Source organism: Musca vetustissima, unplaced genomic scaffold (genome assembly GCF_032173495.1).
Source record: "Musca vetustissima isolate MV318-11 ecotype Yass unplaced genomic scaffold, APGP_CSIRO_Mvet_v1 utg21295, whole genome shotgun sequence".
NCBI classification, from domain to species: domain Eukaryota; kingdom Metazoa; phylum Arthropoda; class Insecta; order Diptera; family Muscidae; genus Musca; species Musca vetustissima.
Genome location: NW_026888355.1, coordinates 5,393 through 77,481, shown reverse-complemented (window position 1 = coordinate 77,481; position 72,089 = coordinate 5,393). Strand labels below are relative to the sequence as shown.

The 72,089-nt window shown below is 35.8% G+C and overlaps 1 protein-coding gene across 1 annotated transcript; it reads right to left on the bottom strand.

Annotated features, from left to right (window-relative positions):
- Positions 1-34,421: 34,421 nt before the first annotated feature.
- On the bottom strand, positions 34,422-65,391 carry LOC133336189 (serine/threonine-protein phosphatase PP2A 65 kDa regulatory subunit). Its single transcript, XM_061544477.1, has 9 exons — positions 65,308-65,391; positions 43,226-43,379; positions 42,751-43,169; positions 42,624-42,698; positions 42,432-42,569; positions 42,032-42,373; positions 41,689-41,974; positions 41,360-41,632; positions 34,422-34,648 (listed from the first exon to the last, which is right to left on the bottom strand). The coding sequence occupies exons 1-9, from the start codon at positions 65,389-65,391 to the stop codon at positions 34,422-34,424; spliced, it is 1,998 nt and encodes a 665-aa protein (XP_061400461.1).
- Between the last annotated feature and the right edge of the window lie 6,698 nt (positions 65,392-72,089).

Below are 72,089 nucleotides of genomic sequence, written 5' to 3'. Positions count from 1 at the left end.
TGTCATCAGAGTTTTTTATTTCAAACTTTTTGTTTCTATTTTTACAACAAAATTGTAACATATTTGCGTGAATCATATATGGATCTAAATAGAAAAAATAATTCTCTTTCTCCTGACTATAGTATGAACCCATATCTATTTACTTTTAATTCATGTTTTCCATTTTTTCTGAAAGTATTGTTGTTTTGAGTATATTTTCATTTTTTCTCAATTCAAATGTCACATAAAAAAATTGGAGAATTTTTTGTTTGGGTTTCCCCACATTGGTTTCTCGTTTTGTACGCTAATTAGAACCAAAGGGAAAGAAATACATATTGCATTATGTAAATTACAAAATTTACTTCCTTCTGCATATATAAAAACTCGAAAATTTTTTACTTTTCATTCATCATTTTTAATTTTACTGAAAAAGTTTGATAATTTTACAAATATTTTCATGCTGTCAAAATTAATTTATTTTCGATAAATTCTCTCAATTGTTAGGGATGGGACAAATTTCTTGGTTATTCGGAGAGTGATTCAAATTGAACAACTTACAAGAGTCGGTGTTCGCTCAGACAATTTTGTATGGGGAACTAAGTAATTACTTCATAATTAAGGGTCGAACAACGAATGAGAGAGCGAACGACGCCCGTCTGTACATGGCATAAGCCGACTCATCTATCGCCGAATTCACATTGGACACATCCCGTTCAAGTTGCAACTTTCTTGAATTTGGAGGTATTCTGTTGCTACAACAACAACAACGATGGACAAAAGAAACAAGAACAAAGTAACGCAACTCCAACGAGAACGCGTGACCGCGGACATTGCCGTGCCAATAAGGAAAAGTGATGATAAGGAAAGTGATTAATAGATTGATTGAAGACATAAAATGGAATGATATTATTAGAACAGGCATCAGTCAGGGAACAGCGACAAAAACGACAACAGGTGACACAGTACCTCATTGGAAAAATAGGTGAGTTAGAGTGGTGGTAGTAAGTTTTTAGGTTAGGTTTGGGGATGTGCAGTCACATGTGTGACTGCAACGCTCTGAGACCGGTTAGGTCCGTTGTGATCATCTACAAGAGATACAGCGAAGAGAAGAGACCAAAGACAGATCTGTAGAGGAGAGAAGATTAGTAAATTAAAGGAGTGAAGAATGAATGAAGGTCGATGGCCCTATGAGTCAGACAGAAAATGTGTTACGTGCCAATGTTGTATGCTCCTAACCACTTTATGTTTCTAATTATGCTGTAGATTAAAGCAGAGAGAAGAGAAGAAGCTGAGACTCGGTAGAAAATGAGCACCCATTAGTCTGTGTCGTCTGTAAGCCAGGGCTGGGCAATGACACAGGAGATGCTCAATTGTCTCCGTCTCCTCCTCGTCAACACAGAGTCTACAGTAATAAATTGCATCAAGATCCCATTTACTAGTAAAAGCCCTGATGTTGCAGTGACCAGTGATGATTCCCGTCATCACTCTAATTTCAGCTTTGCTCAGGTTCAATAGTGAGTGCGTTCTTTTGGTAGACAGAGTCGGCCAAATTGATCTTGACACGTTGTACCTAGGTTCGTTGTGCCAAAGTTCGCAGGCTATTTCGTCAAAGAATGCCTCAAAATTCCTATAGAAAAGACATATGGGTGGTTTGATTGAGTCATCAGTTTCTAGATCGGTGGATTGAGATCCTCGTCTGGCTAGTTCGTCCGCTCTTTCATTACCCAAGATGTCACAATGTCCTGGTACCCAACACAACCGATAGCTATGGTTAACACAGTGTTATACAGCCAGTGTATAGTCGATGGTTTTAGCCCCCAGCTTTTCCCAATGGAGTTCTTGCATGCATAGAGTGCAATCATTCCTCTCTTCGCCCGCTCCTCAACGTTCCATTTCCATCGTAGTTGACAGTCCAGGATTGTGCCGAGGTACTTTGCTTCGGGAGATAGGTGAAGTTGAACTCCATCCAATGTTGGTGGAACAAAGACGCCGAGCTTACGCTTCCTAGTAAACATTACCAGTTCCGTCTTCGTTGGATTTACACCAAGACCATTTGCCCTGGCCCAGTGTAACAGCGTCAGTAAGGCTCTTTGCATAAGCTCAGAGATTGTAGACGGAAGTTTTCCGGAGATCAATATCACCACGTCGTCCGCGTAAGCTACAAACGTAAGTAGCCATAGTAACGGCGAAAGCACCCCTCCTTGAGGTGTGCCTTTAGTTACCTTTTTCTTGATTTTTGTATCCCCCACACTTGAATTTATAATTCTGCCGTTAAGCATTTTATCTATCCACTATGTCAGGGTATCAGGAATGCCAACTTCGCTAAGTGAGTGGTTTTTGGATTCAAGTTTAACGTTGTTAAAGGCTCCCTGTATATCTAAGAAGGCGGCCAGCGTAAAATTTGAATTTTCCATGTTCCTCTCAATATAGCCTACCACTTCGTGCAGTGCAGATTCCACAGACTTGCCCTTTATATATGCGTGTTGTGAGTTGCTAAGAGAGGTGGTGTCTATATGACTCCTTATCTCCAGGTCGATCAGTCTTTCGAGAGTCTTGAGGAGAAAGGATGATAGGCTAATGGGTCTATAGTCTTTTGGTGCAGAGTGGCTTGGTTTCCCTGATTTGGGAATATAAGTAACCTTAACTCGTTCCATAGATCCGGAACATACGAGAGAGTCAGACACGTAGTATAAATCTTCTCAAGGATCAGATAACTACTTGGCGAGGCATATTGAAGCATCGCCGGTAAAATACCATCCGGTCCGGGCGATGTATACGACTTGAATGTGTTGACCGCCCATCGTATCTTATTTCTGTTAACCACCTTGCTAATGAGATCCAGATCCGGAGTGGCAAAAGGCCGAGTGTCATCACGATCACCGTCTTTGCAACCCGGAAAATGAGTCTCGGCTAGGAGATTTAGAGTCTCAGAACCTGAGTCCGTCCACGCTCCATCCTGCTTCTTAATACTACCTGTTAAGTCCACACTATAGGGACTTGGGTGGTTGGCAGGTACAGTACAATTGTGGTTCTCCCAATAGAGTTAGTGCGTCCAATACGCACTCGTGAGTAATAAAATAAAAGAAATAAATAAAACACAATAGTTTTAGAAAAGGTTGTCGACCAATGCCGATATTTATTTGTGGTAAACAAACCCATTTACATTTTTTCAAAATATGTTTTCATCATTCTTTTTTTACTTTTTTTCAAATAACAATCTTACTTTCTAACGAAAGGGCCATTAGGGACCCCGCGGTTATATGAGGCCAGAAAGGACCTGTGGTACGAAAGGGCCATTAGGGACCCCGCGAAACGAAAGAGTCATTAGGGACCCCGCGAAACGAAAGGGTCATTAGGGACCCCGCGATTTGTGAGCCAATTGGTGTGACATTTGTTGAGGGCCGCCTTACAACAGTTTCGTATACGTAAACAATTTATGTTATAGGACCAGTAATAAAAAAATATCCAGCCGAATTTTGTATTTTGAGCGAGCAGCGATCCAGACGAAAGTCGAAAACTATGATTTTTTACTATTTGTGGATACAAGTCTGCTCCTATCAAAATATCTACTGGACAAGATTCGGTATCTGCCAAAACTATATTTGACAAATCCGATTTAAGGTCCGATGTAATCGAATTTTCCCGATATGGAATCTACTACCAAGGCCGACGTTTCCAAACTGTGAGACCTATTAGAATGACTGATAAGTTTCAACGAGCACATTTTTCGACATGTAGTAGCGACAGTACAATTTACTCCGTGAATTGTCGAAATTGTGGATTTGACCGGTGGCTTCAATTTCATCTGAAGTCGCTCGGAAATGAAAGACGACTCAGAAGCCGGATCTATTTGCGCCCTAGCAACAAAACAGGCTCCATGGCTAACAATATTGACCATGGCTGTTCCCAATAGAACTGCTTTGTTCTGCGCAGCGTGAAATGTCTATCGAATAGCAGTGCCGACAGATGCGGGTGGATTAATCACAGTGGAAGATCGAGGTCGAAAAGCTGGAGCGGAAGACGATAAATTCGAGTTTGTGCTAGTCACCATCTGACTAGAAGCGCTCACAATAGAGCTATCCCTGTGCAATAGAGTATGATGTCTCTGATTGCACTTTCGACAGAAACGACTATTACAATTTTTCCCTTCGTGTCCCCTACGAAGACAATTAACACACAAACGGTGCTTTTTGACCAATTTAAATCAACAATTTAAAAACCGATAGCAATAGTGTATGTTGCTCTAAACAAAGAACGCAACAAGAATCAGAGGACGAACGAGGAGTAGAAATTGCACTTGGAGGTGAAAAGGAACTTTTTCTATTCTTCGAATGTGAGACAATATTAACATTTCTCATTTCATGCAAACACAGAAGAGTTCGAATTCTCTCTGCAAGAATGCATCTAACTCTTTCCAAGATGAAAGAGACGATTTTGATTTTACATTTTTGCAAACAAAGAAATACCACGATCGGATCCCAATTTTCCGTTGGTATGTTATAAATTGTCATTGCGGAAAGACAACTATTAATTCCGCGTTGAATCGACTTTAGTCCTGAAATACTTTCCTGATTCAGCACAGGAAGGCCAAACAACATTTTCAAATGGCTATGGACAATAAGACGTGGATTATCGTATGTGGAATTCAATGCATTCCACACAGGTTCAAAACTCCGATGAGTTAGAGGAAATTTCGAGACGATTACTCGAGCCTCACCACTAGTTTTACTCACCAGATGACATAGACGCTCAATGTCTGTCAATCGGGAATTATTAATATATACCGCACTGAAAGTGGGCCAATCAAGAATATTTCCACTGAAAATATCGATATTGCATGGAGGAATCGCGAGATTATGAAGATTATCAACATTAGGAGAATCAACAACAAAGCTTTGACCTATTCTAGTATTCCCAATATTCAATATTGTGGAGCTAGATGTCTGCATTCCCACATCACAAGGAGTGCGGGACGATAAGCTCAAATTATTAACGGAGGCATCGACTGACGGCTTTCCCGGAAGAATATTATCGGGATGCTCCGCTACTGAAACAACTGAATTGCTAGGAGAATTCAGGGTCGATCTATCAGAACTTCTAATCTTTGATAATAATCTTTTTATAGTGGATTTGCAAACCATATATTCTTTGAGATGACACCTCATACTTGCTATACAATGAATCGAGATCTTCAGGACTATAAATATGTGAGAGACAATTATTAAAAGTTTCCTCAATCGATTTCCACAATTTTTTGATTTCTTCACTCCTAACTTCAAGATCATAAATATCTAATTCGTCTTCCTTCAATGCACCGAAGTGTGCAGCGAATCTCACCATAGAGTTGGAAGCACGAATGAATAAATTCAAGGGAGTGGAAGCCATTTTATAACTTTAACCAAAAATATGAAACAAATGTAAGTTCAAGACAAATTAGTGAAGAGTAGAACACAAAAGAAGTGTTGGAATCAAATGAAATGAACGGAAAATATGAAAACAGCCAAACAATAATTCAAAATTATTATAAAAGGAACGGAATTTTCCAATAAAATTAATATTTTAAAAACCAAATAGCCGAGTAGATTGCCAACTTAAAATCTAAACTCACTAGCTATCACTAAATGATGTCAAAAGTCAAATATGGAATATTTAAAATACTGTATAATGGTGAAAATATACAAAAATCTATGATATATTTTATGAAAATTTAGCAAAACGAAAACAAACTACCTATCGTAGCAGACAATAAAACAAACACAGCTACCGATTGTAGCGTCTTTACAATAAAAATTGCTATAAAATGTGAATAAATTATTAAAATAACCAAAAAATCAATATGCACTATATACCAAATATACAATACAAAAGTCCAAACGACATGAAAATATTTACAACAAATGTTAAAAATCCAAAAATTAAATAATTTGCAACTACATGCACAATGAAATGTATTTAAATTCAATAAATTATTAATAGGCAACAATATGCTAAATATGCACCCTACACTATACAAAAGTCCAAGTGACCGATTATAGGGTGCAATGGATTTTAAAATGTCCAAAAATTGTTTAATAATGTTCCCAGACACAAATATTATGTTTACCATAAAATATAATATTCATCCCTATTCCGTATGTCGTCGTCGTTGTCAACGACGTTTCTCTTTCGACATCGACGTCACTTCGACACTGATTTGGTATTCTGTAACACTCATGCGACGATGTCGACTATTTATCGATAATATCAATAAAAACAAAAAACACATCTCTAAAAATGTGGTCAGCTGTTTATTTTGTTGCATATTTTTGGGCAAAAATGTGTTTGTATCCTTTACCGCACTGTGGCACAGGGCATTATGTCTTGGTAAATGTGTTTGCAACGACCAAAAAGAAACTAGATAGACCCATAGTTAATTTTTAGTATATATGTACATAGAATTATTTTTCAGTTGATTTATGCATATCCCTCCATTCATGTATTATTTTACATGCCACCATTATGATCCGAACGGGATGAAATTTTGAAAAAAAATCCATCCAATTGGGATGAAATTTTATTTCCACATAGACGAGTCCTATTGACATTGGTCCAAATCGGTCCAGATTTATATATAGATACCATATATTTTTCTTTATTTACACTTTATTTTGCAGTCAGTGCGTCCAATAAGCAGTCGAGTTTAGACTTATGCGCCCTGTTATACAGTCGTCTTTCCTGAGCTCACCAAGTTCCTTGTTCCACCAGGGTGTGTGAGCGGACAGGATTCCTTATGGCAACCAAGGAGAACATCCGTTAGATTTTTAACGGCCCCGTTGAGTTCCACAGCTGTTCCTAAGTTTGTGTTAAGAGTCAGCTGGGAGTTCGTTAGCTCCGAGAATTTCTCCCAGTTTGTTCTCCTTGGATTTCGATAAGGCTTTTGTTTATCTCCGTCAAAAGAGTACTCGAAGAAATACGTAAATTATAGGATAAAATGAAATCAAAAACGGACTCACCTCGTTTGTTTCTGCCCCTGCTACCCCATTGAAAATGCTACCCCAAGATAACGTTGCAGGTGCTCGTCTTTCGTACACAGGTGCCTGGTGGATCCATCTCCTCAAAGGGCATATAGACTGAGGAGAGCAGGGTGGTCTTCCCCGTCTTGTGCTCCAGCCTTACAGTGCACATGTCACCATTGCTGTAATTAGATAGAAAGATTAGATTTAAGCACTTCTTACCTACTATACATGTTCTCACCTGCTTCTTTTTCCCATCGTAGTTAATTTATTTAAGGGCGCTACCCCGGTCCATTTTGGTCCACGGGGGATCCGAAGATCTCCAAGGTATCCATGAAGTGCAGAGAAAAGTTGATCTAGGAGGCCTAGGTCAGTTTTTCTCTGCACATCATGGAGACACCCTTCCCATCCGCCACCCGGGAAGACGCTCCTAGTAGGAGATTGGCACTCCCCTTTGGAACCCTATCTTGTACGATCTTATTTCAAATCAGTTGTTTGTGTCAAGCGGAAAAATGCCCCACAATTTAGTGTGTATCTAATTATTGTGTTTTTTGCCAAAATTGACTTTGACTATTAGGAGAAAATTATCATAAACGAATTATTATTGTCTTCTTGGAAATAATTAGCCGCTTTTCTCACAGAACAAACAAGTTCCCTCCTTCAAAAATTTGTTGTCGTTGCCAAAGACAACATATTTTTATTATTAGTTGTGTCTGTTTACTCGATATTTGGTAACAATCATGGCACAATGAATAGGTAGTCCATTTAGCGCAGCTGATGTCTTGATTAACTGTCAAAGTGGGTAATTTCTACATGAATTCGATGTGCAGTGTTGCCAACCATTTGAAATATTATATGGACAAGTTTGACAGATAATCGAGACAAAAACAAATGTTTTTGTTTTGATACATCACCTTATTATTGCATCATGGTAACAATTGTTACCAAATGTTGTCTGTCAGGGATGCGAAATTAAATTATTTAAATTGTACTGGTTTTCAATAAAAAGTGTACTTTTTTCAGTTTGAGTGTACTTTTTATATATTTTTTAATAAAATTTTTATTCTTATTAACAATTTATAAAAACATACATATAAAATTAAGATTTGAAGTAGTCGAAGCATGTATTCTGTTCCTTTGTTTGGTTTTAATAATATTTTGATATGAAAATACCCTTTCCAGTTTGGAGATGAATGTAGAATATATAATAACCCTCTAAAAATTTGTGATATATAAGGAAACATATCTTCGTTTAGTTTTTGACTTCAGCCACCTTTGACCAACAAATGTGTATATTGTCGTTTTTGAAAAACTTAATAATTTCTACATGCGTTTTGGCATCCTCAGACTGCATTTCTAATTTGATAATGTTTATAATTTTTGTACATATTGCAAGAACAAAAATAATTGAAAATTCTGAAATAATAGAATAGAATTTGGGAATCAGCTTCAAAATCATTGAGTGTAAATTAATATTGAAGAGATTCCCACTGCGCCAAAATTGTTTCAATAACTTCTTGTCGTGAGAGCCATCGAGTTGTTGAGTATTTAACAGGGTGCACAAAAATTAGCTCGCGAATGAATAAAAATACATTCTATTTATTTTCATTATTTTCTTTTTATTTTGTGATAATTTTGCGAATGAATTTATGACGATAATTTATTTACCAAACGAGCATTCTGCAAAGAATGTTCGCACACACATAACAAACGAGAAATTTTATTTCCACATAGACGAGTCCTATTGACATTGGTCCAAATCGGTCCAGATTTATATATAGATACCATATATTTTTCTTTATTTACACTTTATTTTGCAGTCAGTGCGTCCAATAAGCAGTCGAGTTTAGACTTATGCGCCCTGTTATACAGTCGTCTTTCCAGAGCTCACCAAGTTCCTTGTTCCACCAGGGTGTGTGAGCGGACAGGATTCCTTATGGCAACCAAGGAGAACATCCGTTAGATTTTTAACGGCCCCGTTGAGTTCCACAGCTGTTCCTAAGTTTGTGTTAAGAGTCAGCTGGGAGTTCGTTAGCTCCGAGAATTTCTCCCAGTTTGTTCTCCTTGGATTTCGATAAGGCTTTTGTTTATCTCCGTCAAAAGAGTACTCGAAGAAATACGTAAATTATAGGATAAAATGAAATCAAAAACGGACTCACCTCGTTTGTTTCTGCCCCTGCTACCCCATTGAAAATGCTACCCCAAGATAACGTTGCAGGTGCTCGTCTTTCGTACATATAGACTGAGGAGAGCAGGGTGGTCTTCCCCGTCTTGTGCTCCAGCCTTACAGTGCACATGTCACCATTGCTGTAATTAGATAGAAAGATTAGATTTAAGCACTTCTTACCTACTATACATGTTCTCACCTGCTTCTTTTTCCCATCGTAGTTAATTTATTTAAGGGCGCTACCCCGGTCCATTTTGGTCCACGGGGGATCCGAAGATCTCCAAGGTATCCATGAAGTGCAGAGAAAAGTTGATCTAGGAGGCCTAGGTCAGTTTTTCTCTGCACATCATGGAGACACCCTTCCCATCCGCCACCCGGGAAGACGCTCCTAGTAGGAGATTGGCAACTCCCCTTGGGAACCCTATCTTGTACGATCTTATTTCAAATCAGTTGTTTGTGTCAAGCGGAAAAATGCCCCACAATTTAGTGTGTATCTAATTATTGTGTTTTTTGCCAAAATTGACTTTGACTATTAGGAGAAAATTATCATAAACGAATTATTATTGTCTTCTTGGAAATAATTAGCCGCTTTTCTCACAGAACAAACAAGTTCCCTCCTTCAAAAATTTGTTGTCGTTGCCAAAGACAACATATTTTTATTATTAGTTGTGTCTGTTTACTCGATATTTGGTAACAATCATGGCACAATGAATAGGTAGTCCATTTAGCGCAGCTGATGTCTTGATTAACTGTCAAAGTGGGTAATTTCTACATGAATTCGATGTGCAGTGTTGCCAACCATTTGAAATATTATATGGACAAGTTTGACAGATAATCGAGACAAAAACAAATGTTTTTGTTTTGATACATCACCTTATTATTGCATCATGGTAACAATTGTTACCAAATGTTGTCTGTCAGGGATGCGAAATTAAATTATTTAAATTGTACTGGTTTTCAATAAAAAGTGTACTTTTTTCAGTTTGAGTGTACTTTTTATATATTTTTTAATAAAATTTTTATTCTTATTAACAATTTATAAAAACATACATATAAAATTAAGATTTGAAGTAGTCGAAGCATGTATTCTGTTCCTTTGTTTGGTTTTAATAATATTTTGATATGAAAATACCCTTTCCAGTTTGGAGATGAATGTAGAATATATAATAACCCTCTAAAAATTTGTGATATATAAGGAAACATATCTTCGTTTAGTTTTTGACTTCAGCCACCTTTGACCAACAAATGTGTATATTGTCGTTTTTGAAAAACTTAATAATTTCTACATGCGTTTTGGCATCCTCAGACTTTTCTAATTTGATAATGTTTATAATTTTTGTACATATTGCAAGAACAAAAATAATTGAAAATTCTGAAATAATAGAATAGAATTTGGGAATCAGCTTCAAAATCATTGAGTGTAAATTAATATTGAAGAGATTCCCACTGCGCCAAAATTGTTTCAATAACTTCTTGTCGTGAGAGCCATCGAGTTGTTGAGTATTTAACAGGGTGCACAAAAATTAGCTCGCGAATGAATAAAAATACATTCTATTTATTTTCATTATTTTCTTTTTATTTTGTGATAATTTTGCGAATGAATTTATGACGATAATTTATTTACCAAACGAGCATTCTGCAAAGAATGTTCGCACACACATAACAAACGAGAAATTTTATTTCCACATAGACGAGTCCTATTGACATTGGTCCAAATCGGTCCAGATTTATATATAGATACCATATATTTTTCTTTATTTACACTTTATTTTGCAGTCAGTGCGTCCAATAAGCAGTCGAGTTTAGACTTATGCGCCCTGTTATACAGTCGTCTTTCCTGAGCTCACCAAGTTCCTTGTTCCACCAGGGTGTGTGAGCGGACAGGATTCCTTATGGCAACCAAGGAGAACATCCGTTAGATTTTTAACGGCCCCGTTGAGTTCCACAGCTGTTCCTAAGTTTGTGTTAAGAGTCAGCTGGGAGTTCGTTAGCTCCGAGAATTTCTCCCAGTTTGTTCTCCTTGGATTTCGATAAGGCTTTTGTTTATCTCCGTCAAAAGAGTACTCGAAGAAATACGTAAATTATAGGATAAAATGAAATCAAAAACGGACTCACCTCGTTTGTTTCTGCCCCTGCTACCCCATTGAAAATGCTACCCCAAGATAACGTTGCAGGTGCTCGTCTTTCGTACACAGGTGCCTGGTGGATCCATCTCCTCAAAGGGAGATGGAGAGCAGGGTGGTCTTCCCCGTCTTGTGCTCCAGCCTTACAGTGCACATGTCACCATTGCTGTAATTAGATAGAAAGATTAGATTTAAGCACTTCTTACCTACTATACATGTTCTCACCTGCTTCTTTTTCCCATCGTAGTTAATTTATTTAAGGGCGCTACCCCGGTCCATTTTGGTCCACGGGGGATCCGAAGATCTCCAAGGTATCCATGAAGTGCAGAGAAAAGTTGATCTAGGAGGCCTAGGTCAGTTTTTCTCTGCACATCATGGAGACACCCTTCCCATCCGCCACCCGGGAAGACGCTCCTAGTAGGAGATTGGCAACTCCCCTTGGGAACCCTATCTTGTACGATCTTATTTCAAATCAGTTGTTTGTGTCAAGCGGAAAAATGCCCCACAATTTAGTGTGTATCTAATTATTGTGTTTTTTGCCAAAATTGACTTTGACTATTAGGAGAAAATTATCATAAACGAATTATTATTGTCTTCTTGGAAATAATTAGCCGCTTTTCTCACAGAACAAACAAGTTCCCTCCTTCAAAAATTTGTTGTCGTTGCCAAAGACAACATATTTTTATTATTAGTTGTGTCTGTTTACTCGATATTTGGTAACAATCATGGCACAATGAATAGGTAGTCCATTTAGCGCAGCTGATGTCTTGATTAACTGTCAAAGTGGGTAATTTCTACATGAATTCGATGTGCAGTGTTGCCAACCATTTGAAATATTATATGGACAAGTTTGACAGATAATCGAGACAAAAACAAATGTTTTTGTTTTGATACATCACCTTATTATTGCATCATGGTAACAATTGTTACCAAATGTTGTCTGTCAGGGATGCGAAATTAAATTATTTAAATTGTACTGGTTTTCAATAAAAAGTGTACTTTTTCAGTTTGAGTGTACTTTTTATATATTTTTTAATAAAATTTTTATTCTTATTAACAATTTATAAAAACATACATATAAAATTAAGATTTGAAGTAGTCGAAGCATGTATTCTGTTCCTTTGTTTGGTTTTAATAATATTTTGATATGAAAATACCCTTTCCAGTTTGGAGATGAATGTAGAATATATAATAACCCTCTAAAAATTTGTGATATATAAGGAAACATATCTTCGTTTAGTTTTTGACTTCAGCCACCTTTGACCAACAAATGTGTATATTGTCGTTTTTGAAAAACTTAATAATTTCTACATGCGTTTTGGTATCCTCAGACTGCATTTCTAATTTGATAATGTTTATAATTTTTGTACATATTGCAAGAACAAAAATAATTGAAAATTCTGAAATAATAGAATAGAATTTGGGAATCAGCTTCAAAATCATTGAGTGTAAATTAATATTGAAGAGATTCCCACTGCGCCAAAATTGTTTCAATAACTTCTTGTCGTGAGAGCCATCGAGTTGTTGAGTATTTAACAGGGTGCACAAAAATTAGCTCGCGAATGAATAAAAAGACATTCTATTTATTTTCATTATTTTCTTTTTATTTTGTGATAATTTTGCGAATGAATTTATGACGATAATTTATTTACCAAACGAGCATTCTGCAAAGAATGTTCGCACACACATAACAAACGAGATAGATCACACAACAACGATGGTGGTTGAAATTCTTTCTGACATTCTCTCACGAATGAAAACAAACATTCCCGAATTCTCGCGAATGCTCAAAACGGCAACAACAATAACAACAAACGTTCGTGAACTCAATAGTTGTTGGACATGTGTTTTGTTATTCTACACACTTTCGGCTACACACATTAATTCGTTGTGTCTATCTCCGTCAAAAGAGTACTCGATGAAATACGTAAATTATAGGATAAAATGAAATCGAAAACGGACTCACCTCGTTTGTTTGTGTCCTTGCTACGTCGCATCCCAAGATAACGTTGCAGGTGCTCTTTCGTACACAGGTGCCTGGTGGATCCATCTCCTCAAAGGGCATATAGACTGAGGAGAGCAGGGTGGACTTCCCCGTCTTGTGCTCCAGCCTTACAGTGCACATGTCACCATTGCTGTAATTAGATAGAAAGATTATATTTAAACTCTTCTTACCTACTATACATGTTGTCACCTTGTACCCCATGGATGCGACGAAAATATCAAAGTTGCATTCCTTAGTACTGAAACCATATTTTTATAAATATATGGCTCCTGAATTAAGGCAATGTTCACTTCCGAGTTAGTGAGGAGTAGTGACAGGAGTAGTTCGGCGGCTGCGGCCTTGCAATGATGTAGATTGGTCTGCATTATGCGCAGCCTACGCCGCTTCCCCACTCCTACTGAGTTTCGGTGGATGTGTTCAGTCGAAACCGAACCCATCCTGAACCGAAGTTCAGTTTCTCCTCACGCTCCCTGAGATACTTCTACCCTGGTGGGTCAACCGCCACTCTCGCCACCATACCACCATCCTCGTTAAAGGGAGTTAGACTGACCACAGTCCAACTCGATGTAGTGAGGCTGGGGTTTTGTAGCGCCAGCATCTTCAGCAGGAGCTCCTTATCCACAGAAGGTGGGGGAACCCAGGCCGACAGGACCCGTCTTGTTGGGATTTCTGCTAAGGAGACCGCTGCAAGGTTAGCTCCTTCCAGAGCGCACCAAAGCCACTAACGGTTTCCACAAGGAAATCCTTGGATTTCTTGTTTAAACAGTTAATGACTTTGGCACCCTTCTGCATGAAGGCGCTTCCAAACTGTCGGTCTCCTTGGTCCGTCCCACAGACGATAGCCGTCCGAAGGGTTCCTTCAAATAGCAACCAATGACTCTCACTGATTCTGCCCTGAGGATCAACTTTGTCTATGATTGCCACAAGAAGGTCTTCTTCGGTGGTTACCTTAGCTGGTCTATCATACGGCTTACGCTGTCGTTGACTACGAACCTTGGAGGTCGCCTTTCCAGAGGAGGTTGAAGCCTTCTCCGTACTTGGTCGTTTCTCCGCAGTTTGTTCTCCAACGCAAGCCGCATAAGAGGTAGAATGATCTACCAGACGAGAAGTCATCGCCTTCTTGGGTGAGGGTTGCGGACCTTCCGAAGAGCGGATACGCTTCACAGATTTATTCTGTGGGGCGACATCTGCTCTCCCAGGAGACGATGGTTCCTTTGCTAACTTCCCCTTCTTCCTGCTTCGACCACTTTTGGATCCACCCAGAGCTTTTGCCTTCCCCTTTTCGTTAGGCGCAGAATCGGGCTTTGAGACAGAGCCCTCTGCAGGTTGATCATCCTTATGGGTGACATTGTTTTGGGATACTCACAGTTACCTTTTCCTGTGCATTCTTACACGGGTTCCGATTAGAACTGGGCTTCAGGTCAGAAGTCGGCTTAGCACCATTGTCAGAGACAGTGGTCTTCGCCGATTCTACTACATTTGTGCGAGCAGTGAGGTTCAGGAGGGAGATCTTGTTCATCTCGAGTTCGCGATGGAGAGCGTGAGGATAAATTCTCTCGAATTTCCTCACATATCTCATCTTACCCTTGATGAGGTGAACCTCTCTCTCAGAAATGAAATTCGTGTCTCGCCCACGAATTTGCGAAGATACGAAACAGCACGTTTGTAATGCTTCGCATCGGTCACTTCTCGGGCCTTCCCAACCTTCGAGCCACTGTCCGTTTCCGGGGGATCAACAGATTCCCCATCGTCGGACATCACCTCTGTTGCAGATTGCCTCTGAGGTTTGTCGGCTGGTGCGCACACACGACCTGTTGAGGACTGCTATGGCAATCCACCTGTGAAGACTTGGCTGGGATCACCGTGGTGTCCAGCTCATCATCAGTTAGGGTAAGATTTAATAGCAGTTCCTCCGGAAGAGTGTCGGCGCTAACTGGTCGAAGAGTTCCTTGCTTTGTTCCTCTAGACTATCGTGGATAGCGCGTAGAGTCCCGTGTAGGTCGTCCCCTCCCAGAACTACAGTCCTGTCAGCCAAAAACTGATTTTCATCAGTCTTGACATTTTCGTTTGCCAAAGGAATATCCGGTTCGTCAACGTTTTGGTTTGGAATTGATGCACTTGTAGCAGGTACGGCTGTAGGTGCCAAGGCATCCACACCTAGAACAGCCGGATCACAATCGCTTGATCTCGACGACACGTGGCTTGTGACCTCACCAACGATTGCCGCCGGTACTGGGTTATTAACTCCATGCACCGTAACTTTTTTCTTTTTGCTTCTTTTTCCCATCGTAGTTAATTTATTTAAGGGCGCTACCTTGATCCCTTTTGGTCCTCGGGGGATCCGAAGATCCCCAAGGTATCCATGAAGTGCAGAGAAAAGTTGATCTAGGAGGCCTAGGTCAGTTTTTCTCTGCACATCATGGAGACACCCTTCCCATCCGCCACCCGGGAAGACGCTCCTAGTAGGAGATTGGCAACTCCCCTTGGGAACCCTATCTTGTACGATCTTATTTCAAATCAGTTGTTTGTGTCAAGCGGAAAAATGCCCCACACTTTAGTGTGTATCTAATTATTGTGTTTTTTGCCAAAATTGACTTTGACTATTAGGAGAAAATTATCATAAACGAATTATTATTGTCTTCTTGGAAATAATTAGCCGCTTTTCTCACAGAACAAACAAGTTCCCTCCTTCAAAAATTTGTTGTCGTTGCCAAAGACAACATATTTTTATTATTAGTTGTGTCTGTTTACTCGATATTTGGTAACAATCATGGCACAATGAATAGGTAGTCCATTTAGCGCAGCTGATGTCTTGATTAACTGTCAAAGTGGGTAATTTCTACATGAATTCGATGTGCAGTGTTGCCAACCATTTGAAATATTATATGGACAAGTTTGACAGATAATCGAGACAAAAACAAATGTTTTTGTTTTGATACATCACCTTATTATTGCATCATGGTAACAATTGTTACCAAATGTTGTCTGTCAGGGGTGCGAAATTAAATTATTTAAATTGTACTGGTTTTCAATAAAAAGTGTACTTTTTTCAGTTTGAGTGTACTTTTTATATATTTTTTAATAAAATTTTTATTCTTATTAACAATTTATAAAAACATACATATAAAATTAAGATTTGAAGTAGTCGAAGCATGTATTCTGTTCCTTTGATTGGTTTTAATAATATTTTGATATGAAAATACCCTTTCCAGTTTGGAGATGAATGTAGAATATATAATAACCCTCTAAAAATTTGTGATATATAAGGAAACATATCTTCGTTTAGTTTTTGACTTCAGCCACCTTTGACCAACAAATGTGTATATTGTCGATTTTGAAAAACTTAATAATTTCTACATGCGTTTTGGCATCCTCAGACTGCATTTCTAATTTGATAATGTTTATAATTTTTGTACATATTGCAAGAACAAAAATAATTGAAAATTCTGAAATAATAGAATAGAATTTGGGAATCAGCTTCAAAATCATTGAGTGTAAATTAATATTGAAGAGATTCCCACTGCGCCAAAATTGTTTCAATAACTTCTTGTCGTGAAAGCCTTCGAGTTGTTGAGTATTTAACAGGGTGCACAAAAATTAGCTCGCGAATGAATTAAAATACATTCTTTATACCCTTCACCACACTGTGGTACAGGGTATTATGTCTTTGTACATATGTTTGTAACAGGCAAAAGGAAACGAGATAGACATATGGTTCCTTTTGACAATATGCATAGAATCACTTTCTAAGTCGATTTATGCATGTCCGTCCGTCCGTCTGTATGTCTGTGCATGTTAAATTGTAAACAAAGTACAGGTCGCATTTATGATCCGAATTGGATGAAATTTGGCATACTTATTCGGCCCAAGGACGAATCCTATTAAAATTGGGAAAAATCGGTTCAGATTTAGATATAGCTCCCATATATATATTTAACCGATTTAATGTAAACGGTCCCTATATATCTTTCGATTTGCACGAAATTTGGAATAGCCTAATCATTTAGGTCTAGAATTATGACTGCCAAGTTTCGTGAAAATCGATCCAGATTTAGATATAGCTCCCATATATAGTTTCGTCCGATTTCATGTAAATAGTGCACCAAAGTCCCAATAAATCTTTCGATTTGCACGAAATTGGGCATAACGTACTGAATTAAGCCTAGAGTAATGTCTGCTAAGTTTCGAGAAAATCGGTCCAGATTTAGATATAGCTCCCATATATAGTTTCGTCCGATTTCATCTAAATGGTGCACCAAAGTCGCTATATATCTTTCGATTTGCACGAAATTTGGCATAACGTACTGAATTAAGCCTAGAGTGATGTCTGCCAAGTTTCGAGAAAATTGGTCCAGATTTAGATATAGCTCCCATACATATTGTTTCGTCCGATTTCATGTAAATGGTGCCCAAAGTCCCTATATATCTCGAGAAAATCGGTCCAGATTTAGATATAGCTCCCATATATAGTTTCGTCCGATTTCATGTAAATGGTGCACCAAAGTCGCTATATATCTTTCGATTTGCACGAAATTTGGCATAACGTACTGAATTGAGCCTAGAATGATGTCTGCCTTGTTTCGTGAAAATCGGTCCAGATTTAGATATAGCTCCCATATATAGTTTTGTTCGATTTCATGTAAATGGTGCACCAAAGTCCACATATATCTTGCGATTTGCACGTAATTGGGCATAACGTACTGAATTAAGCCTAGAGTGATGTCTGCCAAGTTTCGAGAAAATCGGTCCAGATTTAGATATAGCTCCCATATATAGTTTCGTCCGATTTCATCTAAATGGTGCACCAAAGTCGCTATATATCTTTCGATTTGCACGAAATTTGGCATAACGTACTGAATTAAGCCTAGAGTGATGTCTGCCAAGTTTCGAGAAAATTGGTCCAGATTTAGATATAGCTCCCATACATATTGTTTCGTCCGATTTCATGTAAATGGTGCCCAAAATCCCTATATATCTCGAGAAAATCGGTCCAGATTTAGATATAGCTCCCATATATAGTTTCGTCCGATTTCATGTAAATGGTGCACCAAAGTCGCTATATATCTTTCGATTTGCACGAAATTTGGCATAACGTACTGAATTAAGCCTAGAGTGATGTCTGCCAAGTTTCGAGAAAATCGGTCCAGATTCAGATATAGCTCCCATATATAGTTTCGTCCGATTTCATGTAAATGGTGCCCAAAGTCCCAATATATCTTTCGATTTGCACGAAATTTGGCATAACGTACTGAATTGAGCCTAGAATGATGTCTGCCTTGTTTCGTGAAAATCGGTCCAGATTTAGATATAGCTCCCATATATAGTTTCGTCCGATTTCATGTAAATAGTGCACCAAAGTCCCAATAAATCTTTCGATTTGCACGAAATTGGGCATAACGTACTGAATTAAGCCTAGAGTAATGTCTGCTAAGTTTCGAGAAAATCGGTCCAGATTTAGATATAGCTCCCATATATAGTTTCGTCCGATTTCATCTAAATGGTGCACCAAAGTCGCTATATATCTTTCGATTTGCACGAAATTTGGCATAACGTACTGAATTAAGCCTAGAGTGATGTCGTACATATATCTTGCGATTTGCACGTAATTGGGCATAACGCACTGAATTAAGCCTAGAGTGATGTCTGCCAAGTTTCGTGAAAATCGGTCAAGATTTAGATATAGCTCCCATATATATTTTCGTTCGATTTCATGTAAATGGTGCACCAAAGTCCGTATATATCCTTCGATTTGCACGAAATTTGGCATAACGAACTGAAATGGGCCTAGAGAGATGTCTGCCTTGTTTCGTGAAAATCGGTCCAGATTTAGATATAGCTCCCATATATAGTTTTGTTCGATTTCATGTAAATGGTGCACCAAAGTCCACATATATCTTGCGATTTGCACGTAATTGGGCATAACGTACTGAATTAAGCCTAGAGTGATGTCTGCCAAGTTTCGTGAAAATCGGTCAAGATTTAGATATAGCTCCCATATATATTTTCGTTCGATTTCATGTAAATGGTGCACCAAAGTCCGTATATATCTTTCGATTTGCGCCAAATTTGGCATAACGTACTGAATTGAGCCTAGCGTGATGTCTGCCTTGTTTCGTGAAAATCGGTCCAAATTTAGATATAGCTCCCTTTTATTATAGATTGATTTTAAGTAATTGACGCACCAAGGAACCAATAGGCTGATAGGAACAAAACGTTCTGAAATTACTATAACCTAACCTGTGACATGTTTGTTTGAAATCGCTTAAAATTTGGACAGAGCTACCATATATATTTTCGCCCGATTTCAAGTAAATTGGGCATCAAACTCCTCATGTAGTCAGATTGATAGAGATGGTATTTACCGGGTAAATACCCAAGGGGTGGGTAAATACCGGGTAAATACCCATTTGCGTATTGGGTATAAACTCACTAACTGCCGAACCACTTGACATAAGCGGCCAAAATTTTCCACACATGTTTCTAATGACAAAGCAAATATAGAAATCCAACATGGGGTCCCTGGGTCCAAGTTTTGATATAGCCCCCATATAACCGTACCTCCCGATCGGCAGTTAGTGAGTTTATACCCAATTTTTGGGTAAATACTCAAAATAGGGGTACATTTGTATGGGGGCTATCAGTAAACGTGGAGCTACATACATAAAATTTTGCATGGACATTTGGTATCCAACAAGAACACTCTGTGCCAAATTACAGCCAATTTGGTTGTAAAATGTGTCTAATAGGCAAAAAATACCTTAAATCGGGAGGTACGGTTATATGAGGGCTATATCAAAACTTGGACCCAGGGACCCCATGTTGGATTTCTATATTTGCTTTGTCATTAGAAACATGTGTGCAAAATTTTGGCCGCTTATGTCAAGTGGTTCGGCAGTTAGTGAGTTTATACCCAATTTTTGGGTAAATACTCAAAATAGGGGTACCTTTGTATGGGGGCTACCAGTAAACGTGGACCTACATACATAAAATTTTGCATGGACATTTGGCACCCAAAAAGAACACTCTGTGCCAAATTACAGCCAATTTGGTTGTAAAATGTGTCTAATAGGCAAAAAATACCTTAAATCGGGAGATACGTTTATATGGGGGCTATATCAAAACTTGGATCCAGGGACCCCATGTTGGATTTCTATATTTGCTTTGTCATTAGAAACATGTGTGCAAAATTTTGGCTGCCTATGTCAAGTGGTTCGGCAGTTAATGAGTTTATACCGAATTTTTGGGTAAATACTCAAAATAGGGGTACCTTTGTATAGGGGCTACCAGTAAACGTGGACCTACATACATAAAATTTTGCATGGACATTTTGTACAGCCAATTTGGCCTTAAAATGTGTCTAATAGGCTAAAAATGCCTTAAATCGGGAGATTCGGTTATATGGGGGCTATATCAAAACTTGGACCCAGGGACCCCATGTTGGAATTTTATTTGCTTTGACATTAGAAACATGTGTGCAAAATTTTGGCCACCTATGTCAAGTGGTTCGGCAGTTAATGAGTTTATACCCAATTTTTGGGTAAAAACTCGGGTATTTACCCAAGTTTTTACCCACGTCTTTAAAGTATCGTAAAACTATTCATTCTTAATCGATTTGATAACAGAAACCCGGAAATAGGGTGCAAGATGTTGTATTACCGATTCAATATAGTAAATACCCAAATAAATACCCACAAATGGGTATTTACCCAATTTACCGGGTATTTACCCTTTGGGTATTTACCCACTGCCCATCTCTACAGATTGACATCAAATTTTGCACAACTTACAAAATTGAGCATAGAATTACGTAGTTGCGTTTTCTAGAAGTACAGACATAGCCCAACGGATGACCTATGTATATTTGTTTGAAGTCGATTTACACACTTTATGGATAGATCTAGGTAGATTCACATTTAGATAAATATCAAATATTTTATTTCATCCAATTTCATGTTAATAGTCCGGTTTAATATACCCATAGTGGTGAAGGGTATCAAATAGTCGGCCCCGTCCGACTTTACTACTTTCCTTACTGGTTTTATTTTGTGATCATTTTGCGAATGAATTTATGGCGATAAATTCTTTACCAAACGAGCATTCTGCAAAGAATGTTCGCACACACATAACACACGAGAGAGAGCACATTACAACGATGGTGGTTGAAATTCTTTCTGACATTCTCTCACGAATGAAGACAAACATTCCCGAATTCTCGCGAATGCTCAAAACGGCAACAACAATAACAATAAACGTTCGTGAACTCAATAGTTGTTGGACATGTGTTCAGGGCTGCCAGATTTTTTTTGGAAAAATCGTCAAAATGACGATTTTTTTTATCAAAAATCGTCAAAAATTTAAAAACGCACATTTAGATATATTTAAATATATTTTTTTTATTAAAAGGAAAATAAAAGAGGTATTCAATTTATTAAAAACGTTTTTTAAAGCTAATCAAGAAATTCATTTATTTTATAAATAAATATTTGAATAGTCATTTCGACTTTAATAAAGTCATTCATTTTGAAAAGAAATATTTGTGTTAATAATTTTCAACATGTCGGGTTTAATTAACGTATCATAACAATTTGTTTTGTTAACTTTTAAATAATCTTTGGTATAAATTTCTCCATTGAATCCTTATTGGGGGAATTTCGACTTTTCGTTTTATTAAGATTTACTTGGCTGAAAACACGCTCAACATTTGCTGAGGAATGGGGTAATACCATTACCTTCCGTACAAATTTAGTTATTATAGGAAAAACATATGAACCATCACCACGTTTCAAATCAAATATTGCATTCCAAAAACGAAATAAATCGGTTTCATCATTTTCACAAATGTTACCAAATTAAACAACCTTAGTTCGCGAAGTTCTGAATACAATTTTTGTTTTTCATCTTCGTTCACAAAATGTGGAAATTCTTTAAGGATATCGAAAAATGAATTATTCTTTTCATTTCTAATATAAGTTACCGAAATAAACATTCGTCGCTGAGAAATGCTTGGTTAGCATTTTCTCACAATAAATGACTGTAAGTGCATCGTCGACACATTTTGAAAAAGCACCACCATGAAATGAAAGACAAAACTAAGACTCGGCAGTCTTCCATCGAAACTCAAACTTAAAACAAGCAGCACCAACAAGTAAAGGAACTTGAGCAGCAACAACAACATTCAACAATCAACGTTATTATAATAATTATAATTTTAATAACTAATACTTAAGAAACAACAACAATTAATATTATTCTAATAATTGTATTGAAACACTTAATAATTAATAATTAAATAAAAATAATCAAGAAATTAAAACAAATAACTGGCGCCCAACGATCAATAGAATCCATGTAAGTAGAGTAATCATTCCTCAAGAGAAAAAAAAACGTAAAAAAGTGACCGAATTATGAACGCGGAACAAATTAAACAAATTGTGGATGCTGCTGTAAGTGCAGCACTCCAAGGGCAGCGTGCCATTATAGACTCAGAAAATAAAGCGTTAAAAGATCAAATTAGTGAACTGACGAGGAAAATATGTGTTATGCAAACTCCGTCGTCATCCGTAGAGACGTACGAAGAAATTAAAATCACCAGCTCGATCGGTACGGATAACCTCGATGCTGTGAAATCTCTTCCAGAGTTTAATGGAACAAGGGAAAAGTACGTATCATGGCGGGCCGCAGCAAAAGCTGCACATAAGATTCATGAAAATACCGTGGGGACGGCAAGGTATTATCAGGCTGTTCTGATAATAAGAAATAAAATTGTTGGCAATGCTAATGACGTCTTAGCATCATTCAACACAGTTTTAAATTTTAAAGCAATATTTGCACGCCTTGATTTTACTTACGCTGATAAAAGACCCATCTATTTAATCGAACAGGAACTGTCCACATAAAGACAGGGGGAATTGTCAATTTCAGAATTTTATAGTAAAGTAGAAAAAAGAGTGGCTATGTTAGTGAATAAAACTACAATGACATATGGGGACAATACGCAACTGACTATTAACCTTAATACAAAATACAGACAAGATGGTCTGCGCATTTTTATTTCAGAATTAAAAAAAAAATTTGTGACATTCTGTTTTCGTCTCGTCCTGAGGACATGGCCACAACATTGGCCCTCGCACAAGAAGTTGAGGCAAATCAACAACGATATGTCTTTGCAAATAGCTTCGCTAAGAGAAATGAGATGAAGGATAGCAAGAGTCAACCGTATAGACTTTCTTCGAAAACTCAAGGTACGGTGAATAATCAGCAAAAATCAGAACCCATGGATATAGATCCATCTTCATCAAAATTTAGATACAGCCAACGTTCAAACTCTCAAGCTCCTTATGTGACACCGAAACCTGATAGTTCTAACAAGGTGTTATACGGAGGCGACGAGTCAAGAAACATTAATAATTTACCACCAAAAGCTGAAAAACGTTATCTAGATTCTGGAAGATTTTCTAATGGCAATGTTCAAAAATGGCAGAGATTGAACCATATTGAAGAAACTCGTTGCAATAATGAAACTTGCGATAGAAATAATGAAGTATTCGCAGATGAGAATAGGCAACTAGACGAGGACACTTATGAGGTGTTGGCATGTGAGGCTGACGAAGACATCGAAGAGCTTAATTTTTTAGGCAAGGGTCCCTGCTTCCTTGGATCCCAAGGGTGATTGCAGGCAAAACAAGAAAATTTTTAATAGATACTGGCACCTCCAAAAACTACATTAAGCCATTCAACGGACTCCAGGGAGTGACATCAGTTAATCGACCATTTTTGGTAAAATCAATTCATAATACAAACAGAATTAAGGAGAAGGTCCGAAAAAACATATTTGGAATATTTACTGATTTTTTTGTTCTTCCTAGTTTGGAGACGTTTGATGGGATAATCGGACTCGACATTTTAAAAACTTTGAACGCATCAATAGATCTGGGAAAATCGAAAATTTTTTATGCAAATAACGTCGAACCACTTTACTATGATTCATGTAAAGATGTTAATTATTTAGAACTAAATTCTTTAGCAGTTCCATTAGGTATTAGAGGAAAATTTAATGATATGATTCAAAGAAATATTAAAGCATTTGCGGATCCTGACGAAGCACTTGCTTATAATACTAATGTAATTGCTAATATTAGAACTACTGACGAAGAGCCGGTTTACTCGAGGCTTTACCCCTACCCATTGGGTGTAAGTGATTTTGTCAAAAACGAAGTTGAGAATTTACTAGCCAACGGTATTATTAGACCGTCACGATCCCCTTACAACAACCCAATATGGGTGGTTGATAAAAAAGGAGTAGACGAATTTGGTTGCCCAAACAAACGTCTGGTTATTGACTTCCGTAAACTAAATGACAAAACCATTAGCGACAAATATCCTATACCAGACATAACAGAGATTTTGTCTAATTTAGGTGGGGCCAAGTATTTTACAACCCTAGACCTAAAATCCGGTTTTCATCAAATAGAGCTAGCTGAGCGGGACAGAGAAAAAACAGCATTCTCCGTGAGAAATGGAAAATACGAGTTTTGTCGTTTGCCATTTGGCTTAAAAAACGCACCTAGTATTTTTCAGCGTGCCATTGATGATGTTCTACGAGAACATATCGGGAAGTGTTGTTTCGTCTATATTGATGATGTAATTATCTTCTCGACGTCCGAGGAAAATCATATTCGGGATGTGGAATCAGTCCTAAAAAGTCTTTTAGAGGCAAATATGAAAGTTTCAGCGGACAAATCGAAATTTTTCAGACAAGAAACAGAATATCTCGGATTTATGGTAACAACAAATGGCATAACAACCTGTGCTGATAAAGTAAATGCTATGAAAAATTTTCCACAACCCACAACGCTACGTGGGGTTCGTTCTTTTTTAGGTTTAGCAGGGTACTACAGATGTTTTATTAAGGATTTTGCAAAAATCGCAAGAACTTTAAGTAGTATTCTAAGAGGAGAATTTGACAATGTCTCTGCGTCTCAGTCAAAGAAAATAAAAATTACTCTGAACGATGAACAAATCCATGCATTTAATGCATTAAAAAATATTTTGATATCGGAAGATGTGTTATTAAACTATCCTGATTTCAAAAAACCATTTGACTTGACAACTGATGCTTCTTCGCACGCTATCGGAGCTGTTTTATCCCAGGGTAGAAGACCGATTACAATGATATCGCGGACACTGTCTGATGCCGAAGAGAATTATGCTACAAACGAACGTGAACTTCTTGCAATAGTTTGGGCTTTAAAAACTCTCCGGAACTACTTGTATGGCGTTCAAGACATTCGTGTTTTACCGATCACAAGCCTTTAACATTTGCTGTATCCGATAAAAATCCTAACAATAGGATTAGGCATTTGAAGGCTTTCGTGGATGAATACAATGCCAAGGTCTTTTATAAGCCAGGCAAAGATAATGTTGTAGCAGACGCTCTTTCCAGGCAGCAAATTAACAACTTGAGCGATAATACCAGTGTTATAACCGAAGCAACAGTTCACAGTGAAGCTTCATTTACAAACACAATATTATCGGTAGACAAACCTGTAAATTGTTTTCGGAATCAAATCATAATTGAGGAAGGAACTGTAAAAGGTGTGAAATGTTATATCATGTTTGGGAAGAAATCTAGATATTTTATTACTTTTGAAAATGACAGAGACTTATTTGAGAGGTTGCAACAAGTTGTGAAGCCAGATGTTGTAAACGCAATTCATTGCGATCTACCAGCGTTGGCAAAAATTCAACATAAGTTAATTGAGCTTTTCCCAGGTGTTAAATTCAGATACTCGAAATCATTTGTCACCGATATCACGAACCTGAATGATCAAAAAGAAATCATTGCGGCAGAACACAACAGAGCACACAGAGCTGCGCAAGAAAATATTAAACATATTTTAGAGGATTATTTCTTTCCAAAAATGGGTAAAAAAGCCAAAGAATTCGTAACAAACTGCCGAATATGTTTGCAATCAAAATATAATCGACAACCTACCAAATATCAGATAGCTCAAACTCCCATCCCAACAAAGTGTGGAGAAATCCTCCACATTGACATTTATTCCACGGATTCTAAACACTTTTTCACATGCATTGACAAGTTCTCTAAATTTGCTGTAGTTCAGCCACTAAGATCGAGAACTATAGTAGACGTACAGCCCCTACTCCTCCAGATTCTAAATTTGTATTCTAATACAACGACTATTTACTGTGACAACGAAAAGGCATTCAATTCAAACACAATAAAGTCAATGTTGAAGAATATGTTCAACATTGAAATTGTAAATGCGCCTCCATTACATAGTACTTCTAACGGGCAGGTGGAACGTTTCCATAGCACCCTTACCGAAATCGCTCGCAGTCTGAAACTTGAGAGATTATTAGATGATACGGAAGAAGTTATACTCATGGCTACAATAGAGTATAACAGATCCGTACATTCAGTGATTGGGAAAAAACCTATAGAAGTATTTCGTACAAACGATTTCGACGGAGAAGTTGTAAATCGGCTTCAAAGTGCTCAGCAGAAAGATCTGACACTACATAATGCAAGCCGAAGAACTCAGATATATGAATCAGGAGATAAAGTTTTGGTTAAGACCAACAAAAGATTGGGCAATAAACTTACTCCTTTATATGTCGAAAAAGATGTTCAACAAGATCTAGGAACTACTCTATTAATAGGAGGGAGGAGGATCCATAAGGACAATATAAGAACCTAAACTGAGTTAATTATTTTTTTCTTTTTCCTTATTTTTTCTTATCTTAGGTTGACTTTCGGATTTATAAGCCTTTTGGCACTCTCAACCGCCGAGATTCTTGACTATAATAATGCGAATTATATTCCCATTTATGATGGAAATTTAATAGTTTTTCAAGAATACGGATACCTTAAGCACATTACGAATTTGACACTATATTCGAACATGAAGGATGAGGCGGCCAATGCATGCAATTTATTCCCGGAGTCGCATATGAAAAAAATTATAAAAGCAGATTTGGACGAAATTGACAGACTATTGAATTTAGTAAATTTACACCATAGATATAAAAGGGGATTGAATGCCCTAGGGACTGTTTTCAAATACATCACTGGAACCCCAGACCATGATGATTTTCAAAAATTACAAGAAAATTCAGATCAACTTATAGACCAAAACAATAGACAGAATAACATTAACACGGCAGTGCAGCTACAAATAGATGAACTCTCTAAAAAACTTAATCAGATTTTGGCAATAGAAAAAAAGGAAAGAATTAATACGGGAAACTTGTTTGATTTATTACTATCGAGAAATAGAGCCATTTCTGATCTTAATGGCATAATTCTGTCACTCACTTTAGCAAAAATCGGTCTTATTAATCCGGCCATTTTGGATGCCCAAGAAATAAAACTTATTGAGACGAATGATTACTCTACCGCGGATATTTTAAGAGTATCTAATATTAATGTTATTCAAGTAGATGACATAATTTTCTTTTTAATTAAATATCCTAAGCATAAGTCAACATGTAGAAAACTTATAATCTTCCCTGTAGCTCATAATAACAAGATTCTTCACCTTGAAGAATCAACAATTGCCGTCTGCAAAAATTTTACAATAGCCGTTAAAAATTGTACTGCAACCATCCCCACATTTTGTCTACCTTCATTGACATCGTCATGTGCTTTGCAACTAGTGTCGGGAAAAAGAGCTATGTGTCGCACTAAATTTAACAACATACCACCCATAGTCGAAATGATGATGGTGTTGTTGTGGTCAACGACCAAACAGTAAAAATTGAAGAAAAGGGAGAGCCACTGCTGATTTTTAGTGGAACATACATGTTATTGTTTGGAGAAGAAGTCAAAGTCAATGGAACAATTTATAAGAATCGAAATGGCTCAGTGTCCTTAACACCAGGAATACCTCGGTCGGCTGTCGTCAACCTGACGGAGGATATAGAGGTGCTAAATATCCCTTATCTGCACCATTCGAACTTAAAAAATTTGCAGCATATTCAAAATCTTCAGCGCAAAGTTTCTGAAAACCACTACATAAGTTTAACCTTGGTCATCTCTCTTTGTGGAGTCTTTTCTACATTTTTTGTGGTTAAACGAATTCTAAAAAAACGCAAATTAGCTGCCTTCAATAAATCTCTGCAAGCAGTAGTATCTCAAACAGCCACTGTATCCGGGGACGGATCCAACTAAGGAGGGGAAGAGTTACCGAAAGCATTTTCTCACAATAAATGACTGTAAGTGCATCGTCGACACATTTTGAAAAAGCACCACCATGAAATGAAAGACAAAACTAAGACTCGGCAGTCTTCCATCGAAACTCAAACTTAAAACAAGCAGCACCAACAAGTAAAGGAACTTGAGCAGCAACAACAATAACAACAACATTCAACAATCAACGTTATTATAATAATTATAATTTTAATAACTAATACTTAAGAAACAACAACAATTAATATTATTCTAATAATTGTAGTGAAACACTTAATAATTAATCTATATATATAAAAATGAATTGCTGTTCGTTAGTCTCGCTAAAACTCGAAAACGGCTGAACGGATTTTTCTTATCTTAGTCTTGAAATGTTTGTGGAGCTTCAAGGAAGGTTTAAAAGGTGAGAAAATTTCGAAAATCGCGAAAAATTTGCAAAAAAATTTATGAAGCCTATTTGCATTTCCGCGAATTTAATATCGAGCTATATGGATTGCACCACGTCATATATGTTATTTTGAGATATTTTGGTAAAAATTGTTGGTGGATCATTCCTAAAAGCCTTCATTTGTCAATTATTGAAAATTTTCAAAATATTTAATTTTTTTCAATTGGATTGACATTGTTTTAAAATTTTTTTTGGGAGAATACAACAAATAATTGAGAAGTATATCAGTGAATGTACACGCGATCATTGTAGAATGCACGAATATTTTGGGACTAACGCAAGGATGTAAAATCAGAAGACATTCTGAATCAAGTGCGTGTCCATTAAGGTTATTCGGATTCTAAGATCTATGCCATAATAATAGGAACATGTCGTTCCTTAAAGTACCTGAAATGTTGATATTACCATACAAAAAATGGGGTGAGAACTGAATATAGCTATATCACAACTTGGACCTTAATAAATAATTTTTCGCAAAAATGTGTCTCACCCCCAATATCCCGGAATGACATATTTTAGCTACTACAGTGAGAATGGAGATATATTATTTTTAGGATATGACACCACATGAGAAATTATGGGGATACCATTATATTAGTGCTACCCGCAAACTTTGTCAAATATTGATAATTCTTTGTAAGGAGATTTGGTACTCACTGATCATTTAAAATATAAAATTACAGCCTAAAATACAGAGGAGTGGGCCAATTAGGTTGAAAAACGTGCCCAGGATCGTTTAAGGTGGAGTGACATTCAATGGAGTCTTTCCGAAGCTTGGGCAAATTTTGTTAGGAACATTTTCTACTCACTGATCATCCAAAATATAAAATTACAGCCAAATACCGAATATTAAGGGGTTATCCGCATAATTGGGCCAATATGGATAATTTTAAATAGAGAGATTTTCTGTTGAAAAATTGTTAAAAGAGAACAACTATAAAAAACAGCAAAATTAAAAAAAAATCCGTCAATAGCATGTATTAATGTTCAAAATTACCGACACTCGAGTTGTAAAACGGGTTAAGAACCTCAACATACCGAAAATTAAACGGTTCACAGGAATCCGTTATGTCAAACTCTAAAGAAAAATTCGGTCAAAGTCTTTCTAATACCGAAAATGGGGCGGAACCTGTATGTAGGAGGTGTATCAAAACTTTAACATAAATTTAATATTTTACACAAAAAATGTGTTTTACCCTTCAGTATCCCGGAATGACATATTAAAGCTACTACAATGGGAATGGATATATATAAATTTTTGGTAGGAAGATTTAACACCACATTGAACAATGGGCGATACCATTATATATGCGCTAACCGGAAACTTGGTAGGAAGATTTGACACCTTTATATGGAAGCTACCTCAAAGTATTGGCCAATACTGAAAATTTTTAGTAGGATTCATTCTACCAAATTAAACAACCAAATTCAAATTGCTGCTGATTAGATTTAAAAACGTGCCCAAATCCCCCACAGCATCGAAAAATGTGGAAAACTATTATACATGTAGTGAGATTTTCTGCCCAATAAGTATCACTAATAGTAAATTATAAGCAATTCTTTTAACTATTGGGGGCACCGTTATATGGGATCTACCCTAAAAAGTGAATAATATGAGCAGTAGTAATGTATGTGCAATTTTCAAATCTCTACCTTAAATAGTGGAGGGTAAAAAAGCTAACTTAACATTGGGCTACCGTTATGAGAAAGTCTTATAAATATATTTGGGAAAATGTTATTAATTCCGGAAGTCAAACTTATATGTTTAATAAATTTAATTTTTTCCCACGAATTCAAAATGTATATCCATCGAAACTTTAGAATGCAAAAATAGCAATAAGATATTCAGTACTGTAATGTCTGCTCTGATAAATATCAAGGTCCAGGATCTGTACACTCCAGTTTATGGTGTAAGGTATAAATATTGCTAGGCAAGTCAACGTTTGCCGGGTCCGCTAGTAATTAAATAAATATAATCAAGAAATTAAAACAAATAACTTATACGTGGGACTTATCATAGACATTTTTAAAAATGCTTTCAAATCGAATCTTTTTAAAATTGTAATAACTTTGTATAAATTGAAACTTAAATTTAATATAACAACTTTTCCGTTCACCAATTTTCTTCTATTTGCCCGTGTCAAAAAACAACAACCATTAACTTTTATTTGCCAGAGAACGGCACATCTGATTGGTAGTTTTTCATATATGTGGGTAAACGTAAACTGTTGTTGGCTTTGTAACAATACAAAGTATACCTCACACACATATGCCAAATATTCATATTCTTTTTACTTTTTCCTTCGCTTTATACATTTTTGATGTTGCCATAACAAAAAGAAACCAAATATTGCAATATTACTAAAATGACCAAAAATCGTCAAATCGTCATTTTTCAATTTTTGACCAAAAAATCGTCAAAATGACGATAAATCGTCAAATCTGGCAGCCCTGCATGTGTTTTGTTATTCTACACACATTAATTCGTTGTGTGTTTACTTCTTTTATGATATTTTTGTTTGTTGTTGTTTTAACAGAAATTTTATCGTTCGTGAATTTTTCGTACAATGCGAACATTCGCGAGAGATTGGAAATGTTTGTTCATTCATTGTAAATTTATCATTCGCGATAAATTGAAAACAAATTTTTCATTCCTGTTGTCTGTTTATCCAAAAATTCAGTAAAATAGAGTCAATTGAGCGGGCAAGTTTGACAGTACAGCAACAAACTTACTGGAGTTTACTGAAAAAATGTTTGCAGAAGGATATTGCAAAGTCAGCCATTTTTGGATCAACTGTTTTATGACCAAACACAAACATTATTCAAAACATTTTTTAATTTGCAAAGTTCAATTTGAAATTGTACAAAAATTATTGTTTTACCCCATCCGAACTATAAATTCATCCCTCAAAACGTGTTGCTCCATTTGTATTATCCAAAGCCATCAGCTTTCACTCTGCCCCCAGTTTCTAAAACATTCGTTTAAGAACGAATTCTCGATTGTTAAGGCAAATAATTTTTGCATAATTTGTTTGCCTCGTGGCCATGTACTTAAAAACTGCAAAAGCAACAGGCATCTCCTAGGCAAGTTCCCTTAGCGTAGACCGTAGAGTGCAGATGCCACCGAGCGGTGGTTGTTATTATTTTCTTCCCATGGGAATATGTAAATGTATCAGTAAAGGGCAGCCGATCCTCAGCGATCATCTGTGATTGCATGAACCGCAGCGTTCACTTGTATTCTAACCTTAAAGTCATCTAGTCGGTTTACAAAGGTAAATTTGTTTATACTCTCGAAAAGAACAATATAGCTTAAAGAAACTTAGAATAATATAATTACTTTTGTGATTTATTTCCTTTGTATTTTCTTTCTATTTCCTACACCAACAAGCGCCTATTACACCAATTACTTCTTGATTCATCCCGGACCATCACAACCCATCCATCATACACGGCGAGGAAATTTGTATCTAACGATAGCAAATGGTATTGATTTAGTGAATAGTAATATGGAGATCACTATTGATGTATAATGTTAAGGTAAGGCAGCGGTATAAATGCAACCAAATTTTAGGCATTTAGTGGATAATGCATTTTTTAAGAAATAATCGAAGATGAATGTGTCTTGAAGTCGAAATATTAGAAATAATTAAATTTTAAGTAATTATAGAATGTAAACATTTTGTCTCTAATGTTTCACCATTAAAACCGAATCCATAATATTATTTACCAGATGCAATTAAATAATAGAACTATGATAAATCAATATTTATTTGAACATTATAATCTTCAAACTTTGTATTATTAAGTGATAATTATAATTATTAAGTTTATTCACGCAAGAAATCCATTGACGATATAGTCTTGGGCTGGCGTTGAGTGATAATCATTAAATGACGTTCGCCTTTTCATTCCCTTCCATTGGTAGCTTCAGCTAAATTTGTAAAAATAGAGTTAATAAAAAGAGGACAACGTGAGTTCAGGCTGAAAATAAAAACACATAAGACACATATTAATATTGAATTAATGCACAAAAAAAGAAAGATCAATGAATTCTACGAATCCTATATTTCATTACGTTTTCATTACGTATTATTTAAATTACAATTTAAAACTTTATATATATTGGATTTAATTTGGCACCGTGAGTGCACGTCGTTTAGAAAATATCCTTCCAAAAAGTTGTCTGCGTAGGTCACCGGACCATGGTCCAACGTTGAAAAAATGTATTAAGGATATTTTGTATTCATATAAGTCGTAGATATCAAATTGCGAAAAAATCGTGCGGAGACTAAATTCTTTTCAACATTCCAAATTGCATGGTCGTTTGTATTGGGGCTATATGAAAACAAGGTCCCAGAGACCCAATTTCCCATATCATGTCACATAAACCAATTTTGTGGAGTAAAAAAACTATTATTTTTATATTTTCATTTTTCCCATATTGGAAATGTTTGCTGTTTTGATAGTTCCGTGAAAAAACTGGAAGAAGTATGCTCCTTTGGTTAGAGACCTTTCTCTCTATGTGTCCGAAAGTTGGTCCCAAAGTAGTTCTTCTATCATAAGCATCCGTAACTGATAATGTAGTGCATCCCACGTCAGATGCATGCTATTCACATCACAATAGTCGGCTGTCTCGTTTGGCGAAATTCCAACGAATAAGTTTTTGGATGTTTGAATTTATAATCTTCAGAATGATGTTCTGTCAGTAAAGTTGTTACTGATATTATTTTTAAATTGAGACAAGCGGTCGAAATAAGAGAATTTCCGCTGAAGAATTGCAGTTTTCTCCTGGCATTTGAAGTATTGTCAATGCATTTATAATTTTCAAATTTTTCTCTTCTGCATCTTGAAGACTTCTATATTTTTCTACGTTGTCATTCCACCGATAGCTCTCATATGGTAATGACACGGAGGCTTATTAGGTCCAGATTTACATATAACTCTCATACATAATTTTGCTCTATTTCATACAAATGGTACATCAAATAATCCAAGTCTGCCCGATCGACATACAATTTTTCATAAATTTCAGAAAGTTGTGTGTATAATTTTTTTTGTTCAAATATCTATGTAGGTCACAAATTTACAACCGACATGTTATCGATTCGACAATTGAATTGGAGCTGCTGTCTGTGAAATTTCAATTTTATTTTATCGCAAGATATCTTTGCCGGAACTCTTAAATATAAAAAGTTAAAAATTTCTTCGGTTGCAATAGTAGTGTCCAGACATTAAACAATAAAAGGATGAACATTTGATAATTTTTCATTCTAATTTTTAGACCACTTAAAATCACCCTACCTGTGCAGATAAACAGTACCAATATAAAGACAAATATATACAAAATATACATACAGTCGAAATCGCTTATAATAACAATCACGAATAACTCTCACATATAATATTTCAGAGCCTCAAATGTTTTTGAATTTTTAAGGAGGTGAAAAGTATACGCAATCATGACATGCTGGTAGTAAACACAGTAAAAGGAACACATTAATTGATTAGAATAACACAAGTTGATCTATATACATATACATATGTATTGTTTATTAGGGATTTATTAGTACATTTCATAAAAAGTCCCAGAAAATACTGACATTCCAAATTGTTGTCATTGGCACTGGATGGCGGTGCAGCAATTAGTTTTGCTGTTATGGCTTCTTCTTGAGCTTTTCCCAAAACAGGCGGTATAATAACACGGAAAACGTCCAATTCCATTTCTAAATCGACAGTAAGAATAATAATAATTATTATCCGCATTCAAAATATTTACTTGTATTCATCATGTATATGTATATTGGATTCAGTTTAGAGGTGAGTATTACAATTACTACAATATTAAAGTTATGACACTCATTAACGTTTCAGTTCACATTGATCAATTATCAATCATGTTCGGACAAGCATTTGATTAACCCGTTCATACAACACTATTTTCAAATTATGTCATCGTTTATTTTTTCAACCCTTTTGTTTCTTGTTTTATACCAAAATTGAACTTACAGGCGTGCATTACCTATTGATCTTTCTTTATCCAGATTATAGTTAAAACCTAATTTTAATGAGGTTTTTATAATTCAGTGTTGAACAACGAATGAGAGAGCGAACAACGCCCGAGTGTAGCTGCGCAAATTATTTACCAGCTTCCAAAGGGTATCGGGGAATAGATAATACACCTACGGATTTCAGAATGGGGTACGCAAAATAATCTTCCTGATAATTTCGAAGTTTTCGTGAGAAATCACAAGGGATCTTATTTTAAAAGATATATATTAGGTTGGGGAAAATAAATTAATTTTTTTCGCAGATAGCGTACTGATGGATTTCTCGTAAAGTATCGATCATTTCGCAGTAAAAAAATATTTTGCTGTTTTTTGTTTGGTGCATTCAGTTGTGAGTTACAGGGTGTTAAAAATGGAAGTGGACAAAGAAAAAAATCAGTACATTTTACAGTTTTTCTTTGACAAAGGCGAAAATGCAAGCCAAGTGGCTAAAATTCTGACTGTAACAGCCAATTATGTGCATCCGCCATACAGTCCGTATGTACTTGGCGTAAATGTGTGGACAAAATCCGCGACCGAGCTTAACCCTGATTTCATCCCAATATTCCATTCAAGTTTTCAGATTACAAAATAGCAGAAATTGTATTGAAAACGAAAATTGGGAAGAAATATGTGAGATTGAATACGGATAAAAAGAATAAGAAGCTATTATTATTAGGAGGAAGGTGGGAATAGTTTCGATTGCTAAAGAAATTGCACAGAAAAACATATTACGTGCTAAGGTTGCACTTTCCTCACCACTTTAGGTTTATAATGAAAAAAAATTGGAAAAAAAGCTTAGAGACGGTGGAAAGTAAGCACCCACTAATTTGTAGGCCATAACTGGACAGCGACAAAGGAGATGCTCAATTTTCTCCGTCTCCTCCTCGTCAGCACAGAGTCTTCAGTAATCAGTAACATCATGGCCCCTTTTACTGGTAAAGTCCGTGATATTACAATGACCAGTAATGACTCCTGCCATTTCTCTAATTTCAGCTTTGCTCAGGTTCAACAGTGAGTTATTCTCTTGGTTGACAGAGTCGGCCAAATAGATCTTGACACATTGCACCTTGGTTCGTTGTGCCAGAGTTCATTGGCTCGTTCGTCGAAGAACGCCTCAAAGTTCCGAAAAAGATTACATATGGGCGGTTTGATTGAGCAATCGATTGCTAGAAATGCATATTAGGATCCTCGTCTAGCTAATTCGTCTGCTTTTTCATTACCCATGATGTCACGGAGTCCTGGCACCTAACAAAGCCGATAGCTGTTAATGAGTGTTTCCAAAACTGTAATACACTCGAGGAGGTCCTCAAATTTGATATTACAGGATTTGATCTAACAGAAATTTAAAGGGTCCCATGCACTATACATCATGCCGTACAGCATTTATCATAGTATGTGTAATTTTTTAAAGTTTATTTATGTATGTGTGACACACACAATGCATGAAGAATATCAAAATAGTTTTGATTTTGCAAATGAAACCCTTTCAATCTGGTGAATTTTATTCATTTTCAAAGTTGACAGTAAATAATTTTGAGCATACATATATTTAAATTGTGACGAAATAAAAAATAACTGAATTTACGACTCAAATTGTGATTTTTTTGGACAAAAATCATTTTTTGGAATAATGATTGAAGAGTTTGCGACACACTAGTCAATCACACACATATACAAAGGGGTTCATCGGCATGGCGGCATGATGTATAGTGTGTGGGCCCTTAATATTAACTAATATTAAGGACACCCAAAAAAACTGAATAATATAGCCGGGCAAGTGTTGTCGACCCTTAACACAATATATATATATATATACCGTACAACCCTATTCAACGCCGCACGAATCTTTCTCATGACAATATGTATTGGAAGTGATATATTTAGATTGTAAAGCTTTCGCAAACTATGGCAAACCTTTGAAATAATTGAATTTATGTGAACGGAAAAAGAAAGTTTGTCATCCAGAATTAATCCAAGGCATATTCAAATTGTTCACATCCTCAACCGGCGCATTATTCAATGAGATTGTAATAAAATCATTTTTAAAATTTCCAAATAGCATCGATTTAGTTTTACCAGTATTTATGGTGGGATTGTTAAAAGACACCCATGTAGTAGTTTTATCACAAGAAGAATTGACTCCGCTATGTAGAACAGAATTTGGACAACATCAGCAGATGCAAATGAACAACAGTCTCAATAGCATAAAACAGGTCATTAAGAAACAACAAACAGAAGAGGGCCCAGGACGAATCCCTGTGGTACCCCACTTCTGACATGAAGAATATTTGACGTATTTCCCATACAAGAAACATATTGACTCCTACCAGTCAAGTATGAGTATATTAAATTACACTCAGAAGAAGAAAATCTAAACATATAAAACAACCAAAATTGTATGGTCTATTCCCTCAAACACTTTTTCGAGATCTAAAGAAAGTAGGACACAACATTTATTACCGACACCACATTTTGTGATTTAATCAGTGTTACGATTAGGTCGAAATCCCAACTGACTATCATGTGAAAGGGATTTTCCCTCTAAGTATTCTTGCATTTGCAAAATATGTTCATAAACTTTTGATAATATTGGCATGATGGATATTGGTCTATAGCTGTTAGGACAGCCTACATCTTTCTTCAATATTGGAATAACTTTCTCAATCTTTCATGACATCGGAAAAACAGAAGTCATAATTGATGTGTTTATAATATGTAATAAATATTGACGTAGGTTATATCCATCGCTACAGAACTTTCGTCCCACAAGCCGAGCTTAGAAAAGATTTCCAGGCGCGTCGGCCTTTTGCTCAGTTTTTCCAATTTGAAAGACCAATTTCGGTGATGTTGTCTTCGACTTGATCTTTCCAACGTATTCTTGGCCTTCCCCTTCTGCGTGAACCGTCTGCTGGTTCGCTTTTATATGCCTTCTGGGCTGGGGTATCTTCATCTATTCTCACAACATGACCTAGCCAACGTAGTCGCTGCAGCTCAATACGTCTAACAATGTCGATGTCCGAGAATAGCCGGTACAACTCATGGTTCATTCGACGGCGATATTTCCCGTCAACGCAGATCGGCTCATAGATCATTCGGAGAATTTTTCTCTCAAACACTCCAAGAGCTGCTTCATCTGCTTGCGCAAGTGGATTTAATTTTACTAAATGCAAATGGAATTTCATTTATATCAATTGATCGGAAAGAAAATCCACCATAGACATCTTGATGTACAAATGGAACAATGTCAGCAATCGGAAGCTGATGAGAAATGAAACCGTCGTTAAGATTGTCAACATTGAGGTCTATGGGGATATTTTTGGAATTTGTGACACCATGCTTATTTAATAAAGACCATGCTATTGTAATGCCGAACATCCTCTACTGTCTTGAGGTATACTCTGGTGCTAACATGCATAATATGGAGCGAGTTCAAAAGGCTTTTAAGCGTCGTCAGATATGTTTATGGTATTAACCGTTACTATCACATTTCTTCGTTCGTTCACCGTTTTAAAGGATCTTCATTTACTAATTTCGTTAATTTCCGATGTCTTTCTTTATTCTATATAATATGCAAATCTCAATGTCCCTCTTTATTGGCGAGTTCCTTTATTTTTTCAAGATCCACTAGAAACACCAATCTAACAATTCCAAGATTGGACGTTCACATGGACAGATCATTTCTTGTTAGAGTGTCACGTTTATTCAATACACTACCTAACAACTTAAAAAGGTTTAATGTAACCATTTCATCATACCGAAATAAGCTTCTTGTCTTATTTCAAGGAGCAGCAGAATAATATTCTATGCTATATTTATCTACCTTAAAAAATACTTATATTTAGAGGCAGTAATTGCCGCTGATATTATAGTTGGGAGCGTTTTTAGTTTTTATTATTTTTTTTTTCTATGACCTCGCAAGCGAGGTATTAATTGGAGTAGTTCTTCCCTTGTGAAGTGTCATAAGTGTATTTTTTCCTAATTATTTACTTTTAAGTTCTAATAATTTAAATGCTAATTTACAAATTACTATTCGAAGCATATTGTAATAATTTATTGGCTTTTCATTACAAAATAAAGATTTAATAATAATAATAATTTCAGAGGGTTTTTACCATCAAACAGCTTGTCATCAATTTCTCTTTTTATTCTTCAGTAAACACTTTTTGCTTTATTGCGTCACTTGCAATAAACCCTCCAATTGTTGAGCTTTTGTCGTTCAAGTAGGATTTATATATAATCAATAGCATCATAGTCGTATTATTCATAATATGGAGGGGTTATGGGACAAACGATCGTTTCTTAAACAAACATATATCCAGCAACATTAATAACTTTGTTGGAAATGTATGGTTTTACCCAGGTCTCACTTACACCCACAACGCCTAACTACCTGCCATATAAAATATTTTTAATTTCCTCCATCTTCATTGATTTATATAAGTTGAAGTTCTTACAATTAAAATGACCTATATTAACATTGTTTTTTAAATTACCTAATTGTGATTTTAATTATGAGTTATCCTGAGATATGCGATGAGAATTTGAGACAATCATTAAACACAGTAAATTTATAATTAACAATAGCCTACAAGTGCCTATTCAATTCAAGTTAGAAACGTTCATGCTGTTTCTCCATCGAGTTCTAAATTAAGATTTAGAATATCGACATAAGATTCTAATATGTATTAGGCACATTAGCATTGTTAGTATCATTCGTAGATTCTTTCTTCATGCATTGTATTTTATTTTTGTATAAAAACGAATGTTGCTCCTTTGTAATCTTCAGATATTTAATGTGAAAGAATTTATCGCATAAGCAGCAACCAATACTAGATTGGTTAGAAGTAACAGGATCATTACATTTGGGGCAGATGTAGATATGTTTCTTTAGAGGCATTTTTATTTTCTTTGACGTGTCTCATATATATAAACAGGTGGCAACGTTCGAAGTTATTATTTTTGTTTTGTTATTATATTTGTCTGTGTAAGCAGAATTCATAAAATGTAAATAAAAGGTTTCAACATTTATTTATACATTTATTCTCCAAACGACAGCTGATGGATCAAAATCAATTAATAGACATCATCAAAATTTTGATTGCGGTATAGCCGTAAGCTACAACAGAACAACGATTGTTTCTGTGATTACTGCACGCACCGTTCTTGATGTTTTCAAATAAAAGTACGCACGATAAAGAATTTATGAAAATATCTATTAAACTATATTAAGAACACTTTAGACTTCTTAAATTATCATTGTTGATTACTTCAAAGGCTTTAGAAAAACACTTATTTAATTTATTTTTTCCCGGGAGCACATTTATTTTTTAACTGTCCATGACAGAGATGCCAAATTTATGAAATTTTCCAATGTTCATTTGTAGTTCTTATTATTATTATTATTATTTTTTTTTTTTTGAAACTGTATTGCTGGTAATACGTTTTAAAACTAGATTTACGGAGTGAGCCAATTTGAATAATTTTAAATTTGAGCGTTTTATGTTTTATGTCTTAATATTTATTTTTAAAAACATAGCTTGGCTTTCAGTTAAATGATCAACGAAGTTGAATCTTCAGGCAATGAAGATAAAGATCATTGTTACACAGCTTCTAACAAAGAAAGAGGTAGTGTTATTTGCGATGCAATGAATGAAGACGAAGATGCAATGATCCTATTAAAAAGAGCCAGAATTATTTCTGACCGACAACGTCTCTGAAGTAATTTATACAGTTCTCGATAACGAAATAGCTGCTGGTGGAACATTATGGGAAACATTCAACGAAGGTAAACCGTAGTTATTTCACCTATTTATGCCATATTTAAAGACGCTTCAGGTCCAACTGCCAATGTAAAAAGGCATATTATGCTTGATTTAGCAGGTAGCGCATTCATGTTGTTGCTTGATAGATATGGGGGCGTATATAAAATCATGTACCGAACTTGAAGTTCGTCAAGTATTGAATTACAAAGAATGGAAAGTTGCAAAATCACAATTGTGTTCCTTTATAGCAATTTTATTTGCTAGAGGAGCATATGAGACTAAAAATTTAAAGTGCTCATATTTGTGGTCTGAAAGAATGGAAAGTTACAAAATCATCAGAAATACCGAAAAGAATAACCAAAGACTGTGAACGCAAAGAAAAATAAGACGACCCAATTTTATACAAACATGTGTAGATCTGAGAATTGCTCATTTTCCATTTATCAAAGCAAGCCTTAAGTCTGGGAGTATAAAAACAGCATGATGCATGAGCCAAATTGGGTCACTTCCGTAAAACTAAGTATATACCATACAGCCGTACATCTAGTGTTAATATTTAATTTATTATAAAGTTTAAGAAATTGTTGCATATTTTATGATAAGAAAAACTCGACGATATACATACCTGCGGCAATGGCGGCTATAGCTTCAGAAGCAAAATGTTTGACGTCGACATCAGTGTCAGCATTTAATTTTTCCAATGTTGGCTTGACTTGGGAGTCGATAACGCTGCTATCAAGAAAAGGGGAGATTTTCTGTAAGGTCTTTGCTACATTAAAACGAACATTGGAAACAGGATCTGATGCCAGAAGGAGCACGGTTGGCAACAATAACTTAGTGGTAATGTCGGTGCCGCATACTTCAGCCAACATGTTTAAACAGAATAGACAAGTCATTCCTAAAGTAAATAATTGTAATAAAAATCTCTACGTTTTTGTGAATAATTATAATTACTGTGTAAATAATTTTTATTGCGTGACATAACCAAGATCATTGGGATTATAGCCTGTTCTGCCCATTGAGCACCAAACTGTTCCACCAACTTTTTCATGTTGAGTGTAGCCGCTTCTCTTATGGCGTATACATGATCATTCAACCAACCCATACAAAGGCCACGTAGCTTCTGGTCAAAAAATTCTTGACCTAACTGTCCGGCTAAGGCAGGCATATATTCTATAATAGCCAAACGTACACGCCATTTAGAATCTTCGGCTAGTTCCACAATAGCTGGCAATAAGGACTAAAGAAATGGTAAATAGTAAATAGGAACATCGAGTTAGGTACAAACATATATTACTTGTGATAGTTGCTGAATTCCAATTACATCATTTACACAATCCAAATTGGATATAATGTTTAAACGAACTTCTGGACATTCATCTTTTAGCTGTATGAGGAATAAAGGCAGAAGATGCTCAACAGTGTTATAGGCTCCAAGCATTGGACTCAATCCCATTATAACAGATGCTAAAGCTGATTTAACATGAGGATTAGGATCAGACACTAAATCGCGAACATATGGCAAAATCGATGTCATAATAATGTGTACTTGATTGGCCTTATCGAGATTTGCGCAAAAGTCTTTGACTTTTGTTGCAACTGCAGCACGTACTTCTGCTTCAGCGTCTTTTAACAAATACTGTAAAATCGTTTATAAATATATCAAATTACCGATTAAATTAATTGTTAATGCTTACTTGAAATGCAGGGACCAAATCAACTCTAGTTATTTCAGGTCCTACAGCTTTTTGCAGATCAACAAATTTCTCTGCCACCATGTAACGCACACGCCAAGAAGAATCGCTGGCGCATTGGCGCAGTGTAGGCAATACTAACTATCATACAAATAAACGACTGCTAATTTTCACCATTATATCTCAAATACTTACATGTTCAACATCTTCTTGAGGTAACAATTGTGCAATACTCACACAAGCCTCTACAGCTAACAGGCGAACTGAATCCTAAAAAATAAGCATTAATTACAAAGATCGTGAATTGGATTACTCATCAAACCTGATCATCTTGAGCCAATTGAACAAAATTTGGAATAAGGTCAGACTTCAGATATTCTAATTCAACCACTTTTGCAAATTCTCCTAATTTACTTGCAGCGGCGCGTCGTACCATTGGGGTTTCATCCTGGCACAATTTCCTGAAATTAGCTCGTAGCTCTGCTTTAACTGGCTGGGAAACACGAGGATAACATACGGAGAACAGGCCACAAGCAGAAGTGCGTGAGGTGAACCAATCTCCGGAAACTAAACGTTGTAATGTAGGTACAACATGTATTTCAAGATCTTGAGCGCTGTGCTCCGCAGCAACAATACGCAACGATTCCACAGCTTTATCTCGGACCACTGTCTCTTCAACCGTTGCTAAACTCTCTAATGGTGGAATTAAGTACATAGCGTACTCAGGACCCCCAACCAAACCTGTAATTATAAAGAAACATTAATCTAAAAACATATGATGGTTTTCAATGATTTACTAGTAAAGTTGCCTAGTTGGTCCGCCAATGCCAAAAGAACCTCATCTTCATCATATATGGTTTCTGTTAAAAAGGGAATTAGTTCGGATCGAGTACGTTCTTCACCGAGTGCAAGAGCTATTGTTGATAATTTTTTAATAGAGTTTAGGCGAAGCTAAAGATAAAATAAAACAAATTAAAAATTTAAGCAATATCAGTATAGAATATAAAATGTTTCAACTCTTAGAATTGTATTAAATAATGTTTTTATTTAATAATGTACATTATTAAATATGGGGTTTCCTCTTAATTGTTCAATAGCAAACACTAAATAACGATTATAATTATTAAATTTGAATCACTGACCAACTCATTAGACGCACACTGGAATGAGGAAATGGCTTTTTATAAGTAATATTTACATAGAAGGCTTTATTTGGGGATGATTGTAGGTGATATTTATTTGCCTACATATATTTAATGTTTTATTTCGTTATAATGCCGTCCCTTCTTCACTTAAGTCCTTATGTTCGTTTCATTTTCCTTTAATTAGGAATGATGATAACTGAAAATTTTCGGGCATTAACCACGATGCAATTATAAGATGTTATATCAAAACAAAACAGATGTTTTTAATCTGTTCATCTGTCAAATTTATAACTGAGGCGAACAAAAGATGTGTTCGTTTCCCCAATATTTTGAAATAATTTTATAAACATTTATTCGATTTTGACAGTTTTCTGGCTAAATGTAATTTGATTATTAAAATGTTTACAACTTTTTGGCATTGCATACCACCTAACAAAATCTAAAAGTTAAAATGGAGTTAAAATTTAAAATGGATTCCTTTTGCCGAGTTATGGCAAAATAGTTTAAGGAAAAACAGAGATTAACATTAAAGTTTTTGACTACTATTTTTATTATGTATATTAGCTGCGCTTATTAGTGAAATTAGTTCGTTAACTTTTACCAATATTTTCCTTTACTGAGAGTAGAAACGAAAAAGAGAGAAGGAAGAGAAAAAATTGCAAACCGTATACCAAGCCATATTTAATAAGGTAGCCGCATCGGCCCAGCTGTTGGTGCAAATAAATGTCAAAAATGTTATTGAATGTAGAACCAACAAATTAAAAAACAAAATTATAAATGAAAATCTCCGAATTTTGAAGAGCTTGTTTGGCAATACTTTTATTAACATTTTCTACAAGAATTTGTGAATCTGTTTGTTTTGGCAAAATATTTTTGACATATCAAATTACGACAACCGATGTTTGTTGTAGAAATTCTTATACATTTACCTTGCAGTATACGAAGCTTATTAAAACAACAAAAAGTTTGGCAGGAATAAAAATGCATAATTTTGATTAGAAAAATGAATAGCAAGAGAAATCTGTTATTTATATTCTTTGTATTCCGTTTTTTTTTTTTTTTTTGTACGTTCGCATGCCTCTCCCTTTCGTAGGGATCGCGTACACACCATAATCCGCATTATGATGGAATATGAGAAAGGATAGAAAACCAGCAAAACCATTTAAAAATATTATTATATTAGATTTTATTATTTTTTATGAATATAGAATTCATGCAAAAGTCTACGTTAGAATGCATAGAATTGAAATCAATACACGTTTTACTAAGTGGATTTCCCATAGAATAATTTGTGCGATGACAATCTACATATAATGGTTGATAATATCTATTTAATCGAAAAGGAACATTTATTCCAATGAATGAAATTAGGAAGTCTGAGGGTATATTACCGTTTAGTATTTTAATTACCATCATAGTGTTCAACATAATACGTCTACGTCTAATGTAGACAATCGAATTAATTTTAACCTGCTAGTGTAAGAAGGCAACACAAAGTCACTATTCCAATGTAAACCTCTCAGTGCAAAAAGTAGAAATTGTTTCTGCAATGATTAAATTTTATCGGAATATATTGTATATTGGGGATCCCATACAACAGAGCCATATTCTAATATGGGTCGCACAAGAGATGTAAAAGTTTGTTTTGTAATGTAGGGATCAGAGAATTCTTTAGACACCGTGGGCTTTGTTTGCCATAGAAATTACATGATTATTAAAATTTAAATTTTAATAATCAAATTTAAAATTTAATTTTGGATCCATATACTGGCAACGCTATGCCTGAGTAGCACGCGTTTTTTTTTGTTTGGCTGATCATTTTGCTTTAAATTAATTGTCATCAGTGGCCTGCCTGAAGGACTTGACAATTTTATTGAGCCGATTATTGAGCTGGGTTCCTTCTATGACATTCCTATTATTCGTCATGACATCAAACACGCCAAATATATAAATCGTAAAAAATCTGTTTTGGTGAAATTCAATGACGTTTTTATTCGTGATGAGATAATGAGAAGATATTTTAAACATATTAAAACGAAAAACCCATAGTATCCAGCCTTGTGAAATCTGGAATTCCTTCAAATGTCTCCACTGATACACGGATTTATCTTAATGACCACTTTCCGCCTGGGAAGGAGCAGACCTTGCGGCGGTCTCCCTAGCGGAAATCCCAACCAGACGGGTCCTTTCAGCCTGGGTTCCCCCACCTTCTGTGGATAAGGAGCTCCTGCTGAAGATGCTGGCGCTGCAAAACCCCAGCCTCATTACATCGAGTTGGACTGTGGTCAGTCTAACTCCCTGTAGTGAGGATGGCGGTATGGTGGCGAGAGTTGCGGTTGACCCACCGGGAGAGAAATATCTCAGAGATCGTGAGGGGAAACTGAACTTCGGTTCAGGATGGGTTCGGTTTCGACTGAGCACATCCACCGAAACTCAGTAGGAGTGGGGAAGCGGCGTAGGCTGCGCATAATGCAGATCAATCTGCATCATTGCAAGGCCGCAGCAAACTCGGAAGTGGACATTGCCCTAGTCCAGGAGCCATATATTTATAAAAATATGGTTTCTGGACTAAGGAATGCCAACTTTGATATTTTCGCCGCGTCCATGGGGGACAAGGTGTGGACATTGCCCTAGTCCAGGAGCCATATATTTATAAAAATATGGTTTCTGGACTAAGGAATGCCAACTTTGATATTTTCGCCGCGTCCATGGGGGACAAGGTGAGAACATGTATAGTAGGTAAGAAGAGTTTAAATCTAATCTTTCTATCTAATTACAGCAATGGTGACATGTGCACCGTAAGGCTGGAGCACGAGACGGGAAGGGCCACCCTGCTCTCCTCAGTCTACATGCCATTTGAGGAGTTGGACCCACCAGCCACCTGTGTACGAGAGATGCTCGATGAGATGACGAGCACTTGCAACGTTATATTAGGATGCGACGCAAATGCTCACCATTTTCAATGGGGCAGCAAGGACACAAATAAACGAGGTGAGTCCGTTTTCGATTTCATCTTATCCTATAATTTACGTATATGTAATAGGGGTAGTGATCCGACCTTTAAAGTTAGGGATAGAGAGGAGGTCATTGACTTAACCCTCTCAAATCTAGATGACTCCGTCATTAGAAATTGGAGAGTATCTGATGAATGCTCCTTCTCAGATCATTTAAAGATTCTCTTCGAGTACTCTTTTGATGGAGATAGACAAAAGCCTTATCGGAATCCAAGGAGAACAAACTGGGAGAAATTCACGGAGCTAACGAACTCTCAGCTGACTCTTAGCACAAACCTAGGAACAGCTGTGGAACTCAACGGGGCCGTGAAAAATCTAACGGATGTTCTCCTTGGTTGTCATAAGGAATCCTGTCCGCTTACACACCCTGGGAAGAAATCTCGGCCAGTGTGGTGGAACAAGGAACTTGGTGAGCTCAGGAAAGCGACCAGACGACTGTATAACAGGGCGCATAAGTCTAAACTCGACACTGATTGGAACTCCTATAGAGTTAGTTTCAATAAGTACAAGAGTGAGATAAAACGCGCGAAGAAGAAGTCTTGGGTAAATTTCTGTGAGTCTATAGAAGGAGTCAACGACGCTGCTAGGTTTCGAAAACTACTATCCAAGGACCCGAAGTCCATTGGTAGTATTAAGAAGCAGGATGGAGCGTGGACGGACTCAGGTTCTGAGACTCTAAATCTCCTAGCCGAGACTCATTTTCCGGGTTGCAAAGACATGGGTACCATCGACGATGACCGTGATGACACTCGGCCTTTCGTCACTCCGGATCTGGATCTCATTAGCAAGGTGATTAACAGAAATAAGATACGATGGGCGGTCAACACATTCAAGCCGTATAAATCGCCAGGACCGGATGGTATCATACCGGCGATGCTTCAACATGCCTCGCCAAGTATTTATCTGATCCTTGAGAAGATTTACACTGCGTGTCTGACTCTCTCGTATGTTCCGGATCTATGGAACGAGGTAAAGGTTACTTATATTCCCAAAGCAGGGAAGCCAAGTCATTCTGCACCAAAAGACTATAGACCCATTAGCCTATCATCCTTTCTCCTCAAGACTCTCGAAAGACTGATCGATCTGGAGATAAGGAGTCGTATAGACACCACCTCTCTTAGCAATTCACAGCACGCATACATAAAGGGCAAGTCTGTGGAATCTGCGTTGCATGAGGTGGTAGGCTACATTGAGAGGAACATGGAAAATTCAAATTTCACGCTGGCTGCCTTCTTAGATATTGAGGGGGCCTTTAACAACGTTAAACTTGAATCCATAAACCACTCACTTAGGGAAGTTGGCATTCCTGATACCCTGACACATTGGATAGATAAAATGCTTAACAGCAGGATTATAAATTCAAGTGTGGGGAATGCAAAAATCAGGAAAACGGTAACTAGAGGCACACCTCAAGGAGGGGTGCTCTCGCCGTTACTTTGGCTACTGGTTATTAACATCATTTTGAGGAAATTGGACGGGATAGGTACCAAAGTTGTAGCTTATGCGGCGAAGTGGTGATATTGATCTCTGGAAAATTTCCATCTACGATCTCTGAGCTTATGCAAAGAGCCTTACTGACGCTGTCACGCTGGGCCAGGGCAAATGGTCTTGGTGTAAATCCAACGAAGACGGAACTGGTAATGTTCACTAGGAAGCGTAAGCTCGGTGTTTTTGTTCCACCAACATTGGATGGAGTGCAACTTCACCTCTCTCCCGAAGCAAAGTACCTCGGCACAATCCTGGACTGTCAACTACGATGGAAAAGGAACGTTCAAGTGTGGGGAATGCAAAAATCAGGAAAACGGTAACTAGAGGCACACCTCAAGGAGGGGTGCTCTCGCCGTTACTTTGGCTACTGGTTATTAACATCATTTTGAGGAAATTGGACGGGATAGGTACCAAAGTTGTAGCTTATGCGGACGACGTGGTGATATTGATCTCTGGAAAATTTCCATCTACGATCTCTGAGCTTATGCAAAGAGCCTTACTGACGCTGTCACGCTGGGCCAGGGCAAATGGTCTTGGTGTAAATCCAACGAAGACGGAACTGGTAATGTTCACTAGGAAGCGTAAGCTCGGTGTTTTTGTTCCACCAACATTGGATGGAGTGCAACTTCACCTCTCTCCCGAAGCAAAGTACCTCGGCACAATCCTGGACTGTCAACTACGATGGAAAAGGAACGTTGAGGAGCGGGCGAAGAGAGGAATGATTGCACTCTATGCTTGCAAGAACTCCATTGGGAAAAGCTGGGGACTAAAACCATCGACTATACACTGGATGTATAACACTGTGGTGAAGCCCATCTTATCCTATGGCTCTCTTGTTTGGTGGAACTGTCTGAGCCTCAAGTCGACATCAAGTAGATTAGACAAGGTACAAAGAGCCGCCGCGATTTTAGTTACAGGAGCCAGAAGGAGTACGCCACAAGCAGCTTTGAACGCAATGCTGGATTTCAAGCCTTTGGGCCTCAGCATTAAGTGTCAAGCTGCGCGTAGCGCCCTACGGCTACATGAACAAAAACTCTGGCGGACCTGTACCTTTGGGCATAGTAGTGTTCTGAATGAACCAGGTATAGCCCTGGATCAACGCATTAAATTAAGCGACTACATATCACCAATTCTTAGATTTGACGATGTAGAAGTCGTAATTCCTAGTAGAGACGACTGGAAACGAAGTAACCCTCCTCTGGACGGTCTGGCCTGCTATACAGACGGATCCAAGATGGAAGAAGGCACTGGGGCAGGCGTCTACTGTGAAAGGTTAGGCCTTGAGTTAACCTACAAGCTGGATAGCAACTGCAGTGTTTTCCAAGCTGAAATCTTCGCGATCTGGAAGGCAGCGGAATTGATAAAAAGTCTGGATGCTGAGGTCGTTGAACCGGTGACTATCTTCGTGGATAGTCAAGCGGCTCTTAAAGCCATCAAATCTTGTCACATCAAATCCGAAGCCGTCCTCAAGTGTAGAACAGCTCTGGAAGAACTTAACCGTAGCTATCGGTTGTGTTGGGTACCAGGACATTGTGACATTTTGGGTAATGAAAGAGCGGATGAACTAGCTAGACGAGGATCTCAATCCACTGATCTAGAAACTGATGACTCAATCAAACCACCCATATGTCTTTTCTATAGGAACTTTGAGGCGTTCTTTGACGAAACAGCCTGCGAACTTTGGCACAACGAACCTAGGTGCAACGTGTCAAGATCCATTTGGCCGACTCTGTCTACCAAAAGAACGCGCCAACTATTGAACCTGAGCAAAGCCGAAATTAGAGTGGTGACAGGAATCATCACTGGTCACTGCAATATCAGGGCCTTTACTAGTAAATGGGACCTCGATGCAATTGATTATTGTAGACTCTGTGTTGACGAAGAGGAGACGGAGACAATTGAGCATCTCCTGTGCCAGTGCCCAGCCCTTGCTTACAGGCGGCACAGACTAATGGGGGCTCACTTTCTGCCTAGTCTCAGCCTCTTCTCGGCAACCGAACCTGCTCTAATCTACAGCATAATTAGAAGCATAAAGTGGTTAGGAGCACACAACCTTGGCACGTAACACTTTTCTGTCAGACTCATAGGACCATCGACCCTCACTCTTCACTCCTTTAATTTCACAAATCTTCTCTCCCCTACAGATCTATCCCTTGTCTCTTCACTTCGCTGCTTCTCTTCTTGTGGATGATCACAACGGACCTAACCGGTCTCAGAGTGTTGCAGTCATACACGTGACTGCACATCCCCAAACCTAACCTAACCTTCCGCCGGCCATAGGTAAACTAAATGCTACCTGTAGGAAACTCCTGAACGAGCGGAAAATCTGACAATTATTAATTTTCTCCGTCATTTTCTCTCTCTCTATATATATATATATATACATATATACCTTTAAAAATTGTAATATGTCTTTTCGACTTTAAACATCTTATTCCTTTCTGTATATATATATATATATATTTATATACATGATATGAGTTTTCAGCTTATTTTCTTCTTGTATTGTATTTCTCTTATCTCCCATTTCTATCTACAATCAATCAAAATAATAATCATATAAATTTACACTTTTTGCCTTATTTATCCCGCTGTTTCTGATCAGCCAACACATGTTTAGATATAATCAAAGAATTTATGAATTGTAAAAGGAAATGTTTTAATATATATACATGCATCTCTCTCTTCGTTTTGTTCCCCTCTTTCATGTTCGTCTTATTCATTTTTGATGTCTTCTGATTACAATATTGGTCAAATAATTGGCAATAATGATTATTTCAAAGCTGCTTTTACTCCGTACCAGTCTCTTTTTAAAATTGGTTTTTTAAATTGCCGAAGTATCAAGCCACCTGGTAAATTGGATGAGCTTCGTTGTATTCTTAGGGATAATTTACTTGACTTGTTTGCTATATCAGAGTCATGGTTGTGTGCAGATATTCCAGATCTCTCTGTACATATACCCGGTTATAAATTTGTCCGAAACGATAGAATTACATCTTCCAGAGGGGGTGGAGTGGGTATCTATGTTTCCAATAGTTATAAATATAAAAGAGTTCTTATGGTTTCTGAAATTGGCTGCGAATCTATTTTTCTAGAGATGTGTTTTGGTGATGTTCGGTTTTTATTTGGCACAGTATATCTTCCAAGGGGTGACTTGGCCGTCTTTGAGACAAACCACAATGAAATTCTTTCCAGGTATGCTAATATTATAATTTGTGGTGATTTTAATTGTAACCTTTTTTAATACCAACAAGGCTACCCTGGTTCGATCAATGTGCACAAGACTCAATATGACTATCGGTCATAATTGTAGACCAACTCATTTTGATTTAGGCTCGCGAACAACATCTTTAATTGATTTTTGGCTGGTTAGCGACATCGATATTTTTAGTTTCTCTGATCAGGTTCAAAGTCCTTCAATATCTGACCATGCCCTTATTTTTGCCTGTGTCAAGTTCCCTGTACATTGTAAAACTGAGTATATTGAATATCATGACTTTCTAAATATTGACTGGAGTTTTGATCAGGATTCTATTCTATTCTTGATTCCCTTTTAAAGAACCTATTTACTTTTGTTCCTCTTGTCCGCAAAAAACTTTCGTATTTGAATGACCCTTAGATGTATTCGAGAAGAGTTGTTTTTTATCGTTCGCTTCGAGACCTTTCTTTTTCTGCCTATCTTTCGGATCAGTGTACCAAAAAATGGAAATCATATTGTAGCCTTCGAAACAAGGCCAAAAGCATTATACGTATTGAGAGAAGTATACACTACTCTAAAACATTTTCTCGTTTGGATTCTGCTGTACTGTGGAAAGTCTTAAATGCCTCTGGTTGTACTAGAGGTCAGGATGTTTGTTTTAGTGTTAACATAAATGTGATCAACGAATCATTTGCCTCTCCCTCGCAAAGTGACGATCTAATTAATTTTGAGGATTTATTTATTTCGGATGATAGATTTTCTTTCTGAACATGGTTTGTTGGAAGCTTTATGTAAGGTAAGATCTAGATCTATTGCTGTAGATGGAATTCCCATTAATTTTAAAGAAATTTATCACGTAGTTGCACCTTTGATTCTCAATTTGATTAACTCAATTTTAATGTCGTCTACTTTTCCAAGGATTTGGAAAATCGCACGCGTTGTCCCTATTCCTAAATCCCGTACAGTTAATGGACCTGATGACCTTCGTCCCATTTCAATACTTCCTGCCTTGTCGAAAGTGACGGAGCACATAATACAAAAACAGATGATTGAGTATACATCTTCTAATTTATTTAAATCTCAGTATGCTTTTCGACAGGGACATAGCACATCGACTTTGCTCATACATCTTACGGATACAATCCGAAACAATATTAATACAAGCAGGAATATTAATACAAGTGGTTAGGAGCACACAACCTTGGCACGTAACACTTTTCTGTCAGACTCATAGGACCATCGACCCTCACTCTTCACTCCTTTAATTTCACAAATCTTCTCTCCCCTACAGATCTATCCCTTGTCTCTTCACTTCGCTGCTTCTCTTCTTGTGGATGATCACAACGGACCTAACCGGTCTCAGAGTGTTGCAGTCATACACGTGACTGCACATCCCCAAACCTAACCTAACCTTCCGCCGGCCATAGGTAAACTAAATGCTACCTGTAGGAAACTCCTGAACGAGCGGAAAATTGTGAAATTTAGAATTGCCAAAGCTGACAAACTTATTGTTGATCTTACAATGCCGGATGGACGAAGAATTGCTAAGGATGCTGCTGGCTGCGAGGCTTTGCTTAATGATTCTAGTTCTTCCCAAAATGCAGAAGTAGTTCCTTGTATATAAACTGTATTATAACATTAATTTATACATGTCTGTCCGAAAATTATCAAATTTCTCCTTCTCCTTAGTATACAAACTGTACTATAACATTAATTATTTTTATATATTTCTGTCTGACAATTATTAATTTTCTTCCGTCATTTTCTCTCTCTCTCTATATATATATATATACATATATACCTTTAAAAATTGTAATATGTCTTTTCGACTTTAAACATCTTATTCCTTTCTGTATATATATATATATATATATATATATTTATATACATGATATGAGTTTTCAGCTTATTTTCTTCTTGTATTGTATTTCTCTTATCTCCCATTTCTATCTACAATCAATCAAAATAATAATCATATAAATTTACACTTTTTGCCTTATTTATCCCGCTGTTTCTGATCAGCCAACACATGTTTAGATATAATCAAAGAATTTATGAATTGTAAAAGGAAATGTTTTAATATATATACATGCATCTCTCTCTTCGTTTTGTTCCCCTCTTTCATGTTCGTCTTATTCATTTTTGATGTCTTCTGATTACAATATTGGTCAAATAATTGGCAATAATGATTATTTCAAAGCTGCTTTTACTCCGTACCAGTCTCTTTTTAAAATTGGTTTTTTAAATTGCCGAAGTATCAAGCCACCTGGTAAATTGGATGAGCTTCGTTGTATTCTTAGGGATAATTTACTTGACTTGTTTGCTATATCAGAGTCATGGTTGTGTGCAGATATTCCAGATCTCTCTGTACATATACCCGGTTATAAATTTGTCCGAAACGATAGAATTACATCTTCCAGAGGGGGTGGAGTGGGTATCTATGTTTCCAATAGTTATAAATATAAAAGAGTTCTTATGGTTTCTGAAATTGGCTGCGAATCTATTTTTCTAGAGATGTGTTTTGGTGATGTTCGGTTTTTATTTGGCACAGTATATCTTCCAAGGGGTGACTTGGCCGTCTTTGAGACAAACCACAATGAAATTCTTTCCAGGTATGCTAATATTATAATTTGTGGTGATTTTAATTGTAACCTTTTTTAATACCAACAAGGCTACCCTGGTTCGATCAATGTGCACAAGACTCAATATGACTATCGGTCATAATTGTAGACCAACTCATTTTGATTTAGGCTCGCGAACAACATCTTTAATTGATTTTTGGCTGGTTAGCGACATCGATATTTTTAGTTTCTCTGATCAGGTTCAAAGTCCTTCAATATCTGACCATGCCCTTATTTTTGCCTGTGTCAAGTTCCCTGTACATTGTAAAACTGAGTATATTGAATATCATGACTTTCTAAATATTGACTGGAGTTTTGATCAGGATTCTATTCTATTCTTGATTCCCTTTTAAAGAACCTATTTACTTTTGTTCCTCTTGTCCGCAAAAAACTTTCGTATTTGAATGACCCTTAGATGTATTCGAGAAGAGTTGTTTTTTATCGTTCGCTTCGAGACCTTTCTTTTTCTGCCTATCTTTCGGATCAGTGTACCAAAAAATGGAAATCATATTGTAGCCTTCGAAACAAGGCCAAAAGCATTATACGTATTGAGAGAAGTATACACTACTCTAAAACATTTTCTCGTTTGGATTCTGCTGTACTGTGGAAAGTCTTAAATGCCTCTGGTTGTACTAGAGGTCAGGATGTTTGTTTTAGTGTTAACATAAATGTGATCAACGAATAATTTGCCTCTCCCTCGCAAAGTGACGATCTAATTAATTTTGAGGATTTATTTATTTCGGATGATAGATTTTCTTTCTGAACATGGTTTGTTGGAAGCTTTATGTAAGGTAAGATCTAGATCTATTGCTGTAGATGGAATTCCCATTAATTTTAAAGAAATTTATCACGTAGTTGCACCTTTGATTCTCAATTTGATTAACTCAATTTTAATGTCGTCTACTTTTCCAAGGATTTGGAAAATCGCACGCGTTGTCCCTATTCCTAAATCCCGTACAGTTAATGGACCTGATGACCTTCGTCCCATTTCAATACTTCCTGCCTTGTCGAAAGTGACGGAGCACATAATACAAAAACAGATGATTGAGTATACATCTTCTAATTTATTTAAATCTCAGTATGCTTTTCGACAGGGACATAGCACATCGACTTTGCTCATACATCTTACGGATACAATCCGAAACAATATTAATACAAGCAGGACTAGTGTTTTGGTGTCACTTGATTTATCTAAAGTTTTCAACTGCGTTCGCCACAAGACTATCGTTGTTAAATTGAATAGACAATACAATTTTTCTATGTCTGCATGCAGACTTATTTATTCATACTTAGTTGGTAGATCTCAATTTGTGAGTTTAAATGGAGCTTAGTCCAATTTGATTGATTTGTTTTCTGGGGTTCCACAGGGCTCAGTCTTGGGTCCATTATTATTTATCCTTTACATTAATGATTTGCCTTCTATATTTAATCCTCGGATTTTTGAAACATTTATTTATGCCGATGATGTATTTTTGCTTTTTTCTGGATGTGGTAATAGTGTTGATATCTTAGAATGTGGTATAAATTCTAGCTTGGATCGGTTCCTACATTGGACTTCTTTAAATTCGTTGCATGTTAATACATCTAAGACGAAAGCTATGATCTTTAAACCGTCTAATCGTTCCAGTATTGAGTTGGACCTCTTTGTGGGGTGTGAACGAGTTCAAATAGATGAGAATTATAAGTGTCTTGGTATAATATTGGATACTAAACTTAAATTCAAAACACACATTGATTCATTGGATGGTAGAGTCTGGGGAACTCTACGCAGGATTAGGTCTACCAATATGTATTTCCCACCTAGGGTGAAAACTATTTTGTCTCATTCACTATTAATGTCTCAAGTTACATACTGTATAGAAATTTTTTCCGGTACTTCTGCTGTTATAATTCAAAAACTCAAACAAATCGTAAACACAATAGTCAGGTTTGTTTATAACATTTGAGTGCGAGATCATATATCCTGCCACGTTCAGAACTTCTTGGGTTGCTCATTTCATAACTTTTTTAAAATATCGCAATTTGCTTCTATTCTACAATGTTATTAAAACTGGAAAACCTGTCCCCATATGCAAAAATTCGTTAACTACAAAAAAAAAATAGCATATATAGATATGAGGGTATAAGTATACATCAAGTGTTTAAGAAGTAATCATTTATTTTTCTTCGAAGTGTGAAAAAATACGTAATTCCAATGGAAGCTGATTCCAACTCCTGGCAACACGAACCAAAAATGATCTCTCAAATATAGAACAAGATATCCTCGGAATAACCAAATTTGGGTTTCTCGTTGACCGAGAAAAGGTAAAAGACTGTCGAAATGAATAAGGAATTCCCCTTTTGACCATATTGTAAAAAAACTGCAAGTTACATCTGTCAACATAAGACATAAATGGAACTCCCAAAAATTGCTGAGTATGTTCAGAAATGTGATGCCGTCTACCCAAGTTGAAAACAAAACGAACTATGGTGTTTACTAATCTCTTCAGTCTCTGCATATTACAAGATCGAGTTCCTGAAATAATTTCTAAGCCATACCGTATATTTGGCATCAATAGAGCATGTGCTAACCTTATTTTAACCCAATGTGGAAAGTACACACTACAAGAATAAATTTTACGTAGAGTACCATAAACTTTGGAGTATATGTGGTTAATATGCAAACCAAAATCCAAATTTTTGTCAATATGAACACCCAAGCACACATGACTGCTCACAAATTCAATCGTATGTTGGCCCAAAACAATGTTAAGATTAAACTGAGAACCTCCAAACAAAATGGCTTTAGATTTTGACGGGTTAACCAAAAAGGAATTTCTATTTGCCCAATCAAATGTTCTTTCTAAAGAAGAATTTATTTTTGCTTCTAAAACATCAGGACTGTCCTGTTGTGCATTAAAAAGAAGAAATATGTCATCCGCGAAAAAGAATGGAGTACAGATATCGGAGTCTAAATACTGAGAAAGATCATTTAGATATAAAATAAATAGCAGGGGCCCAAGGACAGATCCCTGTGGGACACCAGATTTCAAAGAAGCAATTTTAGATCTTACACCATTGATTTCAACAAACTGAGACCTATCTGTCAAGTATGAAAGTACCAAACGACATGCAGACTTTGAAAAATTGAATTGTGTATGCAGCTTATTGATCATTATTGAGTAAGATATAGAGTTAAAAGCCTTGGTCAAATCCAAGCAAACTAAGGAGGACATCCTCCCTATATTAGCATTACATCTAACCATATCAGTAACATATAGCAATAATGATGTGGTATTATGACCACTACGGAATGCATGCTGGTTATAAAATAAATCATTCTGAATTTGTAACAAAATCTGCTCCTTCATCAAATGTTCACACACCTTCGACAGAACAGGTAAAATTGAAATAGGTCTTAAATCGTTGGGAGAAAGTACCGATGATGTCTTAGGTATAGGAATAACCCGTGCTTTTTTCCATGCTAACGGAAAAACAGATGTTGTAAGAATACTATTCATCAAATCCAAAACGATTCCAGAAACATAAGGGAAAATAGCATTCAAAAATTTCAATGATATGTTATCCACACCAACAGCCCTCGACTTTATTTTTTTAAGTGCCAGAACAACATCTTCAACGTTTACACATCCAAAAGCAAATGAATTATCCGTGTCAGAAAACAAATTGAAATCAACATTATTATAAACAATAGAATGAACATTATCAGAGAAAAAAGTATTCAGCTCATCTATGTTACCATCGTAAAACGTACTATCATCACCAACGCATCCAGACTCCCTAAGTACCTTCCATAGTCCGCTTGTATCCATACCACTAAACTGCTTCATATAATGCCTTCTTTTCTTCTTACGAATAATAGATTTGCACTTGTTCCTATACTTAGTATACACTTTCCAGAGTCTATCACATCGATTCTGCCGATAAGCTTGATATGACAAATCTCTCAATGATCTAAAAAAACATATCTCATTGCAATCCATCCAGGTATCCACCTTTAAGGGTAGCCTCCTTTTCACAATCGGAACAAATTTGTGTAAATCATTAATTAGACTAGAAAGCACATCACACTTAACGTTAACATCACAAGTGGCATAAAATGTGGAAAAATCATAACCCGATAGATAGTCCAATAACTTATCCCACTCAATATTAGTGTAATCGTGAAAAAATACAAACTGTTCTGATTTCTCAAAATTTATGTGAAATGAAGAAAATATGAGAGCATGATGCGACATTACAGGACACTGCATCTGGCCAGATGAAAGGATGTTCAAATTAGGACTCACAAGCATAAAATCTATTAGGGAAGATGAACCGTGCGCGACATCAAAATGAGTGGGTCTAGAGTTATGATGAATAGAGAGACATAACCTCGAACAAGAAAGACGGAAAATAGATGACAATGAAGTATTGAACAAGTTTGTGTTGAAGTCACCAACTACAATAATATTCTTATATTTTAAAAATATTTCAGAATGAAGTTCTTCAAATATTGAGACATCAGCAGGTGGTGGTAAATATACAACACCAAATAAAGTTGCAAATTCACCAGTAAAAATTTCACAAAACAGGGACTCACATTTTCCCAGAACGGATGTTTTGTACACAACTTTAAACCTAATCTTATTTGATATATATATACAAACACCACCACCTCTAGAACATCTACGATCATTTCGCACCAACGAAAAGCCGGGAATTTGCACCGAACGCGTGGAAACAGTGGATTTCAGCCAAGTTTCTGACAATCCAATTGCATCCAGATTAGATCCTGCAAATAGAGATTTAAGTTCCTCAAACTTAGAAGAGTTTACAGATGGTCGCATACTCTGACAGTTCAAATGACTCACATTGAAAACACCATTATTTCCACACAACTCAGAATTTATATATGAGCTATTGCTAATTATAGGACCTATATTTATGTCAAAAGACATTAAAAATGAAAAAGGATTTGATGGGGAACCAAGAATTGAAATTACAAATTGAATAATCCAAATTCATTTCTAAAATCATTAATTTACACTTTTACATTCAAGAAAGCATTGACCATTATTAAATATTTGAACAAGTAAAAACTTATTATGTTTGGTTAAAAGTAATGAGATCAGAAATCATATATTATAAAATTAAATTAATATTTAAAGCAAAATAAATTCATTTTATCTAAATATGTATATTCACTTGGAATGGTATAACAAAGCAGCATTTCCATAAGTCAAATCACAGAATCACTAGATGAACGCAAAAGATCATTACACTCGTCAGCAGTGCAGTAAATTTCCTTTCCATCAGGCATCTTCAACTTGGCCAGCAGCTTATCACCATTCAAAACTTTAAATTTAATCACCATTTTTAGTCGCAAGAGCTTATGACATATAGCATTCAAATAACTAGCAGCAGGGGTGTGATGATCGTTTAGGTAAATTCTGCTCTCTATATCATTACCGTCTCCATTCAGTATGTCAGATACTTTGAGTGTACGAGTTTTAAAATACTGTGCCATAATCGCATCTCGCAAATGAACACTATTCATCTTGACCAAAATCAATTTACGGTTGTTAATATAACACACATGGTTCACGTCTTGAGTTGATACATTAATTTTATAGAAAGTTGCAATTGCCACAGCAATGTTAACAAGATCAGTTAGTCCACCAGGCAAGCCACTGACAACAAAGTCAGCTCTATTCAGTCTGCGATGTAAGACATGATTCTGCATATCCAGTTTAATAATTTTGGCATTGGTATTTGACTCAACAACATCTATTCTCTTGTTGCAGTCTCTAATATCCGCTTTCATTTCACTCAAGCAGGAAGACATCTCACGTTTAATGTCATCCAAGGTATCCCTTATGGCAACAAGCTCCGTCTGATTTGAAGAAATAAAATGATCAAACTTTTTATTCAAATCACGAATATCAGAAGACACATTCTCATCATCACATGCCCCACTCAATCTCCGCTCACAAGAACCGCAAACAAACTAGCTTTGACAGCTCTCAAGGCTTGTAGATCACTTTCAGACAACTTAGCACATGTCGCATGGAGCCAATGGGAACAAATTTTGCACTTAATGCTGCCTGACTTATTAATAAGTTCATTGCAACAACCACATTTAATACCCTTCGTGCTTGGCATTTTGGTAAAAACAGCAACAAATTATCCAAGTAAATAGTCACTGTTACAAATTCAGCAATACAACTTCAGCAACAGCAGCAACAACAAGGCATTGAATAAATTATGCAATTTTAAAAGATTTAATATTCGATCCACTCCAACGAAAATCGAATTAATTTCAATCACTCTTATAATCAACAATTAATAGAATTCAGAATTATCACAAATTATCTCATTAAAGTCACAGTTGAGCCAATAAAAAACGAAGAAATGATCAGCTGCTAAAACACACGTCTTTAGGGCATAGCGTTGCCAGATCGACCCGATTTGAAAACTTTTCATCAATGTTCGAGAAGTACCAAGATCTAGAAGAGTTTGTGTCATCGCCGCCAGTTTCTGCACAGAAACGCAAGAGATCTACGAAAAATGCGCCAGGTAAAACTTTGCCTAGTCGTAAAGCCTCGGTTTCTGCTGGGAGTACTGTATCACGAACAGTTTCTGAAAGTGTCATAAATACAACTGAATCTGTTCGTGGCCAGTCGTATGCTAGTGTTGTGGCGGAGGCAGCTACTGAAGCCAGAAAGGATACATCGGAAGGAATAATAATCCCTAAAACCACGAGTGTTGCTATCCCCAGATTGGAGACAACTACTCATGGAATACAGGAGTTATCACTTCCTTCAACTGATGCGTCTTCAGTGGCTGCTCCCGTGGCTTCAACTGGTATAATCCCACAAACCTCCCAAAGGCCATTAGTAACGGTTCCAGCCATGAAAATGGTATTTGTATCTAGGTTTGCACCGGATACTACGGCTGATGATATAAATTATTATATTAAATCAAAAATTGAGGGAAGTTAATTTTTACGGTGCTTTAAGCTTCGATCAGTATATTCAGAGAGTAGGTCTTCATTTAAAATATTAGTGCATGAAGATATAGTTACAAAGTTGATCTCGAGAGATTTTTGGCCTTCTAGAGCATTCGTAAAAGAATTTCTATAAAGGATAGAAAATTTGGCTCGATTGCCTCGTAAACCAGAAACGGCTTCAAAAAACTAAATAATTTTCTTACTATTTGCTACCAGAATGTAAGAGGGTTAAATACAAAGTTTATATGCTGATAGCCATGGTTTTGATTATAATATTACAGTATTTTCTTAAACTTGGCTTAAAATATCTGTGTTTAATAGTGAAATTCTAAGTTCAAAATATCAAATTTTTAGAAAAGTTCGAATAAATAAAATAGTTGGCGGTGTCCTCATCGCAGTAGACGCGAAATATTCCGCTAATGTAATCCAATTAAATCATTTAACTGATATAGAATTTGTCGACATATCCATTGAATTGGGTAAATTTAAATTATTCGTCACTTGTTCATATATTCCTCCTTCATCGCAGCTTGATATCTATAATCAGCATATATTAGCAATACAATCCATAATTAATAAAATTAATGATTCGGACGGAATATTAGTTGTTGGAGATTTTAATATGCCATCTGTGAAGTGGCTTTCATTGCCAGAGTCAGAAGGTCTTACTCCATTGACATTGATAAAAATTTAAATCAATTTACTTCTGAAATTATTAGTCGATTTTGTGACATTAATCTCCAACAAATAAATAATATAGTAAATATTCATGAGAAAAATCCTTGACCTAGTATTCGTTAATCATACACCATATTTTGAATTAGTTAGAATACCTCCTATTTGTATTCCTGAAGATAATTATCACCCAACTTTATGTATATCCATGATACATGATTATTTAATTTCTAAGAGAGTAAGAGTCCTATTGATCTCGAGTTTACAATAGATACATTTTATGTTACTCTAAACAAATTTATTTCTGAATGTGTTCCTACTGTTAGAACTAGAAGCTCTGATAGACATCCATGGAATACACGCGAATTGTCAAGTATAAAAACTCAAAAAATAAACTTTTTAAAAAATATAAAAAATCAAAAAAAAAAAAAAGCTATTCAGTTGCTAGATCAAAATATACAATAGGCTAGGCTATTAGTGAAGGTAACAAAGACTTTTGGGATGTCAGCATTGATAAGCTTGTATGACAATATCTCAATTGGAGGAAAGATATTAAACCGATAAAAAATATAAAGTTGATCGATTTTTAGTCAATTTCGTTATTTAATTTATAATTGAACCTAAATTATTAAAGCAATTGCAAATTTATATATAAATACAAAGATTCCACCTTGCATCATAGCTATTCTGAAACAAATTCTTATAAATATAATATATATATATAGATTAGATATTTAAAACATGTTTAATAGCCTAGACATACGACAGCCTTAATTTGCATTAACAGCCTTAATTCAAATTAACTTGTACATTATCCTCATCTTTATGTGTGTTAATGCACAAAATCAAACTGAATTTATACTGAATTAGGCGATTTCAATATGGCAATGCTGTCGAAAATTAATTGTTTCTTGTCAAATTTATTTATATTTATGAAAATAAAAATAAGAAATGAAGGCAAATTTCAACCATTTTTTAAACTGGGAGCTGTTTTGCTGAGATCATAGTTGCTATTCCTCCTTTATGTGATGTATCTACTTCCTAAGATGTAATCTTGAAAAATATCGAAACAAATGTACATCCTACACACAGACTAACATTTGTTTTGAAGCAAAAAAACTGTTTCGTAAATTCAGAAACGCTCGTCCGTCAGGGGTAAATATTAATTCAAATTAAGGAATTTTTAATGCAAATTAAGGCTGTCGTCTGTCTATGGTATAAACATGCATTTTATCATGACTATAGACAAAGAATTATTAAAAATGATCTTAAGACTTTTAAAATAACTTGAATTTAATTATAGGGATGCGTTTCAAATCTTCACTAATAATAATTTATTTATTACATATTTAAAATTTTGTTGAATTTTGATATTTTGGTTACATTTTTTGATTAAGGGAACCCCCCATTCTCGATTTTTTATTTTTAAGATTTTAAATGGGATGGTATAAGAATGCCAATGCTTATTATGGTTTGTAACTTTGCACATATATATTTGAAGATTGAAAAAGGAAAAAAAATAATTTACAAAAAAGTTTTGTTGTTGTTTTTTGTGATTAAGAAAAAGTCCTTATTTTTGATTGCGGGCATGATAACTCCTCACTGGAACATTGGAATCCGAAAATTCCAACAGGGTTAGAAAGAGTACATGTCTGGCTCCTGTATGAACTAGGATTATTGACTTCGCACAGCAATTACAAAACGTCCCAAATTTTGAAATCGACCGGATCATTAGTTTTTGAGTTATCGTGCCCGCCATTCGCAGAAGCGCTGTTGGGGAAAAATGCATTTTAAGTTTGAGAAGCCCTCTTGCCGTCACTTGACGCTAGCATAATAAATCGGCTATATCTTCAAAAATTTTTGAGATTTTCACTTGAAATTTATAGGGACATTCTTGAATTAGTGTAGGTTCGAATTAAATCAAAATACAAAATTCAATTTTTTTTAAACCGAGGATTTGGGGGGGGCGTGTCCCCTTAAGAGACATCGACAATAGTATTACTTACACAGCAAAATGTGTTTCTTGTACAACTACATTTGATGTTACCTTATATTATTATACCATGGGATTGAGTTAAACATTAAAAGAAAATTCTGCTACCCCAATTCCCCACATGTCCATAGGAGAAAGTCTTAAAAAAAGGCCAAAGGCAGTCTACGTAAAAAAATTTTAAATTAAAAGAAAATTCTGCTCGCGTAGCCAAATATCAAATTATAAGATATTTATTTTTTTTTTGAGCCCCTACTTGCGGAGGTACGAAGTTTCAACCATATTGGAGTAAATATATTTAATTAAAAATTGGGTTATTTTTGGAACTTAGAATTAGCACACACCTAAAGGGAAAATGTATTGATTAACCCCCGATTCGTTTGGAATATTTTTAAATTATTTTTTATTCAAAATGCTAATGTTTCCTGTACTAGAGCGATTAAGCGTGAAATTTGTGATATATAACAGTATTTATGAAACAAGTCATATTTTAGGGGGCACGTAATTAGCATATCTTGAAATTTTTAACTTAAATGCTGGTAATATTAAAAAATCTATACAAAAACAAATTGTTGTTAACAAATTAAGTCTAAATAACCCTTTTTAGGTGAAAATATTAAAAAGAATTAGTAAAATCTATTAAAATTGGCAATAATTTGTACTGTAAACCTAAAATTGGGAAAGTCAGCCTTTCTATAAATTTGAGATAAAAAAGGGAATGGTTGAGAGAATAACTAGAAATCAAAAGATATTTATCAAAATAAAAAAATAAAATGCGAGGAAACATACATTTTTAATGACATTTGTAATATCAAATCAGTTGTTTTGGTAGAACAAAATAGATTTGGTCGAAAAAAAGTTATCAGTCGAAACAAAAAGATCATGAATAGAGATGTATGTTGACCAGTATAAAACTATAATACACAGCGAAGACTTTTCTGATTTTTTTCATACTTTTTTCGTGGGAAAATGTATGAAGTTCCAAAAATGCACCAATTTTGATTATTTTTTCATTAAAAAATTTGCCTTTTTTGGCCATATTTCAAAATAAGCATGTTTTTCTTACCATTTCTTTGATTCCTGATTACAACAACACTACATTTTTTCGGGGGGAAAATGTTTACTTCCCGAGATATTTGGTTCCAAAGTACCCAAAAATGCACCAATGTTGACTATTTTTTCATTCAAAAATTTGTATTGATTGGCCACCTCTCCAAGAAAAAAATATATCCCCATAATTAGGTAAAAGTGCCCACATCTGTAAATAATCTCAAAAAAATCTGATAATTTTTACTAAAGTTAAGCCCAAAATGGGGTGATTTTCGTAACGTTGGAGCCCCAAATCTCAGGAAGTACACATTTCCCAAAAAAAAAATCGTTATCAGGAGAGATACCTATGAATTTTTGTGAGAAATGACCTTAAAGGAAATATAAGGCAATTATTAGAATATGTATGTATGCACATTTAAGGAACTTTCTGGCCTTTGAATTAAAAATGTATTAACATTATTTCGTCACAGCATACATTATTTATTTCAAATATTTAAATTGAAAGGGGTTCCTTTTCAAAGTCAAAAATATTTCCGTTTGTATCCTGCCACAAACACTTAGTGAAAGATTTACAAATACTTTTAAATATGCTGTCCGCCATTAATAGTTACAAATTCTAATTAAACATTATTTAATTTGAATCGACAAATTGATTCTCTAGACTAAATTCTGTATGCTTTATTTGCGTTATATACACAATAAGTACCTGAACATCTTCGTTCTTAAGTTCATCAATAAGAACTGCAATTGGGTACAGGGAATCATCCACAGTTTTATCACTTGTCGCCATTGAAAAAATATTTTCACAAAGAAGTGCAGTACTATTAATTAATACAACTTCTTTATATTTATTTAAGCACAGTATCCGTGATTATGCTTTATTTAGAGAATTTACGAATGATGAGACTAGTCCGAATTCACTCGTAGCGACGACCTTACGGCGCTGCCAGATTGAAAATCGAAGAAACATTCCGCATACATCTGGTAGGCCAAATATTTGAAAAGTTGCCAACCTTCAGATATATCGCCACCAATGTCGCGTTTAGACTATGCCATTTAACGTAATCGATTTCTAAATCCAAATGGTATAGAAAGTATTAAAAATAAATTAATAGTACGTTTAAATCTAACCGGAATAACCACTGGGTTATTCAAATGTCAATTCCTTTGCATATATGACAAATAATTCCGTCTAATGTATATGCCGTTTTTATTTAAGTTGTATGGCGCAAAGTGAACAAATCGCATACATAAAGAGTTGCCTTTTTACATATTTTGTTGTTATCAAAAATTGAAATGAATAAAATAAATAAAATAAACGACATTTACGTTAGAACTTTTTACCGGGTTAACCAAGTTTACAAGGATTTATTTGACATATTTAAAATGGAATTGACAATTTAAACCCACTGGTCTAACGAAATCCGGTACAAAGTAAACGTACTATTACGCACAGCTACATTTGGTTCTCATGGGGTATCAAATCTTCCTACCTTTAACATTATTTGTGTTTTTTGGCGGGTTTTTGAACGAATTCGCTTCAATTATCGAATTCTTTTGGGGTGTAAAACCTACTTACCAAAAATTAAAGAAAGTTCCTCTTCTTTTTCGATATTAAATTTTCAAACTAGAATGTATGCAATTTTGAATACTGTTGTACAGTTAGGTACACTGTACGAAGCGATTTTTTTGATGTTTAACGAAAATATGTGTTTTCTCAGCGTTAGATTTTTTATTTTTTTATTTTTTATTTTTATTTATTTTATTGCCACGAAAAAGCCATCTGGCCAATAAATATCGCAACAAGCCAAAACTACAAAAGTGTACTTCACATTATAAAACGTATCTTATAGCTATACAGTATATATCTTAATATAAATTATTAATTCTAAGTAACAAACTTTAAAGCATATTTAAATTCATTTTAAAACTAAACAGTTCATATACTAACATAATATATGGATTTTAATTAACAAACTACAAAGCAGAAAAGGCTCCCCAGCCATGTAAAAATAAAGCAGTAAAGACTATTGTTGGTAATATCTAAGCAAAAGAACTGAATAAAGTCGCATCTACCATTAAAAATTAAAAAAAAAAATTAAAAAATACATTAGTCCAGCATGTAATTAACAGCAAAATCTTCAAACTTGCGTTGAAATACACTGCGCGAAAAAGAAAAATGTCGTAGTTCAACAGGAAGTTGATTCCACAAACGTGACGAACGAATAATAAAAGATCTTTCATATAAACAAGTGGAATAGCGCGGGAAAATTAACTGAGTGTTCCTGGTAGATCTAGAGAAAACAAGTCGATCACGCAGGACACCGGGAAGATCTAACGTGACAGATTTATATAGAAATGAAATAACTCTTTTCTTTACGAAAACAGAAAACGGTACTCCTAGAAATTCAGCCGCATAAGCTGAAACATGATCTGATCGACGTAAATTATAAACGTACCTTACAACCATATTGAACAATTTTTCTATTTTGTTAAAATGCTCATGTGTGGTGCCAGATACAACTTCTATACCATAAGAAATAAGCGATATTAACAGAGAATTAGCAAGATTTCTCTTTACAAATCGTGGCAAATAGAATTCAGTTGAGTATAATTTTCGAAGAATATTCATTACTCTAGGGTGTAGAGCATCAATATGAGCAGAAAAATCAAGTTTGCTATCAACAATAACTCCTAAGCACTTTATGCGATCAACAAACTCAATAATTAATCCATTAACACGTATATCTATACTATTGAGGCGACATAAAGGACCATATCCCATTGCTTTTGTCTTTGTAACATTTATTACTAGGTTATTATTACATAACCAACGCGATACTGCGGACAAGGTATTGTTAATGTTAAACTCCAATAGGGAACTAGATTTGCCATTAAAAAATAAGTGAATATCATCGGCATATAAAAACGGTCGACATCCGCTATTATGTAAACAGTTACCAATGTCATTCACGTATAAAACAAAAAGAAGGGGACCTAAAATTGAACCTTGAGGTACACCACTGTATATATTAAGTTTATTAGAAGTCTTGCCATTTAATGAAACATACTGGGAACGCCCAGACAAATAGGAGAGAACTAAATTACAAGCTGTATTATCAAAAGCATAATTAGATCGTAGTTTTTGAATTAGTCTCGAATAATCTACACAATCAAATGCCTTGGATAAGTCCAAGGCCACGAGAACACCACTTTCACCTCCATCAATTGTCTCTCTGATAAGATCAGTTAAGTCTACTAAGAGAGATGTAGTACTGAGCCCACGCCTGAAACCATATTGGTATTCATTTATATATTTCCGCTCATCAATAAATTCTTGAATTTGCTCCAATATGAGGTGCTCGGCAACTTTTGAAAGTGCGGGTAAAATGCTTATTGGTCTCATATTTTCTATAGTCGGTGTTTCTTTAACTTTGGGAATGGGGACTACTCTAGCAACTTTCCACGCTTGCGGAAAGACCGATGTAGTAAACATAGTGTTAAAAAAGTGGGTCAAATGCCTAGATATGTATGGGTAAATCAGTTTTAAAAATTTAATAGGTATACCATCTATACCCACAGATTGGGACTTAACCCGCTGAAAAGCTTTAAAAACATCAATTTCAAAAACACAATTAAATGATAAAGTATATTCTTGTCTATCAATATCGGGTAAATCTACATACGCATTGCTAATACTGTTGTTCTCAGTAAAATATGAATTTAAAACATCAACATCTAAATCAGTTGTAAAGTTAGTGTCACTACCAACGATACCGCCGGAACGAAGCTGTCTCCAAATCTGTGTCGCGTTTAACCCATTAAAATATTTGACGTAATATTTCTTACGTTCATTTCTAAGAACACTCTTAGCTTTGTTCCTAAGAGTGCGATACACAGCCTTATTCTGCTGCGTAGGATATTTTAAATAGTTCCTGTAGGCAATATCTCGCAATGAACTTGAAAGTATTATAGGACTACTGTTTAACCATGGTTCCATGCAAGACACTATACGTTTTTTAACAATAGGGACGAAAGAAAATAGATTCGCAATAAGGAAATCAAGAAATGAAAGCTGTGTATCAACATCAGATGTTCTATAAATAGTACCAAAATCAACTTCAACTATATAATTATGTAAACTGTCCCAATCAATATTTTTGTAGTCACGGTACTCAAAAAAGTGTTGTGTGGAAGTAATATTAACATCGATGGCACCGAAGATTAAGGAATGATGTGAAATAGAAGGAACTTGTACTTGATCGTTGAAAACGAAAGAGCATGATTGGCTATAAGCAAAATAGTCAATTAAGGAAACAGAGTCCGTAGCGATATTCAAATGCGAAGGCAACGAGTTATGACCAATGGAAAGACCTAGACGGAGGCAAATACTCCTCATTTCAGAAGATTTGGAAATGTCGAATAGGTTGCAATTAAAGTCGCCGGCAATAACAATATACTCGTATTGAGATAAAATTTGTTGGTGTGTCTCCTCAAAACTAGATATGTTGCCGTGTGGCAAATACACCACACCAAATAAAATCTTTCTTGAATCTAAAATAATTTCGATAAAAATAGACTCGCAAACACCAGGATTATCAGATCGAAAAACTATCTTGTGCTTAAAACCATTTATAACGTAAATACCCACCCCTCCTCCTCTAACACTTGGACGGTCATTGCGGACGAAAGAGTAACCGGGTATAGAAACAGCTTTCGACGATATATAGGGTTTCAACCAAGTTTCAGAAACAGCAAAGAAAGTCAGACCACTGTTACACAAATGTCTTTTAAGTTCGCCTAAGGTGGTGCTGTAATTAGACGGACGAAGGCTCTGGCAATTTAGATGGCCGAAAGACATATAGTTTTTATATGGACTCAATCTGTTCTTAAGATAAGACGAATTACCAACAATAGGACCAAGATCACTATTTGATAACATTGAAATATGACAAAAATGTAATGGTGGGGAACCAAATTGCTAGTAAAACTGAGATCATGATGAAATTTTTGTAAAGCAACAATCAAAAATGGAAAAAAATAGTTTAAAACAAGAATGAAGAAAAAAAATTAATTATTCAAAAATATTCACCCCAGGAAAAACTATAAAAACTACTCGAAAATCGCCAAATATAACTAAATATGCAAAAAAAAAACAGTAGCAGTAAACGGTGGGGGGGGGAGTTATAATAATGAAGAGAAAGCATCTTGTTACAAAAGACTCTCACAATCACCGATTCTCAGAACTCGTTCATTTCCGTCAGGAAACACAGCATTCACTGCAGGTTCATCACCATTAATCAGTACGAACTTTTTTAGTTTGCCTTGATTTCTAAGCTTCCTACAAACATACATTAACCTAGCAGAAGCAGGTGTGAGGTGGTCGTCTAAATAGACGTTAGTTTGAAGATTGCCGCCGATAACAGCATTCAACTTTATTGGAGGCCCCCGACGATAGTTAGCCATAATAGTGTCCCTTAAGAACACAGAATTAAATTTTACTAAAACGGACGTACCACCAGCGAAATAACAGCAATGTTGCATATCTATTGGATTAAGGTAAACATTGCATATAGATGCAATTCTAGTGACAACGTCACTAATATTACGAAGTCCATTAGGCAATCCATTAATTACGACATTCGACCGATTTAGACGACGTTGAAGAATACCGTTCTCTATCTCCATCTTCTCAATTCTTCTCTGAAGAGCATTTATAGTGGAAATGGTGGATCTACATATTGCCATTTCTCCTTTAATGTCATCTAGCGACGTAGATATGGAGCCAATCTTGTCCTCACACTTCTTAACATCGTCAGTAACTTTGCGCAAACCATCCAAAAATTCCTGACGGAAAGAAGCAACAACACCATCCACAACGCTTTGAAAATCGACGACGTATGCTTGCATTTGCTGTTCAATTTTAGATTTCAACGCTGTAGCCATATCATTAACTACTTCAGTTACATGGCTTATAACATCGTTATCACCGGTCGAAACAGCATCACTACACGAAGGTGTATCCTTTTTAGAGCAGGCATTACACTTGTACACCAACCCTTTCTTAGATTTGACTTCGCTGTCACTCATACCAATACATACTGGATGGAAGTAATTTGGACAATCTGAGCATCCCACACTGTAAACTTTTCCTATCGTTTTACGACAGATAGGACAAGTATATATTTTTGGTTTCATTGCCGGCGCCATCGTTACGTCAAATCAAAATGTAAACAAATGTCGTATCAAAACAAACAGCAAACTTCTTCTTCTTCTGTTATGTGGCGCAGCCGTGCAGCCGTTGTTTGTTTTTTTAACAAAACAGCGAAAATATGTTCTAATCAGCAAAACTTCAATTGACAGCAGTGCGCAACGTAAAAAACTTTATTAACAACGCTTTTTTTACTATAAAAACTGTATATTAATCGTGTTTAATAATTTTTCCCGAGAGCAACGCACAAATTTAGCAATTCATTTCAGTGTTGCCAATATTACATTTTAATGTAGATCATAAAATATGTTATTTATAACCAAGACGCTTTGTATGCGTATACCTTTCAGATAATCAGTGCGTTGTATTGTCGCACACAGAGCGTTTTAATGAGGAATTCATAAGGGTGATCATAATTAAACCAAGTCTAGTTATATATTTTCATATTTTCAAATATCAAGCAAACTCAGATAATGTGTACATTTAATTTTGTATCGTAGATAAAATCTTTATATATTCGGAAAATATAAAAAAACTTAGGGTCCTCAATAGACTACGATAATTATTATTATGTTGCTACGTCACCATATACCATAAAGTCCCGAAGGTTGTATAATAATTACCTCAACAAGATTAAAGATAATTTCAAAACTAATCCGAAATCATTCTATGAGTTTGTTAAGTTAAGGAGTTTGTAAGAAACTCTGAAATAGCAGAATGTTTTGCATTTTTTTTTGCCCACTACTTATTCATAAAGAGTTTGAACAATTACAAATTAATATCCCTATGAAATGTCCAAAATAGATCAAATATATATCTTACAGAGTAAAGATGCTACGAACTATAAAGGAATTGCAAAATTAAGTGATGGCCTACAATAATCAGAAGTACACCCTTCTTCTGAGGTGGTATCGCTTAGGTTAACCGAAGTATGTTGCTATTGCCCTTGATTTAAATAAAATTTAATAAATAATGAATAACCAGCCGCATCTCTGTGCGATGGTTAATGACCGGCCGGCAAAAAGAAAATGCTCCGGATATGCCGGCCGCCAGATAAAAATGTTGAGTTTCGGTGTTGCCACTGCAAATTATAATGTATGCGGACCTAGAATTAACAATGTTGTGTTTTATGTTTTTTTTTTATGTTATTGGAAAATCCGAAGGCACACTTTTCAAAATTTGATGTCTGGCCTCCTCATCCAATTACCAAAAGGGAGCCAGTGAAAATTATCTTGGGATAGAATTGTGTGATCCCCAAAATACCTCCGCAGGAGATC

Bases quoted from the DNA above. Each gene is read 5' to 3' on its own strand.
- LOC133336189 (XM_061544477.1), bottom strand. From the start codon at position 65,391: ATGGCGACAAGTGATAAAACTGTGGATGATTCCCTGTACCCAATTGCA. The intron at 42,570-42,623 runs GTAAGTATTTGA...TTTGTATGATAG, and splicing joins CTCAAGAAGATGTTGAACAT to TTAGTATTGCCTACACTGCG. The intron at 42,374-42,431 runs GTAAGCATTAAC...ACGATTTTACAG, and splicing joins ATTTGGTCCCTGCATTTCAA to TATTTGTTAAAAGACGCTGA.